At 42.6% G+C, this 72089-nt stretch overlaps 1 long non-coding RNA gene and 1 other non-coding gene across 2 annotated transcripts; one reads left to right on the top strand and one right to left on the bottom strand.

Annotated features, from left to right (window-relative positions):
- Positions 1-8025: 8025 nt before the first annotated feature.
- Positions 8026-30487, top strand: LOC143963025 (uncharacterized). Its single transcript, XR_013270864.1, has 4 exons — positions 8026-8299; positions 18660-18792; positions 29756-29964; positions 30329-30487. It is a non-coding gene; the product is annotated as an uncharacterized LOC143963025 (long non-coding RNA).
- On the bottom strand, positions 9236-9307 carry TRNAT-CGU (transfer RNA threonine (anticodon CGU)). Its single transcript has one exon. It is a non-coding gene; the product is annotated as a tRNA-Thr (tRNA).
- Positions 30488-72089: the final 41602 nt, after the last annotated feature.

Raw genomic sequence — 72089 nt, forward strand, 5'->3', positions numbered from 1 at the left:
GGTGGGGGAGCAGAAAGCCTCCAACACTTGCATGGCACCTTGTTCCCACATCTGATTCTCAAAAGTAGAGTGGAGGTTTATTTAGGGGACTTGTAGAAATTTGAAAGCACTTTTAAAAAAAGGGGGGCTCCCAGATATATGCCCATCTCCAGAGGAATGAATATGGAGTACAGCATAATTAACACCCCGTATTACTCAAAAATAAATATAATTAAACAAAATGTAAATAAACAAACACAATATAACAGATCCCTTTAATAATAATACCGCCTCCCTAAAATAAAAACATTGTTCACCAATGTAAATCCATTATCAATCACATTATCCAACTATATAACTTCAGCATCGATTACGAAGGCCAACTGCCCCATTATATTTTCCTGCTGCCCCACCACCTACTATTGTTGACCTGTCACCCTACTGTTACTAAATATTAGATCTCTGTCTGCAATATAAACAAAGCAGCCCTGGATCCTGAATCTTGAGTGATGTTATTGACCATATTTGGATTTACATCAGGGGACATTATTAACATTTTTAATAAGGGACATTATCATTGAATGTGTGTTTATTGTAAGTCATATTCATTTCCCTGAGGGTACAGGATATCTGGGGCCTTCTCATTTTATAAATTTTTTCAAATATTTTATTAAAAAAAATTTCAGAAATGAATTGCATATACATACTCTAACAGTGTTTACAGAATGGGAGATCATAATCTACTAAAATAATAAGCATATATTACAAAAGAAACTTAACATATATTAGATTTATACATACAAGTACTCAAAAATCTAAGTATCTCCCTATCTCACTGCCCATCTCCCTATCTCCCCTCATTTTAAAGGGAGCTTCTACCACCAAAAAACTTCCACATCCTCATAAGGACCACTGGGAAAGAGATCCTTGTCCCCCAACAATGGAACAAGGTCCTTTGAATGGTTGGGAGGTTTAGCCACCCCCTTGCAAGGTACCTCCCAAATGAGGCCTGGTATGGTTTAAGGAGGGAGGGCCACATGCTTTCTGCCCACCTTTTCTATCCACCTACACTACATGCCTGGCTAGGGGCCTGGTTTTAATTTTAGGAGGAACCCAGTGCCATTTTCCCCTTTTTTTAAATGACATATTTAAAGTACAGCATTGTACTGCTATTTTATGTCACACACAGCTTCAAGGCATTGCTCAAAAATGTTTATTAAAGGATATTTAAGTTTTCAATGTTGCCCTTTAAGATGCATGAAAAGACCCTTTCCTCAGTGATTGCTTTTGTACTTTTTTGCATAGGTTCATGTGCCCCCATGACAATGCCCAGCACTGTATGCCCTTTTTAACAATAACGTGCAAATTAGTCCCGAAAAAGACCAGAAAAAGCTATTTGGCTCCCATAGACTTCAGGAGGATTCCCTGATATGTTCATGAAATTCCTGCTGGGTTTTCCAAATCACCTGCAAACCATAATTTGCCCAGCTCACTTATCCATAGAGTCCATAGTATTCATTACATTAGCTGACCAAACTACTGAAGAAATGTGTGAATCACGGTATAGAAAACAATATTTCTTGATCATACATCACGGGACACAGGAGCTTCATTACATAGTGGGTTATATAGGCACCTCTGGTGATTGGACACTGGTTGAACCCAATTAAGGAGAATTCCTCCCCTATATAACCCCTCCCATCTGGGAGGCACCTCAGTTTTTTCGCCAGTGTCTATGGTGATGGTCACGTAAAACTTTAGCTCTATGCAGGTCCCTGCGAGGGCCTAAGGGCTACAACAAACCGGATCCATACCTCGGGCCGATATTTGACTCCCAAGATGGTATGGTACCCGGGCCTCGTCAACCGAAGAAGCAAGGTTTTGCCTGTAAGTCCTCTCCATTGGAAGACTGGGCTCTGGGAAAACCAGACTTGGTGTACTGTTTATACAGAGCGCACGAAAGTTTCTGGCAGAGCTTTCTACATGGCCCAGGTAAGTGGTTCTTCAGAGAAAGAGCCCCAGATAAACCTGAAGGTTGGCTAACAATACCCGCCGTGATGGGTGAAGGCTGGAATTTGTCTGGTTCAGCAATTCCTGCGGCGAGGACAGGTAAGGGAAGTTAATCCTGTATATATAAATATATGAATGGATTTCTTCATTTTGAGTAGTTGTATGTCTTACCTGGTTTCCACCACTAGAGGGAGTAAGAGCAGCCTGATGCATACTTACATGCCTTTCAATACACACGTTCAGTGAAGCCTGGTTCTCCAGCTGACTCACGTCTCCATTACAGTCCCTGCCACATCAAGGTAAACAGAGGTCCCACGTAGTTTGGGGGTCCCACGCAGCCCCGTTTGGGATTCTCCTTCCCCCCCTGGATCCTGCAGTCCTCGTGCACGCGCGCGAGCGTGTGCACGTGCACCGGGCGCGTTCCCGGCCTATTGGAGGAGGGGGGAGTGTGGTTGTGAGGCGTGCACGTTGGTGTGCACAGCACTGTAATACACAGGCGCCAGGCGGCAGTTTGTAAAAAATCCAGAGCGTCAGGGGGCTGTAAGTGGAGACACCCAGATGCAGTAAGCATCCGTGGAATTGGATCCAGGCAAACCTAGACACCTACTCAGCATCAGGTTGTGTTGTTTAAGCATATATATTTATTGTGAGACTTTAAGCACAACAGTGATTGCACTTGTACTAGTACCTCTGCTTTATAGCTTAGGACTATGTCTCCTCGTATGAGGGTTTCAGGGGGAGGTAGCAAAGGCACTGGTAAATCACCGCCTAGGTCCAGGGGTTCTAAAAAAGTGCCTGTAAGTTACCATCCCCCCCTGCAAGACTGGAGCCAGCCTCTCAAGACGAGTCAGTGCACCTGTCAGGTTTGCAGCCTCTCCTAATGTGTCAGCCCCGGTTTATGTCACTGAGATACTCCCTTAGGGCTACATTGGAGGGTTTTTAAGAGAAAATAATGAATTTTATTTCTGCTTCTCTGAAATATAGCAAGAAAAGGGGTAGATCCCCTCCCTCTGCTGAGATTCCTCTCTCAGATGATTTTTCTTTAAAAGAGGAGAGATCCCTATCTTAGGATGGGGATCATGAGCAGTCGGATGAATCAGAGGAAGAGGAGATAGTCCCCTCCTCTCAGGCACTCAGAAAACAGGTGCAGTATTATACTGAATTGGTGCGTACCACATTCAGAATGCCTGCTGCTGAAGTCGCTACATCCTCTGTTTCTTCCCTGGGAGTCAGGAAAGCCCCACAGACTGCCTATTCCTTTCCAATCCATCCCTTAATGGATGAATTGTTGTATAAGGATTGGGGACATCCCAATAAACTGTTTGCTCCTCCTAAAAAGGTTTTCTTTGCATTATCCTCTGGAGGAAAGTTTCACCAAGAAGTGGGGGGTCCCATCTGTTGATGCGGCTGTTTCTTGCGTGAATGAAACCTGACTTGTCCTTTGGATATTGCGCAGGTATTTAAAGGATCCAACTGATAAAAAGCTGGAAACCTTATTAAAAAGCCTCCTTTTCCATGACTAGCGCTGGGGTACAACCTACAGTCGCAGCCGTGGTGTTGTGTCAGTTCCTCAAGGAACAGGTTAAGCAGATGCTTGGGATCCTTCCCAGTGAGGAAGTAGAAAATTATGCAGAACTGCCTCATATTCTGTGCTTTATGATTGATGCGATTTTGGATTCTGTCCAACAAGCATCACGTTTGTCCTTCATGTTGGTACACATGCGAAGGGCCCTATGGCTAAAGAATTGGGCAGCTGAGCTGTCATGCAAGAAGCATTGGATTGGGTTCCCGTTTAAAGGGGAACGTTTGTTTGGAGAAGAATTGGATAAATCTACTCTCCTTCCAATCAAAAAGAGCCAACGTCCGTCATTCAGGCGTGTTCTCTCTCCCGAAGCATCAAGCTCTAAGCAGTGGCGACGGCCTTCTCAGCCCTCCTCTACTAGAAAGGCTCAAGGCAGAGCCCAGGGGCAGGAAAAGACTTGGGGGCGAAAGCCTGCCAAGCAAAGCCCAAGAACTTCCTTGTGAAGGGGCGCCCCCCGCTCGGCAGAGTGGGGGGAAGGCTCCTGCAGTTTGCAGGAGCCTGGCGGAAAGAGATCCAGGACAAGTGGGTAACTAAGGTCTAGGATCCCCAGGGGTCCAGTAAAGCAAAAACGCTATTTCTGGCCTTAGATCACTTACTATCCCAGGGGGTGATAGTAGAAGTGAACCCAAAGAACAGGGTTCAAGGTTTTACTCAAATCTCTTCACCATTCCAAAGCAAATGGAAGTGTCAGACCTATCCTGGATCTGAGGGATCTGAACTGGTTTTTACGCATCCGGTCCTTCCGAATGCAGTCAATCCGCACTGTGGTCTCCTCCCTGCAAAGGGGAGAATTCATGGCATCAATAGATATCAAAGATGCATATCTCCATGTGCCAAATTTTTTCCGCACACCAAAAAATTCTAAGGTTCGCGGTAGAGCAGCGCCATTTTCAATTTGTGGCCTTGCCATTCGGGCTTGCTACAGCCCCTCGAGTCTTTACAAAGATTCTGGACCCTCTCTTAGCAGACCTAAGAGCTCAGGGCATAGCCGCCATGGCTTATCTAGACGACTTGCTTCTCATGGAGAAAACAGCAGCGTTCCTGAATCACAGCGTCACCAAAACGCTAGAACACCTGGAACACCTAGGTTGGATCATAAACCTAAAAAGTCGTCCCTACAGCCTGCCACCTGGTTGGAATACCTGGGCAGGATCATTGACACCGCTCAGGGCAAGGTGTTTTCTTCCAAGGCTAAAGGCCTTGACCATTGGGGATCTGGTGCGCCTAATTCTGGGCAGAAGATCTTCCCCCATTCGGTTGTGCATGAGACTGTTAGGGAAAATGGTCGCCTCCTTCGAGGCCGTCCCATTCGCCCAGTTCCACTCAAGGCCTCTGCAAAGATGCATGCTTGCGGCTTGGAACAGGAAGCCCCAATCCTTGGATCTTCCTATGCGTCTATCCCCAGGGACACGCAAGAGTCTCGTCTGGTGGTTGCAAACCAAGAATTTGCTGAAAGGCAAAACTTTTCTTCCTCTTCATGGAAGATTATCACAACAGATGCCAGCCTGACAGGCTGGGGAGCTGTATTGGAGGAAACATGCTCGCAGGGGAAATGGTCTGCGACCAAGAAACGACTGCCCATAAATATCTTGGAGATCCGGGCAGTTTACATGGCTCTCATAGAGTGGTCTTACAGACTGCAAGGTTTCCCGGTTCGGGTTCAGTCCGACAATGCCACAGCAGTGGCTTATATCAATCACCAGGGCGGTACCAGAAGTCTGGTGGCCCAAAAAGAGGTGAATCGCATACTTGTCTGGGCAGAGAAGCATGTTCCGTGTCTTTCTGCAGTCTTCATCCCAGGAGTGGAAAATTGGCAGGCGGATTTTCTCAGCTGCCAGCAGTTGTGCCCAGGAGAATGGGCTCTGCACCCCGATGTGTTTCAGAATATATGTCACAAGTGGGGTACTCCAGACGTAGACTTGTTTGCATCCAGGTTCAACAGGAAGCTGGACAAATTTGTATCAAGGACAAGAGATGCACTTGCTCAGGGGTCAGATGCTCTGACAGTTCCCTGGGATCAGTACAATCTGATCTATGCCTTCCCTCCGAGCCCGCTTCTGTCGCGGTTCCTGGGAAGAGTCAAGAGGGAGACAAAGTCGGTCCTTTTGGTGGCCTCGGCTTGGCCCAGGCGACCATGGTATGCGGAAATCATGAAATTGGCAGTAGGCAGGCCATGGACCCTCCCTCTCCGGCCAGATCTGCTCTCACAGGGTCCAATCTACCATCCTGCTTTACGCAGTCTGAATTTGACGGTTTGGCTGCTGAGACCCACATTCTGAGAGACCGTGGCCTTTCGGGGCCAGTCCTTTCTACTCTGGTCAATGCCAGAAAGCCGGCCTCCAGGCGTATTTATTACAAGATCTGGAGGACATATGTTTCCTGGTGTGAACTCAGGAAATGGCATCCTAGAAAGTATGTCATTAACAGAATCTTGGCCTTTCTCCAGTCAGGCCTAGAAATGAATTTGGCCATAAGCACTATCAAGGTGCAGATTTCGGCCCTGTCAGTATTTTTTCAAAAGCCGCTTGCATCACATTCCCTAGTACGGGCTTTTATCCAGGGGGCCATGCGGACAAAACCGCCAGTTAAACCTCCGGTATGCCCATGGGATCTGAATTTGGTTCTCTCGGCCTTACAGGGGCAACCATTTGAACCTTTGCATCTGGCTTCTTTAGTTCTTCTGACTAAAAAGCTGGTCTTCTTAGTAGCCATATCTACGGCTAGAAGAGTATCAGAGTTGGCAGCTCTTTCCAGTAAGGAGCCGTATTTAATTAGCCATAAGGACCGGGTGGTCATGCGCCCCAACAGGTCCTTTCTACCTAAGGTGGTTTCGGGTTTCCATTTGAATCAGGATGTAATCCTACCATCCTTTTTTCCGGACCCTCAGTCCACAGAGGAACAATCTTTACACACTTTGGATGTGGTTAGACCAATCAGTATTTATCTTCAGGCAACTACTCAGATAAGGAAAACTGATTGCTTATTTATTCTGCCGGAAGGCCCTAGAAAGGGCCAGGCGGCGTCAAAATCCACTCTCTCAAGGTGGATCAGACAAGTTATTTCTCAGGCCTATGGTTTAAAGGGGAAGATTCCTCCTTTTCGGGTGAAGGCGCACTCTACTAGGGCTGTTAGTGCTTCTTGGGCAGTGCATCACCAGGCCTCCCTGGCTCAGATCTATAAGGCTGCGACTTGGTCATCAGTCCACACATTCACCAGATTCTATCAGGTGGATGTCAGAGGGCAAGAGGATATCGCCTTCGGGCGCAGTGTACTGCAGGCTGCAGTTTAGGTCCTCCGGTCCCTGGCGGTCTATATTTATGATCTGTGTCTCCCTCCCCTCAATCTGAGCATTGCTATGGGACATCCCACTATGTAATGAAGCTCCTGTGTCCCGTGATGTATGATCAAGAAAATGGGATTTTTATATACAGCTTACCTGTAAAATCCTTTTCTTGAGAGTACATCACGGGACACAGGGCTCCCGCCCCTATTGGGTTTTACGTGGTTTCTTATTGCTTTGCTACAAAACTGAGGTGCCTCCCATATGGGAGGGGTTATATAGGGGAGGAATTCTCCTTAATTGGGGTCAACCAGTGTCCAATCACCAGAGGTGCCTATATAACCCACTATGTAATGAAGCTCCTGTGTCCCGTGATGTACTCTCAAGAAAAGGATTTTACAGGTAAGCTGTATATAAAAATCCCATTTTTATTGCTTTGCTTTATCTGTTTCAGAAACCATATGTAGCAATCTAAAATGTTTCCAGAGATGACTTTTATAGATGCAAGAAAACCTTGTAGCAGGACTGGCAGTAAGTGAAAGTTATATATAATATTCTGAGTAATTTTGATGAACTGTGTTTATTATTTTTTTGAAAATGCTCCTCTTTCTCTGAGTTCTTACAATAATCAAACTCTTGTATTTCATTTGCTTGTGATGGAGGAACAATCATGCTGTTGCCACTGCTGCTTTTGGTAAGTAAAAAAGTTAATCTGTGGGTTAGTTATTCCTCTGTGGTCAAACAAACATTCAAGCAAATTTGTTGAGTACAAAGAGCTGTGGAGGAAGAAACAAGCTTCTGTTTGACAGTGTGCTTGAGCTGATAAGAACTTAGCAGCATGTTCTGCTGATGGTATTGATTAACTGTGTTGATTTAGCTGCTTTTGAGTGTGTTGTTGAACAACTTTGGATATCTATTGGAAAGTACAGAAGCCAAAAATAAAAGTAGCTCTCCTACTTAGAGCTGTTTATTTCAATTACAGTGACGGGAAAATCAACAATGTATTGAATATATTTGTGAAAACAAAATTGTTGCCAATTTTTCTCTTTATTTATCATTAGATAAATAAAAAAATGTTGCGCTGTCAAAATAGTGATATATAATAGTGAAATTATAATATATAATAAAGTCTAGGCAAGGAATAGCGGTGATGCCTTGGCACATGTGGAGAGTGCCTGTCTGATGTTTTTCCAATATGGCTCTGTAACTTATCTTTGCTGTAAGTAGATTTGCTATTAAACTCTTGGGCTTTTAATTGAATGCTTCGCAATGAGTTTGTTTCCTCTTCCTTCTGGTTTACTGCACGATCGGGTCTGAGGCTCCTATGAGATCGGTATATGCATCACTGGCGTCCCTTAACAGGCTGAACTGTTTAGCTGGCTTATACCTGAACTGAGGGGTGAATACTCACTAATGCGTGTATAGGCCTTGAAAGGTCTTATTATCTGGTAAGAAGATATTTTTGTCTTGTCTATCCCCTGTGATACACATGTTGTTGATTGGAAGAGACCTCTCTTTTTTCACCTAAGTATTAACTGGTGTTTGGACACTTTCATCACTTTAAATATATGTGCTTTGGATTATGTGAAGGGCTTTCATATCCTCTCATAATATATTGAGGAAAGACTTTATTATATTTTGACAGTGAAAAATGTCTTCTTTATTTGCTGCTGTTGTGTCACATATTATCAATTATAGTTAGATCGCCAAGCGCAATTTTCCCATATATACGCCAAGGGTAATGATGCCAAGAATCCCATCTTAAGTACATTACAAAACTTTCCATGTGTCTATATAGATGTGTCTTATTGGGGCCAATTATGTATCCACAACTTTATTAAATTGACAATGTCTGTATTCAGCTTTCACTAATTGTATCAGAATAGTTTTTATTGTTACATGTATAATGCCCTGTACACGCGGTCGGACATTCCAACGACAAAATCCGTCAGATTTTTAACTATGGATTTTGGCCCAAACTTGTCTTGCACGGTTGTCAGAAAATCTGATCATTCAGAGCGAGGTGACGTAAAAGAAGTACGTCGGGACTATAAATGGGACAGGAGCCAATAGCTTTCATCTCGTAATTTATTCTGAGCATGCATGGCACTTTGACTACACACAATCAGAATTTAAAACATCAGATTTTGTTGTCAGAAAATTTTAGATCCAGCTCTCAAACTTTGTGTGTCGGAAATTCCAACGGAAAAAGTCCGGAGTCCGGAGCCCACACATGATCGGATTTCCCGACAACAACATCCGATCGCACATTTTTCAAACATTCGACCAAATGTACAGGGTATTATACATGTACATTGTATAAGAAAAACATTTTGACACTGGATTAGAGTGCTTCCTGAGTTACATTAATTTGAGAGAGCATTAGGTACAGATGGGGATTGAACCCATGATCTTTGATTTACGAGACCAATGCCTTACCACTTGGCCACTGCGCCCTGCTTCCTGAGTTAGCCAAAAGTGATGTGATAGATTTTAAAGGTAATTGAAGACCTAGCATCAGATATCATTTTTCATGTTAATCATATGCATGCTAAATATTGTGTTAGTTGTGCACTTTAAAGCGCACCTACAGTAATTTTTTTCAACTTCATCTATTAAAGAGGGATTTCACTGTAAAAAAAAAAATATTAAAAGCCAGCAGCTACAAATACTGCAGCTGCTGACTTTTAATAAATGAACACTCACCTGTCCCAGGATCCATCGCTGTCGGCAGCCGAGGCCGATCGATCGTTCAGCTCTCGGCTGCTGCGGTCACCATTCTAGGTGAGGGAATCAGGAAGTGCAGCGTTGCAGCTTCACTTTCTGGTTCCCCACTGCGCATGGGTGAGTCACGCAGCGCAGTAGGAATGGTCCTCACTGTCTCTGGGACCCGTGTGTGTCCCAGCAGACAGCGTGCCGGGACAGGAAGAGGCATAGACTCCCGTGGGAGTCTATGCCCATAAGTGGGTGCAAATAGACAGGTATCTGGACCCCCTCCCCCCTGAAAGGTGCCAACTGTGACACTGGAGGGGGGAAGGGTTCCGATGAGCAGAAGTTCCACTTTAGGGTGGAACCCTGCTTTAAATCTTCTGCCTTTGTTGTTTTACCTTTGGAAAGTAAAACTTTTTTTTTCTGCCAGTAAATACCTTATACATCCCTCTTCCTGTTTCTTGTCTGGTAAAAAGCCTAGGCTTATGACATCATGTACAGCTCTCGCTCTCACTCTTGTGAGAGTTTGCCAAGGGAGGGGGGATGAGTCATAAAAGGGCAAATGAAAGCTGCAGGGCTGGAGGTGTGCTTTTGTGTGTCTGTGTAAATCCAGGAAGTGAACAGACAGAAGCTTCAGCTGCCCACAGTTAAAATGGCTGCAGCCAGCCTTAGTGGAGGGAGATTTCTACAGCATATTTGTACAGAATCACAGTATATATAAAATATTATGCAAAGTGGTTGGAGGGAAGCTTCAGAATGGCAAATATCTTTTTATTACAAATTTTGTGAGCAGACTGCAGTTACTCTTTAAAGGTATCTACTGCCCATCACAGAGATCAAAGCATATCCCTAAGAGGGCTTGTGTCTGCTAATTTTTCTAGAGGGGCAGTGCTGTCTTTGTTCTGGCATTATTCAGGATGAGTATCTATGACCTGGAGTTAATCCACGTACACAGAGGCAGAATGTCAGGAGACATTTGCTGATAAAAAAAAGGTCGAGATTCTGCCCGTGTGTATGTCGGACATGCATGCTGGAAAAGCAGCATCCGACCGCCTCCTGATCAGCTGGCCAACTCCTTCCTGTGTCATGATCTAAAGTCTGTGCAGGTACAAGTAATGCCGCGTACACACGACAGGACTTAAGTCCGGCAGACTTTCGACTGAGTTCTGACGGACTTTCCGAATGAACGGACTTGGCCACACACAATCACACCAAAGTCCGACGGATTCGAACGTGATGACGTATGACTGGACTAGAATAAGGAAGTTCATAGCCAGTAGCCAATAGCTGCCCTAGCGTCGGTTTTAGTCCGTCAGACTAGCACACACACGGGCGGATTTCTGGGTCCGGCAGAGTTCTGGCGGAAAAATTTGAAGCATGTTCCATTTCTAAAGTCTGTCAGACTTTTGTGAATCAAAAGTCCGTTGCAGCCCACACACGATCGAATAGTCTGCCGGAATCATTCCGTCAGACTTTTGATGTTGAAAAGTCCGGTCGTGTGTACAGGGCATAAGGCAGAAGTAATCAAGCAGTGTTTTGAAACAGCCATAAAGTCTGTGAGGTAAGCGAGCGTAGAATAAATGAAAAACGGTTTTATTGTTGCAAAAGAAGTACATTAATGCTATATTGGTACATAAGGGAGCTGGAATTTAGAATAAAAAAGTGAACAAAGGTGGACTTATCCATTAAAAGTGAGTTTGTGCAGGGGGAGGAAATTATTAACAAGTTTTAGCCAGTAGGCCAGTATAGGTAGGGCCGACTCTTTCCAGAACAATATAAGTATTTACTTAGCATAAAAGTATATACATATACATATACATATACATATTTTTTGGCATATAAAGAGAGTGTAACGTCCCCAAAAATTCCTAATGGGCAGTTTTTGGGACGTAAAATATTCGGCAAGCCTGGTGTAGAGGAGATAAATAAGCCCATTTCTTCCCAAAATCCCTGTACCATCGGGCAGGACCATAAACAGTGATTGAAGTCAGCAACATGGCCACAACCTCTGAAGCATTCTGCCAATTGGCTCAGACCAATTTTTTGTAATCAAACAGGGGTAAGATAGGAATGATGGAAAATGTTTAGTTGTATAATTCTATCTTTGAAAGAAATAACAGAGTTTTTTGCTCATGCTCACTTTTAAACATCAAAGTTTATTGTGAAAAAAGTATTTGCACATACATACGGAAACAGTGTCAAATACAAACACATGTTGCACATACATCAATGAATATCTATAAAACACAGCAGATGCAACTATGTCCTGTAAATCTGTGAGTGGAGATCCATCCAAACAATTGTACTCCCAGAGATTACAGGTATGACCCAGAACCCCTGTAGGATGGCATGATCAGCCACCGACCTAATGCAGTTTCCCAGACAGCAGGTGAAGAAAGGTAAAATAGAGTAGAAAAAATAAGCAGGAATGGAAGAAGAAGAGAAGAAGACCTGGAGTTGTTATGTCTTATGAAAAAAAATTGTCAGGAGAATTTTAAGGTGTTGCATAGTGAACTCAGCCTTCAGCGAGTAAGTGCTTGCCAACGGTAGCAATTTCGGCTGGATGTCACAATACATGTGTGTGATCCATGAAGAAGTCATAGGGGGACAAACAAAGAATCGATACATGTGATAGTTATGAGCAATGATTGTCTGTGTTCAGACTATGTCTGTCAGACCAACGTGATCTGGGAATACCGAAAAACGAACCACGGAGACCAAATTTCATGGAAACGCTCAACCATCTCATGTGACTGAGCTATCGTGTCCTCCATTTCTCATATGGAGGCCACCTTAAGCAGCCAATCTTTCAATGTGGGGTGCTTGTGGATTTCCAAAAAAGTGGAATTAAAGAGTTGGCCACGTTAATTAGATGCCTGGATAAAGAGTTTTTGTATTTCTTGAGGGAAAAATTTGAAATGTGGAGCAAACAACAGGCTGCATCAAGCTGGAGCTTAGTCTCTGTGATTCGTTGGATTGTCTGAATCACTCTGGTCCAGAAAGGTGTTATCATGTCACACTGCCACCAGATATGCAGCAGTGTGCCCATTTCTTTATGGCACCTCCAGCATAAATCTGATGACTGAGGATACCACTTGTGAATTTTATCTGGGGTGGCATACCAATGGGTCAGAAGTTTGTAAGCAGTTTCCTCCATCCGTGTACTGAGAGAGCATTTATGTGATAAGATTCAGGCTCTCTGCCACAGGTACTCTGAGATTTGTATGTTTAGTTCCTGCGACCATCTCTCACTGAACCTTTCCAGACCTGATATTTGAAGGCCCTGTAGCCACTTATAGGAAATACTGTTGGAATTCTGAATTTGGACCCCTTCCAAGCACACCGACTCAAACTCTGTAATGTTTTTCGTGAAGTGTCCCTTACAGGTCTTGTTACTAACATAGCTACGAATCTGGAAGTATGTCCACATAGGCAGTACAGGTAGGGTGTTGTCTGCTTTAATTTGGTTAAAGTCTTTCATTTCACCATTCACAAAACAGTGTATAGCTAACAAAGGTTTCTCTGTGTCTGCGGACTGCAGGGTGTTGTTACCTACCCCTGGTATGAAATCAGGATTGTTCTGTAACGGGGTGAGAGGGCTTATAGGTGTAGAAAAATTTGAGTGTTTAGTAAGGTAATAAAATATGTTCAACGAGGTGCCGATCAAAGGGTGTAATTTGACGACTTGAGGGAGTTTAGATTTTGGAATCCAGGGTGAGAATTGTAAGGGCACGTCACTAATGTAATCTTCTATAGATACCCAATCTTTGAGAGTCGAATGACAGTGCCAGTCAATTATGCGAGCAATGTGCGTAGCATGGTAATAGGCTTTGTAATCAGGTATGCCCATACCTCCCTGGTCTTTGGATCTGGACAGCAGGTTGGATCTAATGCGAGGTGTTTTATGGGCCCAGATGAATTTAGTTTGCAGCACCTGGAGGGATCTAAAGAAGCTCATGGGTATTTTGATAGGTAGTGTGCGGAGTAGGTAGAGGACCTTTGGCAAGATGGTCATTTTACAGATAGCCGCTCTACCAAACCAGGAAAAGTGTCTAGGGTGCCAATCGTGAAGATCCTTCTCCAGTGCTTTGAGAAAAGGGGGGAAATTGTGATGAAAAATAGAAGAGATCTTGGGAGTTATCCAAACCCCGAGATATTTAATGGCCAATGTTTCCCACCTAAAAGGGCTGTTATTTTGGGTGGTCTTCAATCTAGGCTCAGGCAATGAGATATTTAGGGCTTTCGATTTTGAGTAATTATTTTAAGATTGGATATGAATCCATACCGGGAAAACTCATGCATGAGGGAGGGGATGGAGACATGCGGGTCGGTCAAGAAAAATAAAAGATCATCCGCGTACGCGGCTACCTTAAACTCCCTCCTGGGCAACTGAAAGCCCTTGATGGAGTCTTTTTTCTTTATAATTCTTATATACGGTTCGAGTGATAAGATGAAGAGTAAGGGAGACAAAGGGCACCCCTGCCTCGTACCATTTTTAATATTGACTCTTCTAGACAGAGTTCCATTAATTTTTAGTTTGGCGGAGGGATTTTGATATAATGCTTCAATCCAAGCCATCATGTGTGGACCCAACCCCACATGTCTGTATGTCTCCAGCATATAGTCCCAGGCTACTCGACCGAAGGCCTTCTACGCGTCCGTGGACAAAAGAAAGCCATCGATCTTTCGCCGGTGAGCCTCATGTATCAGGTCTAAGGATTTCGTAACATTATCCCGGGCTTCCCTACCGGGCATAAACTCTGCCTGATCTGGACCAATTAGATCATGCAGCATGGGTTTCAGCCTGTTGGCGATGATTTTTGCCATGAGTTTGACATCCAAGTTCAACAAGGAGATCGGCCTATAGCTGGTGCAGTGCAGTGGATCCTTGTCGGGCTTGGGTATCACTGTTATGTACTCAGAAAGGAAATCGTTCGATGATAGTTTCCCAGCAGGGAAGGAATTCAAGGCATCTCCTAGAGGCGCAGCAAGCCAGTCCACAAATGTTTTGTAATAGATGGCACTGAATCCGTCTGGGCCTGGGCTCTTACTGGGCTTTGAGTCCTTAATGGCGAGTCTAATTTCTGAAATGGTGAAGGGATTTTATAATTGAGATATGTCGTCCTCTGCCAAGGGGAGGTTACCCTCTTTGAGGTAATCTTTTATAGCTGTTGATCTAGCAGGTGAAATCTGCCGGTTTGTGTTGATTCGGTAAGTCATATAAAAGAGCTGTAATAGTCGTGGAAATGCTGTGCTATCCTCTTGGTGGCTCTATCTATAGTGCCAGTGCTGTCCCGGATTCCCAAAATACTAAGTCGGGATGTCTGAGTTCTTAGGGCTCTAGCTAGTATTTTGCCGGTTTTATCTCCATGTTCATAATATACCTTTTTCCTGAAAAAAGGGATCGTTTGGTTCTAGTATCGAAAATTTGCTGGAGGGTTTTCCTAGTTTCCAAAAGGGCCGTCGCGGAGCTGGGCGTAAGGGATTGTTTATGTAAGGATTCAAGTGATCTAATTTTGCTTGTCAGTTGGGCAATAGTTTGGTCCCTCTCTCTTTTTTTCTGCTCGCCCATTTTTATTAGTTCTCCCCTAATGTAACATTTGTGGGCTTCCCAAACCATCAGAAGGTTCATGTCAGGGGTGATGTTACATTTGAAGAAGTCATTCAATGATGAGGACAGCTTAGGGAGTAAGGAGGGGCCGGTTAACAAGGAGGAGTTTAGTCTCCACATGTTTGTTTTGGGTGAGGGAACGGAGAGGTTCAGGGTGATGGAGATAGGGGCATGGCCTGAGATGGTTTGAAGCCCTATGTGGGCTCCTGTGAGCAGGGTCAGGTATTTTTGTGTTATAAACAGGTAATCAATTCTTGAGTGGCGTTTGTGTGGAATTGAGTAAAAAGTAAAGTCCTTACCCTCGGGATGGGAAAAGCGCCATGTGTCGATCAAGTTCAGGGAGTGCAAAAGCGTTTTAATGCTTTTCAGAATTCTATATGTGATGTAAGTCTTCCCAGATGAGGTGTCGACCAGCGGGTGGAGAGGGGTGTTGAAATCACCACCCAATATCAAACACCCAGTGGCGAAGCCCGCTAATTCCCATATCAGGTACCGACAGAACCCCAGATGCCCGTATTGGGGAAATAGGCATTAGCTAAAGTGAGGGGGATTCCATTACATTTGCCTCTAAGGAAGATGAATCTTCCTCCTGGATCAACAAATTTATCGGAGAGCTCGAACCCAGCATCCTTGCTCACCAGGACCGAGATTCCCTTCGATTTACACTGGTGGTTAGTGGCGTGGTGGGCTTCGGTGAAGTAAGAGTCGGTGAGCCTTGGAACTTGATTTGTTCTAAAATGGGTTTCTTGCAGAAAGACAAACCCGGGCTTACCTCTCTTGAGTTCCCTCATGAGGGTAGTACGCTTCCTGGAGAGTTCAAGCCTTTAACATTGTGCGAGATGACCGTGGGGCCACTTCCCAGATTAGAATATGCCATGGTCGGCCCAGGGAGAGATAGCAGAGAGAGAGAGTCAAAGGTGAGAGGAGGGTCAGGGGTCCCCAGTGTGCTGGCATAAAACATCAGGACCGATATGGAGAGAGATTGTCTCTGGGATGGTGCAACTCTGGTACTGTTCCCCACTTGTGCTAGACCCTAAGGGGGCAGATGAACAGTAAAAGCGTACCTGAGTGATGGTCCGGAGTCAAACATAGGGAGCTATAGAACCAACATTAACTATAATATGATGATCAATCATTCCTTCAATCTTTCAGGGCATTCCTAGAGGAATGTGCACGGTTGAGGGGAGTACCAGCCATCTGAGCGTCATGGCGATGATGTTTCTGTTTTTTGGCATGGTGTTTCTCCGGAGTCGTCATCGGGGAATGAGGTGGGCCCCTCGGTCTTGGGGGTAGGGGGAACTCTTGGTACCATTCCGGGAGCTTAGTCCGATCCAGTTGAAGGGCATTGCAGAACTCAGGGAGATCCACAAGTGTACGGAGCGTGTGTTGCTTCCCATTAAAGGTTACCAGCAGGGCAAATGGGAAATGCCATGTGTAGCGGAGATCTTTTTCTCTGAGTTTGTCTAAAAGGGGTTGCAGGGCCCTGCGATTTTTCAGCGTGATCTGGGAAAGGTCCTGAAAAAGCTTAATAGTTTCCCCATTAAACGCTATTTGTTCATTCCTGCATGCTCTGTACATGATCTCCTCTTTAAGACTGAAGTTCTGTAGGCAGCATATGATGTCCTGGGGAGGGAGGGTGTCAGGGCCTCTAGCTCTCAGAGCTCTGTGTGCCCGCACGAACTCTATGGCAGTGTCCTCTGGTCTCTCTAGGAGGCTGTTAAAAGCCCTCTGTAGGACTGGAGTGATCTGGTCAGCCATAACGGACTCCGGGATACCCCGGACCCTAATGTTACAGCGTATCCCCCTATTATCAAGGTCCTCAAGGTGCCTGTACATTTCAATAAAGTGTAGGGAATGTGAATCGACCACCCAGTCTAAACGATTGATTGCCTTGTCCCTCTGCTTCCCCTCAGTCTCTGCAGTGGCCATCTTGTCCTGCAAAACCAGCAGACTTGATTTCAAGTCAGTTATGGCTGCTGAAAATATGTCCGCAGCAAACCCTGACATGTCCTCATATGTGAGAGGGTGTCCAGAGCGGGAGTATCCCCTACCTTCATCCTCCACTGCAGATTGTGAGTCCTCACTGAGATCGGCGTCCGCGTGTGCCGGCACCACCTTGCCTCCAGTCGAGGCCTTCAGGACAGCTGCTTGGTTTTTAAAGATTTCAGAGATGTTCCTGCTGGCGCCTGCCGCCGAATATCTGCGAGAGCGAGTATGGTGTGTTTGTCGGCTTTGGCTGCTCATTATCAGGTGTCCCTGGCTCAGTAAGATGGGCAAAGACCACGGGTCCAACTGAGCGCTCTGATTATGCTGCCATCTCCGTCGCTCGTCAGGCCATGCCCCCCCCCATGCTCACTTTTAAGCTACGCTATCATCAGCAGATCTCTGTGATCTCCACCCATTATGGAATACAGTAGTGACATGAAGGTCAGCAGGATGACCAATAAGAAATAGAGGGACCCAGGAGATTAACACTCCTGTAACTGTTGTTAACAGTGCAGACTCCAATAGAAGTTTTCTCAGGATTGGAGTGGCATTCGGTGGTGTGGACAGCAGGAAAGGTATGTCCTGTCTTCATTTACACAAAAAGCTTGCTTTAATCTTTTTACTGCTGGCACTGTAAGTATTATTCTATGGCAGTGTTGTAAACAAACTCCTAGCTAGGGAGGTAGAATAATTTAACAATCTACCCTTGAAACAAACTAGTAGGGCTCAAATTTAGAGCTGTCAGATTCTGGCTGCTGCAGCTGGGAAATCAGCTGTTCGAGTATAGTCTTTTTTGTCTGGCTAGGGGGGAGTGCAGAGAAGGCATTATGGGACAAAGTGAGTCTTGATGCTTTCCTAAAGAATACCTGTAGTTATCAATGCAAACTTGTGTGTATTGTACATGAATAGCAATTGCGCAACACATATTATGTACATGCGTGGGAGTAACGGAAATAATTCTAAGGCCATCAGTGAAGTTTAAATCTAAACAGATGAGCTTAAAGTTTTTTAAAGTATCATTACCCAATTTTTGAGTAATATAGCTTGTCTCTGTTTTGGAAAGTATACAATTTTAGCAGATGTTTTAGAAATTCAATTGTGTTTGTGTGCACTAAAACTGATTTGATTGTATTTCTGCTACTGGAAACATAGATTTCCTAAACAGTTGCACTAACGCTGTGCAACATACAATTTTGCAACTACTATCTTTTTTTTTTTTTATCGACCATTACTTTCAGAAACATGTGATGTTTTAACTGTATTTTTATATAGAAAATGTATTTTAATTTTAACATGTAAAATAAATATAAAGACAGTAAAGGCAGTAAAAGGGTTGTAACATTTTGTATAGTGACAGGGTTACTTTAAACATACCTTCTTAAAGCATATGGATGGTAGCAGCACATTTTTAGAAGCTAATATTTTGAGAATATTTTTTTAGTACTTCTCTTACAACTACCTCCTAAATATGTAGTATTATTCATTTCAAACATTAAATACAGGTGATCTTCAAAGAAAGTGGAAAGTACAGTGATGAACAACCACATGATAACACCACATTTTTTTTCAAGTGATTATGAGCGAACAGAAGAAACACTAAACATATGTTCGTCAGGCACAGAGATATAAGACTGTGTAAGTTTTGATTTTTTGATTTTTGCTTGTTTCCGCTTCATTAACTGCGCATTTACTTTCATCTGTCTTGTCATTTGCATTGGATTGATTTCAACAAAAAAGACATCTAAGTAAAAGGAAAAAAAAAAAAAAGTCCACTTTGTCTTCTATTCACTGCAGAATTTATGCAGAATCCTCTGAAGTTAACTCTTCCCCATCCTAATTAATGAACTGAATATGTTCTACAGAGCTGAAAAAATATTTTAAGGTTTTAAAGGTATTGTAGGTTTTCTGGATAAAGAAGAATTTCTGCCTTTATGAAGCTTTTCCTAATGATTGGCTCTAAAGTCTGTTGTAAATAGCAATGGTCTGCAGTAACCCATAATAACTGTGTATGTGCGTTTAACTGTGTCACTATACTTACAAGCTCATTTAAATGTATTATGTATTGGGGTTTTGCTTATATTTTATTTCCTTATTTATTGTTGTAATATTATTATTATTGTAAAACAATTTCCCCCTTTTTTAATCAAATAATTGTGAAATATTGTACTGGAATTTTTTGTATTATCATTTACATCCAGCAGGCAAAGCTGTATGCTGTTTCCCCTGCTGTACAAGTAGACATGTGCAGTTTGTTTTATTCTGAATAAATATTCGGACACATTTTTTGTTTTTTGGAGATTCGAAGATATTTGAATATTCGAATTACAGTATAAATAAAATGTACCAAATACTTTGACTAACAAAACGAAATCCGTCCGAATTTTCAAAATTTAAATTGAAATTCGAATTGAATTTTACATCAAACTCCAGTCAAATTCTAACTGTAAACATATTTCTGAAATCAAAGACTGTGGGGGTGATTTACTAAGAAGAAGGCACTGCACCAGTTCATACATTAATTGCGCCGGTCAAGTCTTTAATTGAATGTGTTGAAGCGCAAATAACGATAATAAATACCTGCATATGTAAACTGCAACCGTCGCTAGGTTAACTGCAGTTTTCTCATTGATAATAGCACACACTCAATACAATTGGTTCATTTCATCTCATTGGATGTGTCTTATTAGGCAATTAGTAGGTGTTCTCTAGGGATGAGCCGAACACCCCCCTGTTCGGTTCGCACCAGAACCTGCGAACAGACCTAAACTTCGTGTGAACTTTAGAACCCTCTTAAAGTCTATGGGACTCGAACGTTCACAATCTAAAGTGCTCATTTTAAAGGGTAATATGCAGGTTACTGTCCTAAAAAGTGTTTGGGGACCTGGGTCCTGCCCCAGGGGACATGGATCAATGCAAAAAAAAGTTTTAAAAACGGCCGTTTTTTCAGGAGCAGTGATTTTAATAATGATTAAAGTGAAACAATAAAAGTGTAATATTCCTTTAAATTTCGTAGCTGGGGGGTATCTATAGTATGCCTGTGAAGGGGCGCATGTTTCTGCTGCTTAGAACTGTCCCTGCACAAAGTGTCATTTGTGCAGGAAAAAAAGTCTTTTAAAATCACTTGCGGCTATTGTCGGGTCCCGTAATACAGAGAACACTCAATGAGTGTTCTCTGCATTAGCCGACAATTCATTCATTCATTGATAAAAAAAAAAAAAAAAAAGCGTGGGGGTTCCCCTAAATTCAATTACCAGGCCCTTCAGGTCTGACATGGATATTAAGGGGAACCCCGTGTCAAATAAAAAAAAATTGACGTGGGGTCCCCCTAAATATCCATAACCAGACCCTTCAGGTCTGATATGGATATTAAGGGGAACCCCGCATCAAATTTAAAAAAAATTGACGTGGGGGTCCCCCTAAAAATCCATATCAGACCCTTTATCCGAGCACGCAACCTGGCAGGCCGCAGGAAAAGAGGGGGGGGACGAGAGAGCGCCCCCCCTCCCTCCTGAACCGTACCAGGCCACATACCCTCAACATTGGGAGGATGCTTTGGGGGTCTGTGACCCCTCAAAGCACCTTGTCCCCATGTTGATGAGGACAAGGGCCTCATCCTCACAACCCTGGCCGTTGGTTGTGAGGGTCTGCGGGCGGGGGGGCTTATCAGAATCTGGAAGCCCCCTTTAACAAGGGGACCCCCAGATCCCAGCCCCCCCTGTTTGAAATGGTAAGGGGGTACAAAAGTACCCCTACCATTTCACAAAGAAAGTGTCAAAATGGTTAAATAAGACAAACACACTTTTGAAAAATTCCTTTATTAAAAATAAAAAAAATAAAAAAAAGATTCCAGCGGTGCTAATCCACTCTTGCTATCCAGCGACGGTTCTCCGGGGTCCAGCGATGGATGATCATATCCAGCGACGGGGGATCTCTCAGTCCAGCGCTGTCCATACATCCTTCTTCTGTCTCCACTCCGGAGACACTGCAGAGAGCCCAGCGCTGACGTTTCTTATATTAGGAGGGCGGGGCCACCCCCCGCCTGACCCCGCCCCTCTGATGCTGGAGAGGGAAACCAGGGGTTCCCCAGTGACGTGTGGGTGACCCCGCCCCCTCTGATGTAACGCAGGTTTCCATTACATCAGAGGGGGCGGGGTCACCCACACATCACTGAGGAACCCCTGGCTTCCCTCTCCAGCGTCAGAGGGGCGGGGTCAGGCGACGGGTGGCCCCGCCCTCCTAATATAAGAAACGTCAGCGCTGGGCTCTCTGCAGTGTCTCCGGAGTGGAGACAGAAGAAGGATGTATGGACAGCGCTGGACTGAGAGATCCCCCGTCGCTGGATATGATCATCCATCGCTGGACCCCGGAGACCCGTCGCTGGATAGCAAGAGTGGATTAGCACCGCTGGAATCTTTTTTTTATTTTTTTTATTTTTAATAAAGGAATTTTTCAAAAGTGTGTTTGTCTTATTTAACCATTTTGACACTTTCTTTGTGAAATGGTAGGGGTACTTTTGTACCCCCTTACCATTTCAAACAGGGGGGGGCCGGGATCTGGGGGTCCCCTTGTTAAAGGGGGCTTCCAGATTCTGATAAGCCCCCCGCCCGCAGACCCTCACAACCAACGGCCAGGGTTGTGAGGATGAGGCCCTTGTCCTCATCAACATGGGGACAAGGTGCTTTGAGGGGTCACAGACCCCCAAAGCATCCTCCCAATGTTGAGGGTATGTGGCCTGGTATGGTTCAGGAGGGAGGGGGGGCCGCTCTCTCGTCCCCCCCCCCTCTTTTCCTGCGGACTGCCAGGTTGCGTGCTCGGATAAAGGGTTTGATATGGATTTTTAGGGGGACCCCCACGTCAATTTTTTTTTTTATTTGACACGGGGTTCCCCTTAATATCCATGTCAGACCTGAAGGGCCTGGTAATTGAATTTAGGGGAACCCCCACGCTTTTTTTTTTTTTTTTTATCAATGAATGAATGAATTGTCGGCTAATGCAGAGAACACTCATTGAGTGTTCTCTGTATTACGGGACCTGACAATAGCCGCAAGTGATTTTAAAAGACTTTTTTTCCTGCACAAATGACACTTTGTGCAGGGACAGTTCTAAGCACCAGAAACATGCGCCCCTTCACAGGCATACTATAGCTACCCCCCAGCTACGAAATTTAAAGGAATATTACACTTTTATTGTTTCACTTTAATCATTATTAAAATCACTGCTTCTGAAAAAACGGCAGTTTTTAAAACTTTTTTTTGCATTGATCCATGTCCCCTGGGGCAGGACCCGGGTCCCCAAACACTTTTTAGGACAGTAACCTGCATATTACCCTTTAAAATGAGCACTTTATATTTCTCCCATAGACTTGTATAGGGTGTTCCGGCTTTTCGAATTTGCTGCGAACAGCCCAAATTGTTCACTGTTCGCTGAACAGGCGAACAGGCAATGTTCGAGTCGAACATGAGTTCGACTCGAACTCGAAGCTCATCCCTAGTGTTCTCAGTTAATTAATCCCTTTCATGCTAATCTCATTCCTATCACTTCTAATATATCTTTGAAATGTGTTTTTTATTTTTTACCCACATTTTTCAATACATTACAAAGAACAGAGAGAAGTTTCTAAACCCAATAAATTAATATTTTCAGATCTTGTTCTTTAAAAGGTGACCATACACTGCAATCAGTTAGATCTTCATTAAATTAGATTTAGTGCAAGAGCCTGTTTGATCTCCTATAATTTGAATAAATTGTTCAAGTGCGTCTTCCTCTTACCTATTTTGCCTAAATATTGAGTTGTACAGTGATTGGCCAATCTGAGTGCATAGTGCAAGACTATCTTAAATGCCAAATTTGGAATGTAGATGTGCCATGACCCACTTGTATTTTCCAAACAATATTTCTTGGGCATTATACAAGGCACATGAAAAAACACCTTTTTTAAAGACATGCTAGAGTGATTGGGAATCTTCAAACTATGGCTCTCCAGCTGTTGCGGAACTACACATCCCACGAGACATTGTAAAACTCTGATAGTCACAGGTATGACTAGTCACGATGGGAATTGTAGTTCCTTAACAACTGGAGGGCCGTAGTTTGAAGACCCCTGTGCTAGACCATTATTATGCCGGAGTGGGAGTGTGGCATCTACCCAACTTCTCTATGCTGGTGGACACAAGAACTATAACTATATCTATCTATATACACACACACACACACACACACACACACACAAACAAAGCAATATACATTGGCCTGGAAGTGAATCTGTACACAGGAAGTAGGTTTGTGTTTTGAGGAGGCCAAATCATTTAGGCATACACACATATGACCCACACAAACACCACCCCATGTAAAAATAAATATAAAATTACCTTAATTGCAAATAAGGATAATCTCTTCCTCAGAGAACAGTGAGTGGGCATGGTGGTGGGAAGAAATTAGCAGTGGTACAAGCAACTTCCTGGAGAGGTCTGATGTCATTCCTGTGTGCTGGCCACTGCTTCTGAGTACCAGATATGTGTGACGGGTACATGCCTCCATGCACACAGCAGCTGTGCATCTCAGATACACAGCAGTCGCACATCTACATTCTAGATGCATTTGGTGCATCTAGCTGCAGAAACCCAATTTTTATGGCATTAATAGTAAAGTAGATGCAGATTTCCAGACCTGAACTAACAAATGTGTATAGTGAAAGGCAACTGATGTTTCCTATTAAACAAGGTCTAAATGGGTCATTGACATGCATCACAGTTGAACTTAGGATTGTGTCTTTGCAAAGTTAAGCTAAATGAAATCCTTTCTTTTTGCTTGGGGATAGAGTGCAGAGGGAGTAGAGATCTTGCCAGTTTTTGGGTATGTCTGCACCCCTGATAGGGTAAAGACACCTCCCAAATTGTGCCAGTTTCTCCTTCAAATTTATTCACTTCCTGTCACATAGCCAAGTGGGAATTGAGGGTAAAACCCTACCAAGGACTTTCTTGGGGACACACAGGTCAATCTAAATAGTTTCCCCATTGGGTAAATGGCACTCTAGCATTTTGCTGTGTACACCCCAAAATATTAGGTATTTGGACTTTGGGGTTATTTACTAAAGGCAAATTCACTTTGCACTACAAGTGCACTTGCTGGAGATCCGAGGGGGACATGCAATGGAAATTAAAAAACAGCATCTTTGCTTCTACATGATTGGCTGATAAAATCACCAGTGCTTCCCCTCTGATTCACAGCGAGTACACTTGTATTGCAGAGTGGATTTTCCTTTAATAAACCCCAAAATACCTAATAATTTGGGGTGTACACAACAAAGTGCTGAGTGCAATTTGCCTAATGGGAGTTAGATGACCTGTGTGTCCCAAAGAAGGACATCGGTAGGGTTCTATCCTCACTTCCTGTTTGGCTATATGACAGGAAGTCAAACCAATTTTCAGAAAAGGGACACAAAGCCCAACCTAAAAAAGAGCAGAGGTTCTAACACTCACTTGGTTTCCCTCAAGTGCCCACAATTAGAATATGATTGTCTTGAGCTAGATTTTAATTCAGTGCTGTAAATCAGTGGTTCTCAACCCTGTCCTCAAATACCCCCAACAGGCCATGTTTGCAGGTTTTCCTTCATCTTGCACAGGTGCTTTAAATCACAGTCGATGGCTTGGTATTTTGGACAGCTATTTTAGTTAAGATAAATTCCCAAAACATGTCCTGTCAGGGATACTTGAGGACCGAGGCTGAGAACCACTGCGCTAAAATGGAAAATTGAATAGTTACCTCTCTGTAATTTTCCTTTCCTGGTGCTTATCCATGGCAGCATACACACAATCCATGCATATGCTACCATGAAGGCACCAAGAATGTAGCTTTTAGGCTACATTCAAACATTTTTTTAAGCATTTTCAGCTCATAAAATGCCTGAAAAAATGCATGAAAAACACCCCAACCATCAAAATCCCATTCATTTCAATGGCACCTGTTCCCATCTGAGCATTTTGTAACCGGAAACAAAACATTTGAAAATGCCCTAAGCTCAAAAAAGAACATGAACTTCTTTGGGGCAGATTTCAGGCGTTTTTCTGCCTTTTATATTGGTGACATGAACAAAATTGCGGCAAAACGTGGCAAAACACTGCAAAATCGCTGTAAAAATGCCCAACTTTGAAACACTCAAGTGTGAATGCAGCCTTAGGCAAATCACACCTTTTTTTGTTTTGCCATGCCAATCAGCCTAGATAAGCTGCAGCTAGGAAATCTGTTGCATTAAAATTGTTTAGGGAGGAGAGTATATAATGCATTACTTGGATTGAGCATGCATCTGCAAAACAAATTATAAACAAAACACAAAAAAATGCTACAAATTTTAATGGTGAACAAAACAGGACTTGGAAAAGAGCAGGGAAAGCAAAAACCACATGTATGTTAATTTGAGACACTAACAGAATATGGTTTTGAGGTCTGACCATTTTGCAGAGGAAATTAACAAGTTAAAAGTACTGCGCCCACAAATGGACAGTCCCTTAAAGATTTAAACATTTAGTAGTCACAACAGCTTGAGGATGATTTTTCAACACACACACACACACACACACACACACACACACACACACACACACACACACACACACACACACACACAAGCCAACCCCTGTGCAAAATGAAGCACATCATCCAGCATGCTACAAAGTTACAGATGGGACAAACACGCCCCTGTCCAGGGGGGGGGGGGGGGGGCAAACAAAAAGCCTAACATGGGCAAAAGTGATACAACAAATACCATTGCAGTCTATGGGAACTGACTTGTAAATTTTGCTAGTTCCCACTTGGCTGACTTATATTCTAGTTATTGGCCTTAAAATGGGTGGGGAGGGGGGCAGGTCCCACCCTAAGGGACATATATCAATGTGACCAATTTGGACAACACTAAAAACAAAACAAGGAGAAGTGCCTTTAAAAATGCAAAATTGCTTAAAAGCTAGAAGCTTGGAGGGCATACTCTGCCTGAAAAGTGGTGCATCTGTAGCATGTATCCAAAATATGGACACGCATTTGTTGCATTCCATAATGGCAAGATTTTTATATTTATTTTCATTTTATTTTATTTTATTTTTGTCCCCGGTATGTTATTCAGGCTCACTTCCGGTACCATTAGACTAAGTGAGATCGTGTTGGTCTGTGTGTACCATAGAGTGATGCTTTTTAGTTCGATTCTTTAATTATCATCTAGTCTACATGGGTTACGGCAGGTTTTAATAGACATGAATGCATAGTTTGAGGCCCAATTTTTAGTTGTCCGGATTATCATGTGTTGACGATCTCGCAATGTTTAAGGACTTCCGTGATGGCCGCCGACCCAGAACGAGGCTTGGTTGGCGACCTCACAATGTTTTAGGTTTTTGGATTACACTTTCGTGATGGCCGCAGACCCAGAGGGAGGCTTGGTTTGATAGGACATGTATAAAGGAGGTGACGTGGTGCGCCGCCCGTGCCCCTGGATGACGTAAGGTATTACAAAATGCATAGGGCGGAGCTGACGTCACCTCGTGTTTGATATTGGTACTCCAGGAAGCACGGGTTTGTTTGTGTGCATCCGGCCAGTGCACACTACTTAAGTCCTGATGTAATCAGATGTTTGTAAGTGCATTTTATATTTTATATTTACACAATTAAAATAGAGGTTTTACACTATCTGGAGCCTTCCTATTTTTTATGAGCTATTGTACTGATTGGAGAGCACTGCAAGGGAGGGGAGGAGTTGTGAAGGACTAAGCTAATTACATGTTGTGGAAGTCACAAGATCAGAGGGATGGTCTGACGGTGTGAGAGCCTGCATATCGTGTTTACACCTGTTGTGATCCTCTATTAATGGGGTCATGCTTTTCTGGTAAGGATCCAATCTCTATATAGCTGATGGTGGATATAACACAGCTCACACGATTTAAAAATCTCAATTGGATTTCAGTGTTTTTCACTCTTATCACGGGTGGTTGGCAATTTACGTTGGACACTATCTATATATTTTTTAACTGTATTCTTACGCCGATCTACATTGCAGCTGCAAGATTTTAACCCAAAACAAAAAAAATATCCTGCCACCCAATACATACAAGGCCATTTGGGTCTGTTAAGGCTTAAAATGAGAACTCCCACATGAAAAATACCACCCCAAATTAAAAAAAATATTGTGCCCCTCCCACACACTAACAAACCCCTAGCCAAACACACAGCAAGGTAGCCCATGAAAGGGGGTGGATGCTTGGGGGCAGGAGGTGCTCAGGCACCCCAAAAGTCAACCACCGTGTTCCCATATTCAGGGGGACAAGGGTCTCTTCCACCCAACCCTAGGCTGAGGTTTGGGGGGGCTGCAGACCAGGGGCTTTATGGAATGTGGAAAGCCGCTATAAACTACTGGGTAAAAGGTGCTTTGTGGTGGGGATTGGGCTGAGCCTAGCATGCCTCAAAGACAGCCAGCTATGTTGAGTGCATATGGCCTTGTATGGTTCAAGAGGGGGTTGGGTGATTGCTCTTTTTGCCCCTTCCTAGCTGGCCCTGTTGTATGCTCTGAAAAAGGATGTGGTTTGGATTGGTAAAGGCAGCTCACAGATTTTTGAGAATAGAGTGTGGAGTTCCCCTTTAAAAGCAAAAGTTAGCCCATGGAAATGCAAGGGGTTAGAGGGGGGAGACAAGAGCATTGGAGAATAGAGTGTGGAGTTCCCCTTTAAACACAAAAGCTAGCCAAAGGAAATCATATGCATTAGAGGGGGAAGGTTAAATGCCCTTTTAGGAGGAGCTAGAGTAATTTTCATAATTTTAACAAGGTGCATGTCCCATGTTGGCAACGTAACATGCTAACATGACCTGTGTACAAATCTCCTTAAAAAAATATATAAAGGTGAACCAGCGTAAAATAAAATGTGTCAAATTTAGAGGTGCGCCCGTTCAACCCATGCAATTGCATGTATGTTGCTTAACATTTACTAAGATTTTGAACAAATGCATGTGAACGAGCACAGCAGCCGCTTGCGCATGCACACGTGTTTACATTGCACTCACGCAAATCAAACGCACTAGCGGGCACAGCAGGTTTTCTCAGATTTTTAACTATAATCTGTTGTAATACAATTGATACTTCTGAATATTAATTGAATGAATCACCCAAAATAACTATTCAAGGATTGATCAAGTCAAAAAAATAACAGACTTTGTGGGCACATAATGAGAGAGAGAATCAGTAAAAAAGTATCAATTGTATTACAACACAGGTAAAAAGCGAGCGTGTCCCCCCTCCTATTGTTTCACTTTAAGCATTATTAAAATGGAAAAAATGACTTTTTTTGCATTGATCCTGGTCCCAAAACACACTTGATTTTTCACGTTTGTGTCCCATAGAAGGGGGGGTTGTTCAGCTCATCCCAAATCACTATTTTTTTCCAGCCCAGGTTTTATTAATACAGATCTTAATAGAAGTGGTGGCTTAGGCTGGATTCACATCTCTGCATTTTTTGTGCTTTTTACATTTTGCAGACTTGCACTAAGTCCATTTAACATATGGAACACATTCTGTAGTGCAAATCTGCAAAAAGCGCTAAATCTGCATAGGTGTGAATCCAGCCTTATGTATTAAAATGTTTTTGGCACGCTTCAGTAAGTAAAGCTATCTGCAGTCTACCAAAAGTTTTTTTCTCAAAATGTCTCTGTCTCTATTTAATAAAGAAAAAAGTACATGCAAAGAAAATAAATAATACTTACCCGCCCCTTCACCACCACTTCTTATTTTCACACCCTTAAGGAATTAAACCAGCTACAAAATCATGGAACCACAGAACAGAGAAAGGATTTTTGGAAGCTTTGATATTTATAGATGGATTCCCAATGATATCTGGGCCATCTTTGATTTAGCAGTTATAGCTAATAAATATTATAAATACAATTAAATATTTGATTATTTCATATATCTAAGTTGATGTTTACACCTAATAATCATTCCCTAATTTCGATGAGGAATAGTGATCACACGGACGCCCTGGCACTTGTCTTCACTGGTGTTTGATCAGTCACTGCGGTCGACTTGAGCCATATTGGTATAAGCCTGATGCACCCTAATGGATCGGGTTTATGTCCATCCAATAGAGGCTTCGCCTTTATCATCCCCATCCTTTAATGCAGGATGCCCCACCACAGACATTTTGTGGTGATTACTCACCCGATCATGTTGGGTTGAGGGCAGAGAGATTTCAAAATGGCGTTTGGCAACGACGCATCCAGCGCCACACTACTTCCGCTATTTGGATCCTGCGCCTGTGCATTAGCATCTGATTTAACGCACGCGTTCTGGCAGTGACGTCAGATGCTGCGGGAACAGGGGGGAGATATGAATGTGGTGAACAGCCTCCATTCTCAGTCAGAGGTGCTCCAAGAGAGGGTTTGCATCTCTCCTCTCCCTCTGTATCATGTCCATTTGATTTCACGGACAGGTAAGCACTTATTGCCACTCCTTTGGAGACTTTATCATGTATAGAGAACTCACTGGTCGATTCAAGACCATTTACATTATTTCTTATATTGATACATGTCCAATGATTGATGAAGCTTATATGCTTCATTTATCTTTCAGATTCTATTCAACTGACCTTGAACGTGGAGGAGGACCATTTAGACTCCTTAGTGGAGGGATATCCTGCTGTGTCCTTTTTTTCTCATCAGGGATATTCAGCAATTTTTCATCCTTTCTATCCCTCCATCACCGTTAATAGGTTACTCTTGTCTTTGAAGGGGAAAGGGATCAAATAAATTAATTGATCCTATCGCATAAACTAAATTGAGGTAAATATTACTAATATATTTTGATAGTTAATTATATTAAATATGGAAAATTTTGTATATATATTTTTCCTATATGATATAGGTGTTAAATCTGTCTCCCCCTATGTTCACACAATATCCCATTGGTTGGGCATCTACTGAAATCAATCAGGATTCTTCTGTTTTTTTGGCTAATCTAGGTCCAATTATACATGGTAGGCCCATCTTTATCTCAACTTACATACTATTTAAAGTTGTTTTTCTTTGGTGATAATATATACAAATAAAAAAAAAAGTGTACTTATGTATACCAATATTGTGGTAGATGTAAAGTTTCTGTTCAAAACGTTATGTAATTATTCCTATGTTTTTTTGTCATTTATAGCATTTAATTCATGCAGCACTCTTGACGCTCCTGAAGAAGCTCTTTTGGAGAGAAAAATGTAGAGCAGTAGTGTCTGTATCGGTTTATGAATTGAACAAGTGATATAACAAGGAATTTATTATCACTTTTTATTGTTATAATAAAATGTATTGAATTTTATCAATTGTAATCAATCAATTTTTTGGCACCTTAAAAGTCCCGTGGTTTGTTCCTCCTCTCTTTTTAGATCTTGGATTCTGAAGGTTCTTTAGCAAGCTTAGCTCTGCAAGAGAGTGAAGACTGGCAGCGCAGTCAGTAGGACAAAGAGTAAAGCCCCATACACACTATCAGATTATCTACTGATTTTTTCCTTCAGGTTTACCAAAACCATGAAGTAGAAGGGCCTGCCTGATTGCATACACATTGAAACTCCTAAGGGTTGACCTCATATTATGTGGTTTTGGTAAATCTGAAGGAAAAACTCAGCAGAAAAACTGATAGTGTGTATGGGGCCTAAGTTCTAATTTACAGAAAAGCTGTAATGGTGAACTAACAACAGACCCCCTTCCCACCCCCTACTGTCCCTGCTGTACATACTTCCCACAATTCTGAGCTGTGAAGACACTCCAATGGTCCGGGGATTTGAAATCTCCACTGTTTTTTCTCCCATCCATACAGTGCTGTTTGTATGGACCAGATATATTCTAATTGGTCAGCACTGTCCATTTTCTTTACAGGGAGAATCTTTTTTAGTTTTTTAAACCTGTAAGAAAAGAAAACCTGTACTTTGTCAATTAAAGATACTGTCACTGGGAAGAAGGGAGGCAAACTACTGCATATATAAATTGCATGCACCTACTTGCCATAGTCTCTGTAACCCCCCTGTCATGGCTAAATCCCATACTGCTATAACAAAGTAATATTCTTAAGAGGCCTGACCTATAGTTTTTTATTAACCACTTGCCGACCGCCGCACGACGATGTACGTCGACAGAATGGCACGGGCAGGCATAAGGGCTTACATGTACGTCCTTGCCTGCCCGCCGGTCGGGGGCCCGATCGGGCCCCCGCCCGGTGCCTGCGGCGGTCGGTATTCGTTCGGGAGCGATCCCGGACGAGGGGACGGCCATTCATTCATGGCCCCCCCTCGCGATCGCTCCCGACGAATGAAAATGTCCCGTGACATCACTTCCTCTCCTGTAATGTAAACACAGGAGAGGAAGTGATGTATTCTCTCCTCCGTGTCGGTATTTTTCGTTCCGGCACAGAGGAGAGAGCATCGGTGAGTTGCACAAGCACTACACTACACAGTAGAACATGCCAGGCACACTCACACCCCCCCTTTACCCCCCGATCACCCCCCAATTACCCCTGCCCCCCCAGTCACAGTGACACCAATTGCTTTTTTTTTTTTTTTTTTTGCATTGGTGTCATTTGTGACTGTAATAACTGTTAGGGCAGTTAGGGTTAGCCCCCTTTAGTTCTAATGTGCCCCCCTAACCCCCCCAATAAAGGTTTAACCCCGTGATCACCCCCCCTCGCCAGTGTCACTAAGGCTGGGTTCACATTGCAGCGGTTTATGAGAACAAATGTGATTCGCACCGCACTGCAGTGCAAATCACATGCGATCTCTGTGCGATTCGAGTTCAGCCATACAGATAGTATGGCTGAATTCGTGTCGCACCCGCCGCACCCGCCGCAAATTCGCACGGGACCCTTTTTTTGGCCCGCAGCAGAATCGGATCGCATGGGTGTTCACACCATGCGATCCGAGTTTGCAGATCGCACTGCGATATGCGAACTGATCTGGGGGTGTCATTAACATTTCACTGACACTCCCAGCAGTTCGCATAGGGCAGTGTGAACTGCCGCCGGTAGGCATGCGATGCGGGAACCCGCCGCGGATTCATGGCGTTCCCGCATCGCACCAGTGTGAACCCAAGCCTAATAAGCGATCATTTATCTGATCGCTGTATTAGTGTGACAGGTGACGCTAGTTAGGCAGGTAGGTATTTAGGTTCGCCGCAGCTTTTTATAGCGCCAGGGACCCCCATATACTACCGCATAAAGCCCCCTGATTTCCCCCTAGTTAACCCTTTCACCAGTGATCACCATATAACTGTTACAGGTGACGCTGGTTGGTTAGTTATTTTTTTATAGTTTCAGGGCACCCGCCATTTATGACCTAATAAAGGTTTAACCCCCTGATCACCCGGCGGGTGTCATTTGTGACTGTAATAACTGTTAGGGCAGTTAGGGTTAGCCCCCTTTAGTTCTAAGGTACCCCCCTAACCCCCCCCAATAAAGGTTTAACCCCGTGATCACCCCCCGTCGCCAGTGTCACTAAGGCTGGGTTCACATTGCAGCGGTTTATGAGAACGGATGTGATTCGCACCGCACTGCAGTGCAAATCACATCCGATCTCTGTGCGATTCAAGTTCAGCCATACAGATAGTATGGCTGAATTCGCGTCGCACCCGCCGCACCCGCCGCAAACTCGCACGGGACCCTTTTTTTGGTCCGCAGCAGAATCGGATCGCATGGGTGTTCACACCATGCGATCCGAGTTTGCAGATCGCACTGCGATATGCGAACTGATCTGGGGGTGTCATTAACATTTCACTGACACTCCCAGCAGTTCGCATAGGGCAGTGTGAACTGCCGCCGGGAGGCATGTGATGCGGGAACCCGCCGCGCATTCGTGGCGTTCCCACATCGCTCCAGTGTGAACCCAGCCTAATAAGCGATCGTTTTTCTGATCACTGTATTAGTGTCACAGGTGACGCTAGTTAGGCAGGTAGGTATTTAGGTTCGCCGCAGCTTTTTATAGCGCCAGGGACCCCCATATACTACCGCATAAAGCCCCCTGATTGCCCCCTAGTTAACCCTTTCACCAGTGATCACCATATAACTGTTACAGGTGATGCTGGTTGGTTAGTTATTTTTTTTATAGTTTCAGGGCACCCGCCATTTATTACCTAGTCTCACTAGTGTACCCCTACATTTAGGGGTGTCTACTTTCCAAAATGGGCCTTCAAAACTGTAACGCCCTTAGAAAGCCTGAAGGCGGTGCTTGGTTTTCGGGGCCCCGTACGCGGCTAGGCTCCCAAAAAGTCCCACATATGTGGTATCCCCGTACTCAGGAGAAGCAGCAGAATTTATTTTGGGGTGTCATTTCACATATGCCCATAGCATGTGTGAGCAATATATCATTTAGTGACAACTTTGTGTAAAAAAAAAAAAAAAAATTATTTTTTGTCATTATTCAATCGCTTGAGGCAAAAAAATAAAATATTCAATGGGCTCAACATGCCACTTATCAATTTCCTTAGGGTGTCTACTTTCCAAAATGGGGTCATTTGGGGGGGGTTTGTACTGCCCTGCCATTTTAGCACCTCAAGAAATGAGATAGGCAGTCGTAAACTAAAAGCTGCGTAAATTCCAGAAAACGTACCTTAGTTTGTAGATGTGACAACTTTTGCGCAAACCAATAAATATACAATTATTGACTTTTTTTTTACCAAAGACATGTGGCTGAATACATTTTGGCCTAAATGTATGACTAAAATTGAGTTTATTGGATTTTTCTAATAACAAAAAGTAGAAAATATCATTTTTTTTCAAAATTTGCGGTCTTTTTACGTTTATATCGCAAAAAATAAAAATCGCAGAGGCAATCAAATACCATCAAAAGAAAGCTCTATTTGTGGGAAGAAAAGGACGCAAATTTTGTTTGGGTACAACATTGCATGACCGCGCAATTACCAGTTAAAGCAGCGCAGTGCCAAATTGTAAAAAGACCTCTGGTCATTTACCAGCAAAATGGTCCGGTCTGAAAGTGGTTAAGCAAAGCTTCAGCTATCTGATGATTGGAGAGCCCTAGTTCCAGCAAAGGGTGTATCGGACCTCTAGTTACAGGGTCTAACTCTACAGCATACTAGGAGGGGACAGGTTTTCTCAAATTGTGGCTGTTTTCTAAGGAAGATAACCTGGAAGACTTTACACACCTCTTGTTTTGATGAACCTGGAATATATTTGGCTGATTTAAACTGAAAGTTCAATTGGGCTCTAAAGTGTAACTTTAGTCTATATAAAAAGCCCAACCTGTAATCCAGTTTTATTGTTGTTAAGAAGACAGTACTCAAAGCCAGCCAGGGCTCTCCATGCATCACACTGTGCCTTCTCCTTGAAGTTAACCCGTACTGAGAAAATACGAAGATTGCTATTGCTGTCCACTCCATCTAAAAATGCCAGGTGCTTGGCTGGTGATTTCAATAATTACTATTATAAATCAGTATGTAGAGCAGGAGTTCTCGCTTCACTGTGACTGCTTGCTGTATCCTTTTAGTAGCAGTGTTGCTACCTTTTTTTCAATCCAAACTCGAACACTTTAGTGGCACAAAGCAATTTTTTTTCAAGGGGGAATGCTGTGGACTGTGATGTAAAGGGGAACTCTGATGTAAGGGGGGTTCTGCTCACCAAATCCCTCACTTACATCAAAGTTCCCAGCATTCCTACTTAACTCAGGGTTCCTAAAGCACACCCTATATCATAGTCCTCAGAGCATCCTTACATTCGAGTCCTCCTTACTTTAGTGTACTCACTCACTCACTCTGAGGCAGGAGAGAGAAGAAAGGGAGGGGATAATTCAGTCAGAGACAGTGGAAGGTGAGATCACTCACCCAAGGATGGAGGCTCAGGCATCGGTACCTTTCATCCATGATGTATCTGCCAGCTGCTGGAGTTCCAATTTTCCACTCCCACATCCCTTTTTAGGCAGGTGTGAAAAATTTATTTCAGAAATAGTAGTGTTAACAGCTTATTCTTTTATCAAAGAACAAAATAAAAACGAAATGAACAGCAGAAAGAAACAGATCAAACCAATATTTGGTGTGACCACTCTTTGCCTTCAAAACAGCATCAATTCTTCTAGGTACACTTGTACACCTGAAGTAACTTGGCAGGTAGGTTGTTCAAACATCTTGGAGAACTAATATAGGATCTTCTCTGGATGTGGGCTGCCTTATATTCTTGTCTCTTTATGTAATGTAATCCCACACAGACTCAATGGTGCTGAGATCAGGGTCTCCTGATCCAGTCTGAATAATGTGTCTGGGTTTCAGGCAGTCTGAAACGCGGATACATGTTTCAAAACTCAAACTGTCAGGGTGAATCCTGGATGAGTGACAACCCTATGTAGCAGCATTTCCTTTAGCAGAATGAATTGGCAATACAAATTGGAGAAGGTTCTCTTTGAGGCTCAGTTACATTAAGTCTGCATTGTCATGACACCCAAAGTGGTAAGGTTGTGGGGGGCCTGGCATGGCTTGTGAGTGGCCAATAGAGTTGGTAAAGGGGAGCAGAGAGCACAACACAGTTTTGAAAAAGTGGCTTGTCTCCTTAAATGCCTTTACTAATATAGTGCTGGCATCCTTTTACAAGTCCCAACTGTGCCAACACAACTAACTGGATTCTTCTTGTTTTTTTAGACAACAGTTTATAAGCTGTGACAAATCTATTTTATCAATTCAAATTCTAGCCATTGTAAAAAGTGCTGACTATCCTTTGTCTAAGTGGAAGTGTCCAAATACATTTACTATTAGAGATCAATCTGTCAATAGTCACAGCTGGGAAAAATGGCAAGTATTGTCACAGCAATGTCACTTAGGCTTTGCTGAAACAACTATATTTTAGCTTACCAACCTAGAGTGGCATTCATTAGTTCAGTGTAGCATGGACAAAATGCTGGTATAGCAGAATAGGAAACCACAAGAGCATTTTCATGTGCACTGTATATTTTCTTTCTTTATTATGTTTATAGCATAAAAATATATTTTCATGTGATAAAAATAATTAAAACAAATACGTTTATAAACTTTTAAACAATGACCATTATAGGTTGCTTTCAAAGAAACCCCTTGTTCGGTGAAAAATGCAGACTGACAGTGCTGATCTCTGTTTATACAAATATTAGCTTTGCAGATCAGGAATTGAGACATTTTTATGTCTTTAAGTTAGTAATTTACAAACAAAAGACCGGAGATAGCCATACATAACATTTTCAGAAAATGTTTAATACAGCATACCCATACAGATTATAGTGAGAAAAAAAAAAGCTATGGCTTCTATGGAGTAGGGTTTGGCACCCAGCAGACAGTATAGCCCTACAGGCTATGGTTTGAGATAAATGGCTTTAAAATATTATGATATATTGGCACTATACACCAGTGATTCTGGATGTGCATCTGGCCAATGAAGTTTAAAGCAATGATTTGCATGGCTCTGCTCACTGTCTTGAAATAAGGAATAATCCTCTCAGCATATTGTAAAAATCACGTTATTAGCCATACCCTATTGAGAAAGCAAGCATGACCAGTGAAAGCCTGAAACGTAGCCTGGAGAACACTTTTTTATATAATGATGAACCACGAATTCCACTATATCAGCTTGATTTTCTAAAAGTGAAAACATAGCAGACAGGTTTATACTCTGCTCTGTGCAGTGGGATTCCATTGCCCCTCCTCTCGGGTCTCCCTCTGGTGCTATTGGCTCCTCCCCTCAGGTGAGTGCCCCATAGAAAGATGCTTTGTATTGGGGCATTAATGCGGGCTCATTCCTGAGCCTTGTTGTCTATGTCTATAAATGCAGACACTATCACATATAGCTGGACATCACTGATGCCTGAGCTTTTTGTACCCTAATGCAAGGAATGCATTAAGCTAAATGATATTTAGGCTTTAGAACCACTTTTGGCCTTTTGCAAGAAGTGACCTTATTCTGTAATTTTGCACTGATTACCAAGGTAAATCCATTCAAACACCAAAAAAATCCATACTCAGATAGTGTCCTTAATAAATAGATAAGATTAGGGATGAGCTTAGTGTTTGGAACAAACACTGGTTGCTCAGATGTTCATACGAATGTGATATATATAGGGCAAAACAGCATGGACAAACATGACAGCTTCTGTCTGTCAGTGGTTGCTAATGAACCAGCAAGTGCTTCCACCATGGTGTCCTTAACCACCTCCCGTCTGGCCTATTATAATTGTATGGCCAGACGGGAGCTTCATTTTCCCAGATGGACATCATATGTTGTCCTGTCACTTTTGTTGCTCCTGTGTTCCCACCGGACACAGTGGAAGGCAGATTTTTGTAATGAAGAAAAAAAGGAGGGGCAAACTGCGCTACGGGATACCCAAAATACAGAATTAGTTGGAAGCTGCAATTCTAATGTATACCAAAAAATACAAAAATCAGAATAGAAAATAGAAAAAAACTGCGCTAACCTAAAAAATGAAAATATATCCCCAAATGAAAAGAATATATATATATATATATATATATATATATATATATATATACCAATCCAGAAGTAAAAAACAAACAAAAACCTAAAAGTGTTGCACCTGAATAGTAAATCAATTCAACATATTGTACATATGTGTACATGTGCGACACTGACCCTCGCAAGTGAGATACAGTAATGTGTTACCAGTATTCGTATCAAGGGAAAGGGACCACTGTGTATGTAATTAAGCATAAAAAATTATACACAAAAAATTTTAAAAGACATAAGTGATGAGCTGAAGCTCAAACAAGGTGTATAACAGAAAACTTAGATGTGTGATAAACAAAATAAAAAAGCAAGTGAATAAAATGATATGAACAATATCAACACTATATAGTGTCCATATGATTAAAGGTGAAAAATATGTCTATTATTAATTGTACAAATTGTCCATGTAATTGACCGACCACTAGTGATGAATCTTCAAGTGAATGACTGAATTCAAACAAAAAAGTTTTCAAGGTGCAATGTGCTCTTAGCCGCCACCATATGTATAAATTGGCTCCTTACCAACTTGAGATGACTCCCCGTTACAGAGGGTCACAACAGGTGACACTGGATTAAATAGGCATTCAGGTTGATGTACCACTTGACCGATCATAAGTCTTCCACAAGATGGAGCTATAGCTGTCTCTATCGTCCCTCCATACACCACTCTCAGCTCAGCGCAATACCATATAAAAGATAAAGGCTCCAAATAGTGTAAAACCAACGACTTTTAATTAAAAAAAATATAGATGCACTTAGATAAAGGATTTAACAATCAGGCTCGATAGAAAGTGTGCGCCGGCCGGACACACACCAACAGACCAACCCGTACTTCCTGGTGTTTAGCAAGCGAACAAGACTGAGGTGACGTCAACATGTCGCTCCGCCCTACGCGTTTCGTAATAACTTACGTCGTTTATATAAGCAAGTATAATATACTTGCTTATATGAACAAGCCAATACACTCTGACAGGAAGAATCAATGAACTACCACAGCACACAGAGCGCAGTGGTAGTTCATTGAGAACTACAAGCTGACAGCCACTGAGGCTGTCAGGACTTGTAGATTTCCATTCACAGAGGATTGTGACTGAGTGATGCGGCCAGGTGGATGGAGCCATGTTTTTTTTTTTTTTTACATTTTTACAGGTAGCAAGGTGACAAGATCCCCTGTTAGCTGTCACAGCGGGGGAGCGGGGGGAGGGCGGTCCTTTCATAACATGTTACATGTTACACCTTGAATATGGGTATAACATAAAACATTTAATGAAAGATGAACTTATCCTTTAATTTCTAAATTTTGCAAGTAATTGTGACATAAAAATTACAACTTTAAAGAACTCACCATGCTGCTTACTAAATACCTTGGCTGTCTGCTTTCCAAAAGAGGGTCATTAAGGGGGTATTTTCCCTGTCCCAGCATTTTAGGGCCTCAAGAAATAAGATAGGTTGTCAGTACCCCCACTCCCTCATCATTGGATTTGATTGACAGCAGCAGGAGCCAATGGCTCCTTCTACTATCACTCTGTCCTGTGAGGAGGGAGAGATCAGAGAGAGCTGTTGCTCTCTGACATGGATCGAGACTGGGCTCAGGTAAGTATAAAGAGTGGCTGGGGGGGGGGGGATCAACTGCAGAAGGTTTTTACCTTAATACATAGAATGCATTAAGATTAAAAAAAAAACTTAAGGCTTTAGAAGCACTTTAATCAAACCTTTACAAGAGCTCTCTGGACTAAGCCCTGATAACATTTAAAAATACTGAAAAGTTGAATATTTTATACTTAGAGGGGTCATGATAAAGGATCTGATTTTGATGTCTGTGGTGCCCAATTGTGGGGAAAGCTAAATTACACTTAAAGCTTTAAAACCGGAAACATTAATGCACAAATGTTAAGTTTCTCCATCTTTTTGATTCTGCTCCCGTACTGAAACATCATCTTTGAACAGAAAGGTGGCGATACCCTGCTGTTTGATACAGAATAATACTTTTCTCCCAATGACAGGCGAGTAATTTGTATGTATTCTTTGTCCATAACCCCAGCTGTCTGCTTCATTCTCCAACCCTGCAGTCAAGGTCTCCTGGACTGTTTGTAATGCTGTGTGAATCTTTTATTATTATTTTTTTTTTTCAGGCAAGTCCGTAGAATCTGAAGAACCAAGCTTGTTTTGCCTGACTTGTTATATTTCTGCCATAAGAGTGAAGCAGGCTGCATAAATTACAGCGTGCGGCATGTTTTTCCTGGCCCCTTTCATTATAATCAATGACTTTTCCTGCAACAATAAAAAAATATGCATTCTGAAAACAGACCTGTAATTGCTGCAGTTTATATCATTCGCACATTTAAAAAAACGGTTTTAAGTACTTGATTCTAAAGTGCACTCTTATCTTTGAATAGTGTGCCTAAAAGCTGCAACTCTTTTGTGTGTGTGTTTTTTTTTTTAATGCTGAAATATATTTTTAATACTTATAATGGGCCAGTGTGGCTTAGACGGCTTTCACACCGAGCCGCCCCGGTGATAAAGGTACCATTTTAACCCCCCACTAACGGCCAAAAAGGGGTTAAATCTACCTGCAAAATGCCACCGGAGCGGCGTTTTGCCAGAGGTATAGCAGCACTGCCCCATTGATTTCAATAGGGAGCAGCGGTGGAGGAGCAGTGAGTTCACCTCTCCAAAGAAGCTGCTGGCAGGACTTTTTGTAACACCCTGCCAGCGCACCGCTCCAGTGTGAAAGCCCTCGGACTTTTACCCCCACTAGTGGCCGAGAAAGGGTTAAAACCTCCAGCAATACGCCGCAATAGCGGCATTTTGCCGGCGGTATTACAGCGCTGCCCCATTGATTTCAATAGGGAGCAGCAGTGGAGGAGTGGTAAACACACCGCTCCTTCACCGCTCCAAAGAAGCTGCTGGCAGGACTTTTCCCTGATGTCCTGCCAGCGCACTGCTGTAGTGTGAAAGCCCTCGGGCTTTCACACTACAAACAATGGTGCAGCTTTTTTAGGGCAGATTGCAGGCACTATTTCTAACGCTATAGCCCCTGCAAAACGCCCTGGTGTGAAAGGGGTCTTAGGCTGCTTTCACACTGAGGTGCTTTACAGGCACTATAGAGCTAAAAATAGCGCCTGCATAGCGTCTGTAAAGAGCCCCTCCTCTCTCTCCAGTGTGAAAGCCTGGGTGCTCCTACAGTCCTCCTACCCATTGAAACCAGTGGGCAGCATTGCCGACGTGGCAGCAAAGCACTGCTGCAGCGGTGCTTTACGGGTGCATTTTACCCTTTTTAGGCCATTAGCGGGTGTTAAAAACACCCTGCTATTGGCCGAAAAGGGCCACAAAAACTATGGTAAAGCGCCGCCAAAAATAGTGCCACTTTACCGCCGACACCCCCAATGCCCCAGTGTGAAAGTAGCCTAATAAACTCTTTTAGTTTGAGGAGCAGACCTTAGGCCTAGGTTGGAGGTCTGAAGCAGCCATGTGGCAAGGGAGTAAGCCAGGAGGCTGATGTATTCTGATTGTGCAAGTTACAGTAATGGTGGAACCCCCTGCATGGGGTACTGATGTACTTTGTGAACTTTTCTGTTCTTTTAAATAAAAGTGGTCTACCATACCCTTAAAAATACAGTTTTGGACTGGTGCACTTATTGAAAACGCACCTACTGCTGGGAGTCTGATCACCCCAATCTTACAGTATCCATATCTGATATCCAGATGGCTGCTAGACATGCTGTTAATCACTGTAGTAGCCCATGCTATATATGATAAGAGCTGTAATGTCCTGGGTTCTTCCCCTCTGCACACTGATTACAGAGGATTGCTCACTCTGCACCTTCGCCATTCATAGAACACTTTGTATTGTTTTCCATGTTCTCTGATTGGACAAGGTGGAGAGGAGGGAAGGTGACATCACAATCTCCACCATGTCCAATAAAATTTTGAAAAAATGCAGGGCATTCTATTAATGGTGGAGGTGCCAAGTGAGTGGCTTCCTGTGTTCAGTGTGCAGAGAGTAAGCTACTTGATAGTAAAGAAAGTAAAGAAAGATCACAGTTATGACTGTATGTAGCACAAACTACAAACAGATGTTTGTAGGTATGATTTGGTGAAATGGTTTAATTTTGTTGTGGTGACACATGTTTTATAGTCAATATGTTATCGGAAGTTTTCTCTGACATTTCAGCGTGGCATCTTACGGTCCCTGAGGAAGAGATTAATTGAATGAATCTTAAAACGTGTTGTATATATGATGCCATAAGGCGAGCAATCTGAGGAATATCAAAACTTCATAACATATGCAGTGCTGGACAATTATCATTTGTCTATGCTCACCAAATGTCCTTGAGGTTAAAAATGGCTGTGTGGTTTTAAAGTAATATTTACTGTATTTTAAGAATTTTGTAATAAAGCGGAGTTTTTTATGAATTTTGCTTTGTTGGTTTGGCTGCCAGCAAAAGTGGAACGTTACCCATAACTTGATAAACAATTATGTCATTTAGCAAGGAACATACATTCCACAACAATTATGCTGCCAAAATTAGCATGTGCTGTAAGTTATCTCCAGTATCCCTTTTCTTCCTGCTGGAGGCTGCAATTTTGCAGAAGCTCTGAGTCTTTGAGCAGCAATACATCTTTAGGCTATCAACAGATAGGTCTTTGATAGTTCTGATTTTCAGCTCAATACCAAAAATGGACAGCAACTGAGCATGTGCAGAGCAGGGTGAGACATTGTATTACTGGATTTTAAACAGTATAGGCACTTTCAATAAAATGGAATGGGAAGGATTCCGGGGGGAGAGATTAGGGACTTTCAGGAAGACATGGCCTGGTGAGGTCATGTATTTCCATCCCTAGCGACTTTAAATGATATCATGATCTGGCAAGATCACAAATATCCATCCCATATACACTAAGAGAGAAGGGTGTATTTAACAGGGAGGGTGGGACTTTATATGAAGCAGCGGGCAGCAAAAGAGTACTAAGATGAATATAAGGAATTTTATTGGAAAGCTCAATTAAAAATATATGATGACAATAATGAACGGTTACATACATATAATAATTAGACCATTGGAGACAGTCCATATAAATATATAGTAATAACAGTAATATGCAACAAAATACCAACAATAAAATTAATGGTAATATTTCATGGTATAAACACATTCAATTCCTTAACCACTTGCTTACTGGGCACTTAAACCCCCCTCAGTCCCAGACCAATTTTCAGCTTTCAGCGCTGATGCACTTTGAATGACAATTGCGCGGGCATACAACACTGTACCCAAATGAAATTTTTATCATTCTTTTCCCACAAATAGAGCTTTCTTTTGGTGGTATTTAATCATAGCTGGGAGTTTTATTTTTTGCTAAACAAACAAAAAAAGATGCAAAAAAAAAAAAATCATGTTTAATAGTTTGTTATAAAATTTTGCAAACAGGTCATTTTTCTCCTTCATTGAAGTGCGCTGATGAGCACTGATAGGCTGCACTGGTGGGCACTGATAGGCTGCATTGGTGGGCACTGATAGGCTGCACTGGTGGGCACTGATAGGCATAGTTAAGGTGGCACTAATAGGCACAGATAAGGTGGCACCGATGGGCACAGATAAGGTGGCACTGATGGGAAAAGACGGGCACAGATAAGATGGCACGGATGGGTGGCACAGATGGGTGGCACGGATGGGTGGCACTAAGGGGCACTGATAGGTACCACTGATAGATGGGACTGCTGGGCACTGATAAGTGGCACTGATAGGTGGTTCTGATAGGTGGCACTGCTGGGCACTGATGGGCGGCACTGCTGGGCACTGATGGGCGGCACTGCTGGGCACGGATATGTGGCACTGGGGTGCAGCACCTTTGTTTAGGCAGACTGTGGGCACTGCTGGGTGGCACTGTGGGCACTGCTGGGTGGCACTGTGGGCACTGCTGGGTGGCACTATGGGCACTGCTGGGTGGCACTATGGGCACTGCTGGGTGGCACTGACAGGGGGGACACATTGTTTATTTAGGCAGGCAAAGCAGGGGGCAGGTGGGCACTGGCAGGGCTGGCCGTGATCGGGACTGATGTCCCGATCACGGCCGCCGGTGATCGGCTTCTGTTAGCGCGAGGAGGAATAATAGCCGATTACCGGCTCCGTTATATCACATGATCAGCTGTCATTGGCTGACAGCTGATCACGTGATAAGGGGTCGGGATCGACCCCTTGCACGGATCGGTGATCAGGCGAGTCTCGTAGACTCGCCGATCACAGAGCAGGCCGCTCGTGCACGGGACTACGTCAATAGACGTAGTCCCGGAAAAGGAGATCCGCGCTGTAGCCGTCATTCGGCTATAGCGCGGGTCTCAAGTGGTTAATTCACCTCAAAAAAGTAGATATAAAAATTTATTTAAATGGTATTGCCTGCAGGGCCTATGGCCTCACTGGACCTGGGGGAATACATTACGTAATCGCTTGAAGAGTCTTGATATAATTGGTAAATACACGGCAACTAGTATAGGCACTTATTTTTAATGTTTTATTTAGCTATACCTGCAAAAGTGGCCAGCTTAAAGTGATCTAGCAGGACTTAAATTTCTCTGTAAAGTTCCACTTTAAGTGAATTACAGAATCCTCAGTGGCCCTCTGAATATCCATTAGGCCCCTTTTACACTGGGGCGGGAGCAGCGTCTGCAGTAAAGCGCCACTATTTTTAGTGGCGCTTTACCGTCATTTTAGCATTTAGCAGTATTCGGACGCTAGTGGGGCTGTTTTACCCCCTGCTAGTGTCTGAAAAAGGGTGAAAAAATGCTGGATCAGGGAAATGCATGTATTTACTCCGACTTAACTTTGCAGGAACAGCCATGCTCCACTTTTATTTTCTTTATTTAGTATAATCAAAATACATAGCAGCGCAGTGACACATGCATCAACTTTTGTATACCAGAGGGTTTCTGAGGTCTAGCAAAGTTATATAACTATCTACTGCCGGGTCAATAGCAAACCATAAGTGAGGGATATTGGATGCAGAAGGTTTAAACTAAAAAATAAATAAAAAATATCAGACCAGTCTAAAGCCAGTAAGAAACTGTTTAACAAGATGTTAGAAAATCAATTTCAATAACGGAGACCTTAAACCTGCACGATATTACATGTTGATAAGCCGTGAGTTTTTTTGTCTCCGCTATTATCTGCTTTAGTGTGATTTTTAACCACTACTGGGAGAGTGGTAGTGGCATGTTTTTTTCACAAGCATGTCTGGATGCTTCAAGCTGTATAGTTATAATTCATAGCAAAAGAGGTTACACAAAAAATCCATTTGAATTACTGATGCATTTGTGTCAGTCAGAGGTGTTATTTCAGTCTATATTTTTTTTCTCATGTGTTCCCAGCATGGCCTATTTTCTATTACTCTAATGTTAAATTATACAAGTTACTAATTCCCATTTGCTTTCTCTCTAGAGGAGACAGATGTGCAGCTAAGTGCATCGTCTTCACTGTATGATTCTGTTTTTGTGTGGTGTATTTAGGGCCTATTTTCCACAGTACAATCAAGCAGCCTTAGGCTAGGCGCTAAACAATGCTAGATGAAGTTATGTAATTTAAAATGTAGATGCTTCTGAAAAACCAAAATCTGAATGGAAAGCAAATAATGGTAAACAGTACCAAGAAATTTTTGAGTCTTTTATAAAACAACCATTTACTTTGGCCCCTCCCTTTCAGTGAGTGTTAGCAGTTTAAAGTCAAACTCCAGAAAAAAAAAAAAAGAGGCACTGTTGAGACACATACTGTACATATTTACTACTTTAGCTGCCAAAGGATTTGTAATTCTGTAATTCAAGACAATTTTGTGATTTACGCACATTTCCACATTACACAACCAGACAGGTAACATGTAGCTCCTGTCCTGATTATAGAACTCACGCACATTGGCACCTGAGGCCATATAACATACAATTAGAGTGTCTTTTCCGGCCTGGGGTCAACACATGCTGCATATAGTCACCCACAGAAACCATAAACATGCCCACCTGTAAGGACTTACGACTCTTGGCCGCCTGCATCCAGATGCATATGTCCATGTACATGCAAGTTTACACAAGTATTGGCATATACCTATGTACAGCCATTGATTGCTTCAGGTGGATGTACGCAGCACCTGTGGCTAATTTTACATTGTACTGCCCCAGTTACCCTCTTGTTCAGCTTTTTAGCTTTCTGTATAACGTCTTCAGATTTCTCATTGGGCAATGTAAACACTCTGAAATTGTAAACTGACCACATTCTGTCCTTAGGTTATTAATAGACAGTCTTGGGTTGAAGAGGTTATACCAGGATCATGATTGCAGACACAGTCATGATCCTAGTTTTGTCTGGCACTTCTCTTTTAGGTAATCCAAGCAGCACTAGATCACTTTTACGGGAGGAGTAATGAGCTCCCCCCCCCCGCCTTATTGCTGCCATTATGAGGCTCTCCTATACCATTGGAGGGCCTGTTTAAGATGCAACGGGTGAATTTGGTGAGAGGAACTGATGTTATTCCTTCCATTGTTTGATGTCAGAAGCTTGAAGTGATGAGAATTTTGGCAATTCCAATTTCAGACTGATGTAAACAAGCCATTACCGGCTTGTGAAAGCATCTATTCAAACCAATTTCGATTTGATCAAATACTTTGGTGGCCAGAGGAGAGATCTAATAGACACCAGATCTCTCCATAAAGAGGCTCTGTCACAGCCCATGCTATAACAAGGGATGTTGTTCATCACTTGTGATAGCATTAAAGCGGAGTTCCAATCAGGTTTGTGTTTATTAAAAGTCAGCATATTGCCTAAGCCCAAGGTTAACTATGCTCATCTTCCTGAAAAGTCAGAATTTGGTATAGGAATTGGGCACTTTGATACAAGTAACATCAGTCTGGTGCCTACTTTTAGCCCTTGTACACACGGTCGGACATTCCGATGGACAATGTCCGACAGGACCGTGTTGTCGGATAATCCGACAGTGTGTGGGCTCCATCGGACTGTTTCCATCGGAGTATCCGATGGACCAAGTTTTCCAGCTGTGTTATAAAATTTTCAGACAACATGATCCGATCGGACTTTGTCCAATTGTGTGTAGAGAATTCCGATTGGACAAAGTGCCACGCATGCTCAGATCAAATTCCTAGACGAAAGCTATTGGCTACTAGCCTGAACGTAGTCTCGTCCTAACGAAATAACGTCATCACGTTAAGTGCAATGGGATTTTCTGATAACTTTGTCCGACTGTGTGTATGCAACAGTTTCGGACAAAATCCATCGGACAAAATGCGTCGGAAAAAATCAGACGGATTTGGTTGTCGGAATGTCCGACCGTGTGTACAAGGGCTTAGCACACAAGGGTACCTTAACATTTTTTGTTTAAGTACAGGTACACATTCTCTACAAACTAGGACAATGCATATCCTACATTTGGGTCAATGGGATGTTATTTATTTCTTGTTAAAATGGTCACTTTCTTTGAAAAGTTGGTCACATTTGATTACAGATCGTGTAAACTGAACACAGATATTGTATACAGAGGCATCCCTTGGATGAGGCAAAGATCACATCTAGATGTGGAAAGCTGTCAAATGAAATTCAGCAGATAGAGATAGCTAAAATTAAGCTTCGAATGGGTGAAAATCAACAAAGATGATAACATTCAGAGGTCAGGTGTGTTGAATTAATAATTCACACAATGTAAGTACTAGAACTTGGAATCATAAAAAAACAAAAGCTCAAAAACAAGATCAGACGGATTCTGAGTTTCTGTTTTCATAAAAGGTGTTTAGTATCCTCAGCATGGGGCTTCAACTGAAAACATCAGGACTCAGTAGTAATAAAGAGTATTCAGTGTAGTCTAATAGAGCATGCTGCTTACAGTCCAGCAAAGGCAGTAATGTAAAACTACATATTCACTCTATTAAAGCTTAGAAACCTAACACATATCAGTAACTGTAAAAATTACAAATTAAAATTGCCCATAACTATTAATGAAATAGTGCTAGATAATGGACACGTCTTGCAAAGGGTTTGCAGATTTTAAATGTATATTACTTTTGAACTTTTCGTTTTTTAACTTGTTGTGTGGCTTCCCTTTGAAACTGACATGAAAAACATGAATAGGACGATTTTTAACATCTTTAAAATGATGTATATCTTCTTGTATACATTTTAAAGTATAAAGGTTTTGCTCTATGTAATATGTGAAAGCAGAAGGCATGAAGGTTTTCCCAGCAGGGTTTTTTTAATCTTCTGGTATGTTATTATTTGAAAGGGGCCAGATGAAAGTATTCAATCAGCATATGTTATACAAAAATTAGAAGATGAACTGCCAGATTTTGCAGACTTTAAGTTAATAGTAGAGTAAATCCCAATTCCACACAAACAGTTCTTTGTATTTATTTTTTAATATACAATAATGACACTAATGCTCTAATTGTACTTACAACTTTAGGTGCTTTCTAAGCTCCTTTCTAATATGTACAGTAGTAATGAACTGGTTATGGTTAGGTTTGCAAATTTGAAAATGAAACCTCAGATCTGAAAACTTGGCACCTGAACACATTTAACCACTTCAGCCCCAGAAGATTTGGCTGCTCAATGACTAGGCCATTTTTTGCGATATGGCAATGCATCACTTTAACTGATAATTGTGCAATCATGCAACATTGTACCCAAACAAAATTGACATCCTTTTTTTCCTACAAATAGAGCTTTCTTTTGATGGTATTTTATCATCTCTGCGGTTTTTAATTTCTGCGCTATAAGCAAAAAAACTAATATTTTGTACTTTTTGCTATAATAAATATCCCCATTTTTTTTTTAAAAGAAACATTTTTCCTCAGTTTAGGCCAATATGTATTCTTCTACATATTTTTGGTAATAAAAATCGCAATAAACGTTATAGTGTCTACAAAATAGGGGAAAGATTTTATGGTATTTTTATGATTTATTTATTTTTTTACTAGTAATGGCGATTTTTATCAGGACTGCAACATTATGACGGACAGATTGGACATTTTTGACACATTTTTGGGACCATTTCTATAAATATGCACTGATTACTGTGTAAATGTCACTGGCAGGGAAGGGGTTAACAGTAGGGGGCACTCAAGGGGTTAAATGTTTTACCTAGGGAGTGATTCTAACTGTGGGGGGATGAGGCTGCCTGGGTGAGGAGAGTGATGGCTTTTCATACATAGTATGAACAACAGATCGCTCTCCTCACCCCTGACAGCACGGAGAGCTGTCTGTTTACATTGACAGATCTCCGTTCTCTCTTTGTGTGGAGTGATCGCGTGAGCCCGGCGGTCATTACGACCGCTGGGCACGCACATCGGCTCCAGCTCCCCTATGTACCAATACAGAATTAATGCAAATATTTTGAAAAATAAACCAACTTTCCGTTAATTCTACACAGGCATAAATCACTCTCTTTAGCTGTTTAAAAACACTGCTTGATTACTTACTGCCTTACTGAACGGAATTTAGGTCATAACACAGGAAGGAGTTGACCAGCTGATCTCATTAGCCCACACCCTGCATCATCTACCCTCAGCTGGTCAACTCCCTTCTGTGTCATGACCTAAAGTATGTCCAGTAAGTAAGGCAGTAGCAATCGAGTAATGTTTTTAAACAGCTATGAAGAGAAGTGATGAGCCAGACACCTCACGGTTCGGTTTGCGGCAGAACATGCGAACAGACAAAAAATTTGTGCGAACACTGTTAAAGTCTTTGGGACTCGAACATGAAAAATCAAAAGTGATAATTTTAAAAGCCAACATGCAAGTTATTGTCATAAAAAGTGTTTGGGGACCCGGGTCGTGCCCCAGGGGACATGTATCAATGCAAAAAACGTTTCAAAAATGTCAGTTTTTTTTGGAGCATTGATTTTAAGAATACTTAAATTGAAACAATAAAAGTGTAATATTCCTTTAAATATCGTGCCTGGGGGGTGTCTATAGTATGTCTGTAAAGTGGCACAATATTCCCGTGTTTAGAACAGCCCTTGCAGAAAATATTTCTAAAGGAAAAAATTTTTTTTAAAACTGCTTGCGGCTGTAATGTAATGTTACCCCCCCCCCCCCCCAGCCCATTACTGGTCCGTTTGGGTCTGTTATGGATATTAAGGGGAACCCCCGCACCTAAATATAAAAAAAGGACCCTCAGGCCCTATATTCCCTGAACAGCAGTATACAGGTGATCCCCGGGTTACAAACAAGATAGGGACTTTAGGTTTGTTGTTAAGTTGAATCTGTTTGTAATTTGGAACAGGTACATTTTTTAAGTGTAGCTCCAGCCCAAAAATCTATTTTTAAGCTTTTTGGATAATATAGGGAAGGGTTATCACTCCTGTAACATTTGTTTTGCTGTCTGTGCCTCTGTTCAGAAGATTTCACCTCACTTTCTGTCTCAATGACAATTGAATTGTGAAAATTTTGTGTTATTAGGGAAACAAGGATTGATGATAAAGCATCAGTGGAGACACCTTTTCCCATATTAACCCTTACAGGAGAGAATTTCCCTTCCTAGGGGTAGATTTCGTCTCACTTCCTGTTGTCTCCCTCCGTTTGTAAGTAGGAGTCGTTTGTAAGTCGGATGTTTGAAAATAGGTGACCGCCTGTATATACTATATGACCTGCCCTATACACTCTGTGTAAAATTGGGCCTTAGGCCGCGTACACACGGGCGGATTGTCTGGCCAACTTAGTCCGCTGAAACGTGTTTCAGCGGACAATCCGCTCGTGTGTGGGCTTCAGCGGACTTTTTCAGCGGACAGTCTGGCGGACTAAGTCTTTCGGAATTTCCGTAATTTTGTCCGTCCAAACTTGGTTTCAGCGGACAGTCCGCTCGTGTGTAGGCAAGTTGGACGGATTAAGTATGGCGCATGCTCAGAAAGGATTTACACGCCGAAGGTTGCATTGCAGTGTATTGGACGTCGTATTTCTAGTCCCGTCGTACGTGCTGTACACGTCATCGCGCAAGCTTTCAGCGGACTGTCTGTTCATCGTGTGTGGTCAAGTCCGTTCATTCAAAAGTTGGACGGACTGTCTGTCGGATTGTCTGACAAACTTAGTTGGGCAGACAATCCGCCCGTGTGTACGCGGCCTTAGGTGTTAGTGGTACCAGAACACTGTAAGCCCTTACAGTTACTCTTGGTGGGCGCTGGAACGTTCCCTGTTGTGAAATATTATATCAAGAATTGTAATTACATGCCCCTGTTAAACAGGGGCAGAAAAATTGGGCTGTAGGCAGTGGTGGTGGTGGATCCACAACACTGTAACCCCTCACAGATACTCTTGGCGGGCGCAGGAACGGGCCCTGCTGTGAAATATTAGATCAAAAATTGTAATTACAATACAATGCAGCCACAGTGCAGTTGCTACTATGTTTCTGGTGGTGTACACAGTACACAATACAGTGCAGCCATAGTGCAGTTGCTATTACTTTTCTGGTGGTGTACACAGTATACAATACAGTGTAGTGCGGTGTTGCAAAACAAAATATACATCATGTCTAGGAGGCTACCAAGGAGAGGCAGGTGCTCACAGGCCTCTAAAAGAGGGCAAGCAGGCTCTGTGTCTACAGTCAACAGTGCTGGTCATGGACATGATGCATCCCTTGCCGATGGCCGTGGGGCACACTTGTCCTTTTTTTCTGCTGCTGGCCATGTTATTGAACCAAAATATACAGAGGAGTTGGTGGAGTGGATAACAAAGCCGTCCTCATCCTCCTCATCCTCCTCATCCTGTCACCCAGGCTCAGTGTAGTTTTCCTTCCTATGCAGCTGCCAAAGCCACCTATTCCATGGGCTTCTTGTCCACAGTCACTCCTTCCGTACCCCCACCATCATGCACGGAGGAGTCCCCTGAACTATTCGACCACAGTGTCGGGTACATACTGCTGCAGGATTTGAAGGCTTTGATGTTGGTTCCCAGGTTGAGGAAGAAAGTAACATGAGCCTAGATAGAGGGGGTACCCAATATTGACAAGAAACTTGCAGTCATGTTCCCCCAGCTGCAGCATAGTGCCAAGTTTGCTCCAGTGACAAGGAGGGAGGGGGTGATGAGGTCACTGACTCAACTTGGGTGCCTGATAGAATAGAGGAGGAGGAGGTACATCTCCAACAAGGCAGGATGTCCTCTAGGGGGCAGCTTAAGGGCAGCCAATCTACTGCATCATAACACAGAGCTCAGCAGGTGCAGGGTGCTGCTGACTCCCTGATGATTTTGAAAAATTCATTGAGGTGGGCCTTTTTGGACACGTGTGCAGCAGATTGCACCATTGCTGTTTGCAACCTATGTCTGAAGCGGAGCAAGCGTGGCCACAACAGCAGCTGGGCACCACATGCTTGACCAGACATATAATGACATCCCATGCAGTCTTTTTCCCGTATACTATATTTGAGAATTAATATATCTCTCAGATATGATTTGGGTTAAATGAGAGTTCTTTGACCATGAGTGAAAGCTTTAAAACAATAACAACATGTATTGGTGAATAGTTGAAAGTCTATCTAATCTATCTATAGTCTACACCAGGAAGAAAATATTAGGTTAAAATATGAAAATTACATGAAGGAATACAGAGTATATTCCTGAAAACATTAATCTACAAACATATTTAGTTACAAGTAAAATGCAGACCATATGCTTCTCCATAATTACCCTTTGCACCAAGGTTCCATTCTGATGAATGCTCTCCTATAAAAATGTGTGATTCCCTCCCATCTAGTCTGTGTATATCATTACATGCTGATGCCTCATTGGTTGGCATAGCGTGACTCTGATTGGTGAGCTTCCCTATTACTGGTTAAGGACTGGCTACATCTCCAATCCCTATACTTTGCATAATTCAGCCCCCTTTAATGCAAATCCTTGTGACTATTCTGAGCAGGAGCTTACCTTAAATTTTCCCAAAAAGTTAAGTATTGATTACGGATTGGCCTCCCTTCATTGCATATCCCAGCATGGGATCCTTTGAAATGAGTATGTGTAAAACAATGAGGTTTGGATCCCATTGTTTGTAAACACAAGCCTAGGCACGGACTTGTCTGGTCTTGTCTGGTCTACCAGAGATTTCTGTGAAGATATGTTCTACATAGATAAAAGCTAAATTAATTATATTCATAATTCCAATATTTTACAGCTATTAATGTAGATTTCACATAAACTCATAAGGTAACAAGTCCGTTGGCAACAGCACTTGAAAGAAAAAGGCGGACTTCTCCTTGCTCCTCTCCAACCCTACTATACCTCCAGTCCTCTCAAAAACCTGCACTGAGAGGAATGAAGGTATAGCAATAGGTGTCCCAAGTACTTACAGCCAATCTGCTAGCAGTACACCACCATGTGATTTTGGCAGGCAAATTTCCCTACCCTTTCCCTATATATTCCAAGTGACTTAAAACTTCTACAGGACATGAACTATAATAAAGCAATTTATAAGGTAAAAAAACTTTTAGGAAAATATGATAAAATAACTTATTCCTGGTTAGGGAAAATAAATATTCTAAAGATGGTGATACTACCAATTATGCTATATATTTTTCAAACGGTCCCTATTATACCATCAGGAAAGATTATGAAGGATTTAAGAGAAGCTGCAGAAAGTTTTATATGGTCGCATAAGGTTCCTAGAATAGGAAGAGAAGTATTAATAAGAACAAAAAAAAATGGAGGACTGGCAATGCCTGACTTCTCCAAATACCTCCAAGCAGCGTCAATAATGAGAATTATAGATTGGCAGCATAATGCAAAAAATAAACAATGGGTAAAGCTAGAAGAAGATATAATAGGGGCTAGAATAAAACATCAACCATGGATAAAATCTAATTTAAGACCAGAAGAAAAGGAGTTACCCATTTTTGTAAAAACAACATTAAAAATTTGGGATGATATAATAAAAAAAGGAAATCTCTCCTCAATGACTGGCCCTATGACCCCATTATTTGCCAACCCCGAATTTAGACCAGCACTAAAAAGCAAAACATTTCCTAAATGGAATATGGAGGAGCATGCGTGAATAATACAAATCCTGATAGATGGGAGAATGCCAACGTTTCAGGAAATGGGACATGAATATAATAATAAATGGCTGCAATACTCAGTTGAAAGCATATATAGATCCATTAATGATAAGTATTAATAGACAATTAACTGTATTTCGAGCAAATAGTATTAAATAAGGATAAAGCGAATAAAAAACTTTCTAAGATATACAATCTATTACTCCCCTTGGTGATATTAAAAAAATAGCAGCAGTGAAAAAATGGGAGGAGGAAATAGGGAATGTGTTGACAGAGAAGGAATGGGAAGGGATATATGGAAGAATACATAAACTATCGGTAGCAATCAAGGACCAAGAAAAAAACTATAAAGTTGCAATAAGATGGTATAGAAGCCCAGTAGTAATGAATAGAATAAATAAAAGGAACCCTGAAACCTGTTGGAGATGCAAAATAGAAAAGGGTACTTTAGAACACATATGGTATAGCTGTTACAAGTTAAGAGATTTTTGGGGGAAGATAACAGAAATATATCAGCGAGTGACAGGTACTAGGATAAACATAGATATAATGATAGTACTATTCTCTCTCACACCTAAATCATTAACACAGAAAGAGATAGAGTTTTTGCACTGTATGACTACAGCTGCAAAAGTTGTAATAGCGCGAAAATGGAAAAAGGAAAATGCTCCATTAATAATAGAGTGGAAATGTGAAATGAGTGAAACACACTATATGGAGAAGCAAATAAGAGAAGAAGAATATGTGGAGAATCCGATTTCAAAGCATTGGAAAAAGTGGGAGGAGTTTTGCACCTCAGGGATCCTTAAGGAATATTTGTAAGTGAGGAAGTGAGGAGCGATGGGGTAGGGGGGAGGGATGAGGGCTGATTTATATATATATATATATATATATATATATATATATATATATATATATATATATATATATATATATATATATATATTTTTTTTTGTTTTGAGAAATATGTAGTGGTTGATGGATGTTAGGTATGTTGATGGATGTTTTTGTATGTTTTATAATTATAAAGAAATAATAAAGAAAGATTTGAAACAAATTTCCCTACCCCAGTTGCTAAACCATAAAAAAGAAATTCGGTCCCGTTGCTGGACAACGTGTTGCTGAGGCTGCGTTCAGTCAGAGGAAGAAAAGTGGAGAAGGTGGTTGGCTGGCCGATGCCTTTAGACAATTTTTCAGTCCTCTGCACCAAGATCTGATCGGTTCATGCAACTATCGCCAGTGTCTGCATTACAAGGTGCAGGAATATCTAGGGGCAGAAGCAGACTTGGAAACCTTTCCAACAGAGTATTCACTGGGTTACTGGGTCTTAAAGATGGACCACTGTCTAGAACTAGCTCAATATGCATTATTTCTGAATGCACAATTAGTGCTGCTAGAGGGTTTGTAATGGATCATAGAGTGCACATGTCCACAGACTCCGCTGATAGGCTCACATTCATAAAAATCAATCAGTCTTGGATCAGCAGCGGCTATCAAGCACCTGATGCTAATGTAACTGATTGATTTTTCTATGGATGTGGGATCCCTTGAAGACTGCCTATGCTGAGTGACTGTCCTATTCCTCCCCAATCTTGATGATGCTAGCTTCCAACAATATTTTTGGTTTAGGGCACCACTACCACTGCCTAAAGCACATTTTTTCTGTCACTGTTTAACAGGGGCATGTAATTACAATTTTTGATCTAATATTTCACAGCAGGGCCAGTTCTTGCACCCAACAAGAGTATCTGTGAGGGGTTACAGTGCTGTGGCACCACCACCACCAAAGAACAACAAGCATGCCCCATGGCCACCTGCAGAAGATGCACCATGTTCATGACCAGCACTGTGTACTGTAGACACAGAACCTGCTTGCCCTCTTTTAGTGGCCAGTGAGTGTATGCTTCTCCTTGGGGGCCTTTTGGACATGATGGGGATTTTGTTTTGCCACACTACACTATATTGTGTACTGTGTACACCACCAGAAAATTAGTAAAAAAGTAGTAGCAACTGCACTATGGGTGCACGGTAGTTTGTACACCAACAGAAGTGTAATAACAACTATGGGTGTACTGTATTGCGTACGCTACCAGAAAAGTAGTTGCAACCGTATTATGGGTGCACAGTAATGTGTACACCAACAGAAGTGTAATAACAACTATGGGTGTATTGTGTACACCACCAGAGAAGTAGTAGCAACTGCACTAGGGGTGCACGGTACTGTGTACACCAACAGAAGTGTAACAACAACTATGGGTGTACTGTATTTTGTACACCACCAGAAAAGTAGTAGCTACTGCACTAGGGGTGCACAGTACTTTGTACTGTGTACACTGCCTGCAGTATATTAGAACAGGTACACCAGGCATGGCCTGCAGTCAGATATAGCTAAACTGTATGCAGTGGATATATATATATTAAATACACTGTAGCTAACTGAATAACCTGCCTGCCTGAAGTATATTAGAAACAGTACACCAGGAATGGACTGCTGTCAGATATAGCTAAACTGTATGCAGTGGATATATATATTAAATACACTGCAGCTAACTGAATAACCTGCCTGCCTGAAGTATATTAGAAACAGTACACCAGGAATGGACTGCTGTCAGATATAGCTAAACTAGATACAGTGCATATATATATATATATATATATATATATATATATATATATATATATATATATATACTGTATAAAAATATATATACACAGACACACACAAGACTGTCTGTGTATATATATATATATATATATATATATATATATATATATTAAATACACTGCAGCTAACTGAATAACCTGCTTGCTTAATCTAAATGACACTCTCACTCCGTCCGCGCCAACAACACACTACAAGGGGCCAACATACAGGCAGCCTTGTATACTGTGGGGCATGGCCTTAGTCCCCCTGAGCCAGGATTAACAAAAGGCACCCTGCTTTTGGCCAATTACGGCTCTCTTAGCTGAGGGTACTGGGATTGGCCAAAGAATGCAGGTCATGGTGCATGCTTTGGCCAATCATCATACAGCAATACACTGCACCCCTGCAGTGCAATATGGGTCTTTACGCGCTGCTCAAATTTGGCGCAAACGGCCCATAATGTTTTTGACGAATGGGTGAACAGCCAATGTTCGAGTTGAACTCATATTCAACCTGAAAAGAAAGCTCCTCCCTAATGAAGAGTATGTTTACAGTCCCAAGGGCAAACATTTCTGTATTTGTATGTTCAATAGGGAACACTTTATTGTTCTAATTCAATTGCAAGAAATCCTCTTCTGAAGTCCACTAAAATGACACTTGTGGGAGTGTCACTCTCCTGTGTCCCAATCTTCCCTTTGTGGTTCCTCCCACTGGCCTCCATGTCTCTATATTGCTCTGAGTCCTGCAGCGTGGGGAGAGGTAAGTATTTACACTCGTCTTTTTCAGATCAACCTTTTTGGCATCTCTCCTTTCCTCATGGTAACTTTAACAGAAGTCTAGGAAATATTGTAGTGTTTTTGCCTACTGTGAGTGGTGGTTAGCAAAGCTTAGGATTTTTGTGCAGGACAACTTGACACAAAAGGCCACTCTAATGTCAAGTCAGCAGGCAAAGCATGCTGAATTGGGGTCATTAGTAAAGTGCCTCCCTATGTTGGTGATCAATAGGTGATAAAGAATCCACTGAGTGCTGCTGGTGTTGAAAACTGTGCCAGCATAGTTAGGATAGGAAAGAAAATACTCTAATCTGCAAGGCACCTGAGTGTGTCTGCAAATCACCTGTCTTACAGATTTTTGTCTCCTATACTTTCAAAGACCAGCAGTCATGCTGGTACATGTAGTTCAATGTCTTTAACTTGTGAAGTTCTGCTGGTACCCGATAATCCCAAAAGATTTGTGTTCAAGATTGATTAACCACATTTTGTTGATTCAGTTAGCTACATGCCCAGCCCACCCAGGTAATCTCCCTTTTTATTTAAAGGAGAAATATGAGACAAAATAATAAGGGAATATTACCATAATCATGAATCAGCTGTTTTTTTTCCTCCCTTCTTTTGTTTTTCCAGCAAGGGCACTTATTCTGTCATGCAGATCCCTGGAAAGGTCCATTTTGCTGTTTAAAATTTTAGAGGGGGCGGCTCAACTTCAGCAATCTGTCCCTTATTCTGTCCCTCCTCCACTGGAAGCTGTGGCCCCACCTTCTGAGCAGGCATACACCTGAACAGTAAACAAGTTCAGACACTGTGCTACTCATGTGCATAGTAACAAATACATAAGTGATCTAGACAGGGCTTTTTTCTCAAACAATAGGTGCTAGAACTCAACCACGACCCCCCCAAAACTCCTCCACCCCCAGGCACCCTCCAAATGACATAAAATAGTAGATGTGGTCAGTCAAATTTCATAAACAGTAGGAGCGTCTTAAATACCAGGATTGCATTACATACAGAGTGCAGAGTTCAGGAGGTTACACACAGAGTGCAGAGCTGTCACTTGTAAACACAGAAACTGGACTTCTGTGTTTACAAGTGATTGCGGTGAGCAGGCCCCCCCAAGGGTCTGAGCCAGAGGTGGTCGAACTGAGTTCCACCAAGTTCCCCCTGAAAAAAAAGCCCTGGATATAGATAGCGCATGATCAAATGGGAGGTGTTGGGGAGGGCTGCCCCCCCTCCAGACTTTGGGCTACTTTTTACAATCCCAGTACAGCACACAGTCTGAGCATAGGCAGCACAGCTTCTCTCCCCCTCCCTCCTACTCTGACACAGCTCAGATCGATTCTCTTACAGACAGCCTCTATCTGCACACTGTGTAGCTGCCTGCTATGCTGCACAGCGATTTACTGGTAACTACACAGGTCAGAACTGCAGCATAGCAGGCAGCTACACAGTGGGTAGCTAGAGGCTATTTGGAAGATAATCAATTAGAGTTGTGTGCGAGGGGGAGGGATGGAAGAATAGAGAGAGCAGACAGCCCAGAGCTGACATCAAACAGAAGTAAAGGAGGTTGTTCCCAATTGTTAGCATAAGAATTCAGAAAATACTGTAGCCCCTCCTATTTAACTTGATTTTAGCAAGTTAGCTGCCAGCTAAGCCCAAACATTTTACCTACACTAACAGAAACCTAACACTACCTACTCTAGCACACTAGAGGGTGCTACAGAAGTCAACACATCAAAATAACAGCCAGGAAACTAGCATTCTCAAAAGGAGATTTCAGTAATGGCAGCCTTCATTAATCTTGCATCACAGTGTCCCTTTAATAGAGGCATCTTGGGATATTTTTTCGTATGCAGTACTTTCATGTTTAAAATGTAAATAATGTTAAAATCCCCTGAAGTAGCAGCGACAAGCAGTGCAGCTAAGTAGTATTGTAGTGGTTTGGGCAGGTGCCTTTTTAATATTACATGGAGCAGTCACACTGTCTAAATGTTGTGATAGAGTTTTTTATTTACTTGATATACTGAGGACAAACCAAGGTGTCCTTTTTGTTTTTGCAGGATGGTGTTACTCCAGATTTTGCAACGGCACAAGTTTGCCCACGTTTTTGTCTGTCCTGTTCTACAGCTTAAAATGCATTGTATTGCCTGGCACTGAGATTAAAATCATCTTTTATTTTACAGTCTAAGATGGGAAACCTTAAGGCTTGTCATTAATCAGAGTCATCACTTCCCACATTTAAAAAAAGAAGCTTCCAGTGGAAAAAAATTCTAATGAAAAACATCTGTCATATCCTCCCTATTTAAACATATTCTGAGCAACTCATAAAGCCCAGCACAGTACAGTATATTAGACAGTGAAGAGATACTATATCATTTTCCATGAATGAAGTTGAAAATAAAATTTTCTGTCATTATCTTCATCAAGTCATAAGCCTGCTCATATCACCAAATGTCATTAGAATTTTAAGCACAATTGGAGAAATCTAGTTATTAAATAGCAATCTCATTGGCATGTCAATATCTGGGACATTTGCCAAGCTTTCTATATATGAGAATAATGAAAAGAATTAGGAGTATATTTATGACTTTTCATATCATCTGTCCTTTATACAGGCTCAAATGTTTAGTACTGCAGTTTTGTGGATACCATTAACCAATTTCTATCTAGTGACGTTTGATTGCTTTTTTCTAAAGACATTTTTTTCTTTTCAGTGATGTTTGCTTTTTTGCTTTTAAATACCTATTACCTAAGGGAGGAGAAAAGCCAATGCTGACAGGAGATTGGTTACGAGAGAAACATAGAGGCTGCCATTGCATACCTCTTCTTATGAAAATACTGGTTTCCATAATGATAATACCTGGAAACTCTCTGAATATCGCCCAGACCCTCCAGTTAATCAACCTCATATTGTTAAGATTGCCTGTTTGTTGCCTGTGTAGTCAAGATTGACTATTGTTGCCTGCATATTGTCATGATTGCCATCTGCTACCCAATTATTGTCAAAATTGCCCATTTGTTGCCTACCTATCTTAACAATAGCTCATTTGTAGTACAGGTATTGTCACAACAGTACTGTTTGTTTGAATTATTATTTACTATAATTTAATTCCCTATTACTACCAAACCGCAATGCTGTTAGCCATATACTTGGACCGATGTACTCCACTACTAGCCTCTCCCTTGCCCCACTTCTCATCCCACCCTAATCTCAGATCTAAAAACATTTGTTCCCTATTATGATGATCACTCTCTAATAGGCCAAGTTATTGACCCAACACAAGTATTCTAGACTTCTACATTTTATCTGACTTTCACAATCTACATATTTGTTCTGGGTAGGTGAGAATGAAACCAGAGCGGTCAGCATAGAAGACAGGTAATTTGCATTTTCAGATGGAAGTCAGCTATAACACCTACTGTATTTCTCTCTGAAACTCTGTTAAACACCAGCCTTCAAAAACATAAAATCACTGTAGAATAGAAATAGGTCTTACTTTTTCCACTGGCATTTAACCAAATATTTGCTGATCCAGGTGAGTTGGATACCTATTGTTGTAGTTCTACCTGCCAGGTTTTACGTCAGCTCTATTTGCTCTAGTAAGGTTTCTCCCCACCTACATATGCCAAGCACTTAGTGGCCTGTAAAGAATAAAATCCTCAGCAGCACATGTAGCAGTTGTAGCATCCCCCTAACCCCCAGAGACATGTGTGGTCTGCTGACATTTACAAAAGGCCTAAGACCTAGAAATGGGGGATTGAAGAACGTTGAGCACCAATCACTTTAAATGTCTTTTCAGAGATGTTATTGCTCAACACACAAATAGAGTGGGATAATGGCTGCAGATGCCCAAACCCAGATCCATGTCCACTAAAAGACCTTTAAACCATCACCAGCAACAATATATATAACACCTCCAGCTGGCTAACAGACTTCTCTGTTTATTCTCTCATTCCTCTGTGTTTCCTTCTGGAGAGTTTCCATGTCCCTGTAAGAGATCAGCCTTTTCCTAGCTCCTTCCTCCCGCGAGGTGCTCCTCCTGGTCTCATTTCTGGCTCAGCTTCCTTCTTGACCAGGTGGAACAGCTTCCAGGGAGCACTTCTGGCCTCCTTCCAGGTCTCAGTAAAGAGCATGTGCTAGGCCCTACACAGGCTATATGCCTAACAAGTGAAGACAATTCAACAGCACCACCCCAGGCCTAAGCCTGGGTAAAAAAAGGAAGCTCACAAGGTCCACCCCAAATAATTGTGCTTTCCCCCAGCAAGAGCAAGATGGAATAAACACACAGTAATTCTCAATGGCTGACTGAATGAAGCTGAGAACTGTCAGAAATGATTGCATACATAGCATCGTGGCTGTATAAGCAATCATAGTGCAAAAAAAAAAAAAAAATCCCAATTACCTCCTTAGATTAGTTCAATGTCACTATGGTAACATTGCACTGCTCTAGTGACAGTATATAAAAAAAATTGTCGAAAAATTACCGCCGCACCGGTCAGTCTCCCTAAACACTGACACCCACTAATAGTGTCTCTGATCACCCCCCACACCAGTCATATTTTCCATTATCCCCTCTACACCAGTTACAGTGTCCCTGATCACCCCAATGCCAGTCATAATGTCCCTAATCACTGCCACAAATGTCATATTGTTCCTAATCACCCCTACAGCAGTTGCTGTGTCCCTGATCAGCTCCACATCAGTCATATTGACCCTAATCACTCCCACACCAGTTTCAGCGTACATGATAACCACCATACCAGTGCAAGTCAACAACGGTGCCCCTGATTGTTGTCGCATCAGTGACAATGCCACCAGACCAGTGTAAGTCAGCAGCAGTGTTTCTGATTGCTGCCATACTAGTCCTCAGTGTCAACAGACTAGTGTAAGCCAACAATGGGTTTTCCTGAGTGCTGCCACACCAGTGCAGTGTTGGCTCTGCCTGCTGCCTGTACTGACCCTGGTATGTTTATTGATCACATTTTTGCCCGTGTCCTGGACTGATCCTTTGCCTGTTTGGTGTTAAAGTCTCTCACTGCAACCTGAACTAACCCCCATTTGCATGTCCAATTGACAATGTTGCTGTGAGAAATCAGTACCAGCCATCTCCTACAAACAACAGCACTCCTGGAACCATAGGAACTATTGTTATTCCTTTCTTCAGCCTCCTGTACCTTCTGGCCACTGAACTTGGCATTCCTGGGGGAAGACATTACCAGTAGGCTTGACTTGCTTGGCTTACAGATACTGGGACTACTATAGATGATGCTAGTCTAAGCTATATTCCCTGACCTCTTGTATAGTGGCTACTAAGGATGAGCTCCGGCATGTTTACACACCCCACGTGCAGAGCCCATCAGGAAGTCGGCACTGCACTGTGCTAATCACAGGCAGTGAGACATATCCTGATCTCTGCAGCCGCACATCGGGACAATGTCTCACTGCCTGTGATTAGCGCATCGCAGTGCCGACTTCCTGGTGGGCTCTGCACGTGGGGTGTGTGAACATGTCGGAGCTCATCCTTAGAGGCTACCATTACAGTACGTTGGTTTAGATACAATTGGTTCATTTGTGTGATACACAATATACAATGTCCAGTATATGATTAGCACAAACATTGAAAAAGTCTCACACATATGGTATTGCCATACTGAGGAGAAGGATTAGAGTGTGTTTTGGAGTGTAAAGTATGCCAATGCTGTGTGTAATAAATATCCTTTTAATCTGACAACTTTGTGTAAAATAAATAGTCAGGACAAGTCTGATCATTGGAGGAGAGCAGGCTAATTTACCAGCACAGCAAGAGAACTGAGCATTCTGTGCTCTCATGCCTAGTGTGATCAGTTTTAAGTAGGGAAGCAGAGGGACTGGCAGAAACATCAGGTATTTCACAAAAAGTTGTCACAAAGTAACCCTATCGAGGTAATCTTGATGAAAACAAGAATTGGCCCTGCTGTAAAAAATTGCAATGATATGCACCTGTCAAACAGGTGCAGAAAAATTGATCTTTGGGTGTCGGTGGAGCCTTCAAACTGTAACCTTATAGAGGTATTCTTGATGAAAGCAAGAATTGGCCTTGCTATGAAAAATTGCAATGATATGCACCTGTCAAAAAGCTAGGCAGCCTCAAAGTCCTGCATAGATTCCACACCCCAAAAAATGTAATCAGTGGGCTTCATAGCTGGTAAACCAGGACTGATTAATTTTTATAAAAGTCAAACGGTCCACGGAGTCTGTGGAAAGACACGTTCTATGATCAGTAACAAAACCTCCGGCAGCACTGAATGCCCATTCTGAAAGGACGCTGGATGCAGGGCAGCCCAACAACTCAATAACATACTGGGCAAGTTCTGGCCAGTGGTCTATCCTTATGTGTATGGCCACCTGAAATGGCTACAGACTCTTCTGGCCAGCTTTAGCACATCTTGCAACCCTGGGTACATATTTAAGAAACGCTACACTACCAAATTGAGGATATGTTCCACACATGGTACATGTGTCAACTTCACCTGTCTAGGGGCGGACAGGAGGTTTGAGCCATTATTGCACATCACCGTTCCTGGTTCCAGCTGGCATGGTGTGAACCACCTCTGGGCCTGTTTCTGCAGATCTGCAAGAATGTCTGCTCTGGTGTGGTTTCTGTCCCCTAAACACACCAGCTGAAGCACTGCATGGCACCTTTTAGCCTTACTCTGGGAATAGTCCGTCTAATGCTTAGGGGGTACCTAATGTTCATAGGACAATTTGCAGAGCAGGGCATGGAGGTGGCGGAGGAGGGGGGGGTGGTATTGGTCACAAGTCTGGCATTATAACCACCAGCTGTATAGAGACATGGGGGAACAACAAGCTGCAGCACCAAGCCCTGTCCTGCATCCTTTTGAGTTGCAAGCAGCGTTACCCAGTGTGCTGTGAACTAAATATATCATCCCTGTCCATGCTTGCTGGACCATATGTCAACAGTAAGGTGGATTTTTCAGCTGACTGCCTTGCCCAATGATGCCAGAACATTCCCTTCCATGTGATGGTAGAGAGATGAAATGGCCTTATGTGAAATGTAGTACCGACTGGGAACCTACCATTGTGGTACAGCACATGTGGGAATTCATGGAAGGGGGCAGAATCCACCAGGCTGAAAAGCAGAAGCCAACAGCTTTGACAAGCTTGCATTTATATGCTGGGCATGTGGGTGGCAGGGACTGTATTTTCCGCTGCAGCAGATGGGGCAGAGACATTTGCCAGCTGCAGTCTACAGCTGGTGGTGTGCTGCTGGCAGATGTACTGCTAGGACCTGAGACACCCTGTGTTATACCATTATCCCTGTCAGTGGAGGCTGCTGAGAGGTAATGACTCGGTATAGCATGGGCAGACTGAAGTGGGTAAGGAGGAAGAGGGACAGATTTGTGCCCCTTTTGTGTGGCTTTTAGGTGCTTTTGCTAATGGGCTAATTGGTGGGACGTTAAATGCCTTGTAAAGCATGTGGTACCCAAATGGTTAGAGTTTTTGCCACATTTGATGTGCCTGCGACACAGTTTGCAGATAGCAACAGTGCGATCTGCTGCAGATGTGCTCAAAAAGGGCCAGACAGCTGAGCTTTGGGGAGTGGGCCAAGAGATAACAGCTGCAAAATGTGATGGAATAGGGCGGCTGCTCTCTACTCCTTCTTGATTCTTAGCACCGGTCCCATGCCCCTCACTTTTAATCTTTAGCACTCGAATAATATTCTGCGGATCTAATTTTCACTTTACTCGCAGATATGACTCAGTTCCTGAGCCAGCATTCGCTGGCGCCAATTTCATTTTTGCGGGGCTACCCACCACGGCTCCTGATTGGGGGTACCCTGGATGGCTTGCAGTGTTCAGCCATCACACCATCACTATACAGTACCCTAGTAAGTACACTTATATTAGCTGTGGGGGTTTCTTTACCCCACCCCCAATTATATTTATTCTTGTCCTTGCTCAGAATAATACTCTTCCAGATATCACACGTGCTTGCTCCTGATGAGTGGCCTGGAAGCCACGAAACATGTAGAGCCACCATCCACCGTTTTTATACCTCCCTGATCCAGACGTTATTAATATTACCATATACCTACCCTTACAGGTTTAGTGAGGCTCTAGGTCTTGCAGGTATCATTGTTTTATTATGGTTTTATCCAACCCGCATTGTGGTGAACCATGGAATTTTGTTGAGGTCATACCTCAAAGCCATTATTGATTTTTGTTATTGCTTTGTCTACTATTGTACATTTGATATGAGCATTATAATGTGTGTTTATATTCTATTACTCATCTATGTATTACTTGTTTGGCTATATACATCTAGAGATTGTAATTTGTATGTCAATAAAATTCCTTTATGATCACCCTACTACTTTTTAGCTGTCACATGCTTCATGTAAAGTCCCACCTGCCCTAGGTACAAATCCCCTCCCCTCCTTCTTGATATCAGCCTCCTTGGGGCTGTGCCGCTTCACCTTCAGTTTCCTAATCTGCTCTATCTGGCACCCAAGTTGCATTAGTGACCTTATCACCATCATTGTCACCATCTCCTCCATCTTCATCATTACCATGGGAGACAACTTGGCAATATGCTGCGGCTAGGGGAACATGAATTTGTCTACCAGTGTTCCTCCTTCTCTCTAGGATCATGTTCCTGTCATCCTCAACCTCAGAACCAACATCTGAATCCAGTAATGGCTGGGCCTTATCAAGGAGAAGTGGCTGACACTGTGGTCAAATAACTCAGCTGATTCCTCAATGGCTGATGTTGGGGCTATGGCAGGAATAGATGTGGACAAAGAAAGAGGTTTATCCATCTAGCAACTGCAGGGGACTGCACACTTGTCTCTGCTTGCATGACAGAGGATGAGGAAAGTTTAGTAAGCCAGTCTACCACCTCCTCTGCATGCTGTGGCTGAATAGATAAGGACTGACCACCACGTCCACCTTTGCCTGTGGACACATTTGTTGCTGGCCCCCTTACAGTGCCAAGGGAACATCTGCATCTCCATGTTGTCCTCCCAGACATTATTGGGAGGGAGGGGGGTGGTGCTTATAAGCAAATGTAAAGAAGAAGTTGAAATCTTTAAGTAGATGCACTTTAATCAATCTAAAGATGTATTTGGTGTACTTTAATTTGAGTATTCACACTACACAGACACACTCCACGGATACACTATAATATACTGCAAAATAATGCGTCAAAAGTACAGTGACACACAGAACTATATGGCGTTAAACTGGCAGTAATGCACACAGAACTATATGGCGTTAAACTGGCAGTAATGCATACAGAAGTAAAGGGCATTAAACTGGCAATAATGCACAGAACTATATGTCGATAAACGGGCAGTAACACACACAGAGCTATATGGTGTTAAACTGGCAGTAACGCACACAGAAGTAAATTATGTTAAACTGGCAGTAACACACAACACTATATGGCGTTAAACTGACAGTAATGCACACAGAACTATATGGAGTTAAAAATAAATTTAAATATAATAAACATACAATAAAAATGCATAAGTAAAGGGGTAGAAATGACATATTACATATAAAAAGTGTATGTAGCAAGTGACAGTATACTCAAAGTTACATTGGTATGAAGCTCAGCTGCCCTGTAGACAATGTTGGGCTAGAAAGAACGCATACAGCTAATGACGCCTAACATGTTTCGGACCTTATGGTCCTTCTTTGGATGCTTATGTCATTTTTTTGAGAGTCATGAGTATTCTATAATATAAGTATAATAATACATTAGTAAAATAATGAACTAGTATATCAATTTGTCAGTAATGGTTAAAACAAGAAAAATAATCAAAACAAATATGCATATCTAAACATGTTTGATGAAAAATTACAGAAAAAATTACTATACTTACAAGGATGAGCGAATCACTGATAAAACCAACCAAGGAGCCAAGGGCTGTATTCCCATAGATTGAGAACAAAACTGTGGTGGCCCAAGATGGTAACCGGGTAGGGGGGGCCATGCACAGAGGGGCGGAAGAGCGAAAAGGCAGCACCTATCGCAACTACAGGGACCCTAGGCACATGGAGTCAAGCTCCTGACAAAATTCTGACCATCTATCGATAGAGTCTGGATGGGTACTGCAGTAGAGTGCTGTATATGTTTTTATGTATATGTACAAGAGAAAAAGGGGGAAGAGAGAGCATAAGGGGAAAAGAATGCATCGTTGATTGCAGAAATACAAAATAGTAAGTGTACAAATGAGGTATAAGTTGTTATCAAAAGGTTGCCCCCTCAGCATAAATATACTGAATAGGGTGAAACAGATGAAAGAAAATAAGTCTAAGTTTGAAAAAGCTAAAACAATGTTTGATCACATACGTCTGCCCTCTGTCCTGTAATGTCTGATCCAGCCACCGCCACGGCATCACTGTGGATGTCTGGGGTGCGGGCTAATATACCCCTGGTAAAGTTGACTGAAATCAATTGCACTCTGTACTACATTTGCAATGTTAGTACAGCGATCTCCCATACTGAGATATTGTGTTCTGACAGGGGAGCGCCGATTGGCAGACCTTTTTTCGATCAGAATGGCTGCAGTACACACAGGCTGAAAGTGGACGTTTTCTATTGAACTGGTTTATGCCAACTGATATTTGGCCTGTGTGTACATGGCTTAAGCCTGATCTCAATCCAACAATGTGCATGAGAGCCGAGGTTCTCAGAGTCTGTTCCTTCTCAATGGTTTAGATGCAGTAGGAGCCATTAGCTTGTGCTCCTGTCAATCACAGCCAGTGAGGGAGCAGGGGGCAGGGCTGAGACACACTCTCTGTGTCTTAAGGGCACAGAGAGTGGGGCTCTGGGGTAAGCTCGCACCAGTGCCCCCATAGCAAGCAGCTTGCTATGGGGGCACTTGGCGGGGGGGGGGGGCACAGACCGCCAGAAGGAAACCAGAGAAAAGGAGGATTGGGGATGCTCTGAGTAGGCAAAAAATGCCTTTACGAGCACTTTAACAGGGCAGTGTTCTGCAATATGGGTAGCAGAAAAGGTAACTGTGCATACTTAGGATTTTTTTTCCAGTTGAATTAAAAATCATGACAGCGTCACTTTAACTACAAACATATGACTCAGATTTAAAAACATTAGGAGACTGGATTAATGAGAAAATAATGATAGGCTTTTAGGCTGTCTTTTTTTATTATTATTATGATTATCTGTATTTTTCTGTCCTTTTAATTACTGAGCATTTAACTTTGCCTTTGTGAGAAAATTGTTTAAATGCAGAGGTGTTTCAATTGTGTTTGTTCCGTTATTGTTTAAATGGCTTTGTGATTATTGTGTCTGGATCACCGTTGACTATTACAGTTGCTTTCTTTTAGTGGGAGTTTAAAAGGGTGAAACCAATAATAGGTAAGAAGCGTAGGGTGGCAATTAATGAACAGTTCGTGTTGAAGCAATTGTGGCATTTAGAGATTAGTAATGGTGGTAAAGCACTACATAAAATTAGAATTAAATAAATGCACAGAGAGAAAAAAAATATCTGCAGGAGATCAGTGTATGTTCTAAAGACAGAAAGGTCTTTTTTTTTTTTCATTCTATTCCTGATCTAGAGTGCCAGCATGCACACGAATACCAACACACACCTAACGAATGAATTTCAACATGCATTATGGCAATAGAAAATCTGAATAATTCTTAACTAATTCAAGGTAAGAGATTTTGTGGTCAGAAATGTAAATTGAGATTGCAGGCATGTGAATGGACAAGAAATTCATTCTGGTATGTATATCTCGCACATACTTGTCAGCTTGCTTGAATTTAGATCTATTAAAGGCAATTATCAGAGACAATATTCATGGAAGCTATCAGAATAGGTGCTCATCAAGACACAAAGTGCAATAAGGAATGTATCAGTTACCAATACTGCCGTGTACATTTCACTTCATTTGTGTTGTACTAGAATGTAAAGATAGCAGCATGGATAAAGTCATTAGAGCAATTTCATATGTTAATGTGTGCTCCGTGAGATGTCAAATTAGATGTTCCTAATTAGACCATCATCACAGATCTGGTCTGCTCTGGGCATGATAAAAAGCACTTTTTTGTTTCTGTATTTGTTTTCACCACACATATTAGGGCCCCCACCCTTTTATATATAAAATATTGTTACATATCTGAGTGTGGATTCCCCCTTACATCAGGGTCCCCAGAGAGCCTCTCCATACATCAGGGTCCCCAGAGAGCCCTCACTTACATCAGGATCCCCAGAGACCCCCCCCCTTACATCAGGGTCCTCAGAGATCCCCCACTTATATCAGGATTCCCAGAGAGCCCCCCTTACATCAGGGTCCTCAGGGAGCCTCACTAATTACATAAGGGTTCCCAAAGAGCCTCCCTACTTACATCAGTGTTCCCAAAGAGCCTCCCCGCTTGCATCAGGGTCCCCAGAGCCCCCTCATTATATCAGGGTCCCCAGAGAGCCCCTTCTTACATCCGCCTCTCCAGAGAATCCCCCTTACATCAGGGTCCCCAGAGAGCCCCCCTTACATCAGGGTCCCCAGAGAGCCTCCCCTTTACATCAGGGTCCACAGAGAGCCCCTATTTACATCGGGGTCACTAGAGAGTCTCTCCTTACATCAGGGTCCCCCGAGAGCCCCCCTTACATCAGGGTCCTCAGAGATCCCCCACTTACATCAGGATCCCCAGAGAGCCCCCCTTAAATCAGGGTTTCCAGAGAGCCTCCCCCTTACATCAGGGTCCCCAGAGCCCCTTCCTTACATCAGGGTCCCCAGAGAGCCCCTTCCTTACATCAGGGTCCCCAGAGAGCCCTTTCCTTACATCAGGGTCCCCAGAGAGCCCCTTCCTTACATCAGGGTCCCCAGAGAGCCCCTCCTTACATCAGGGTCCCCAGAGAGCCCCTCCTTACATCAGGGTCCCCAGAGAGCCCCTCCTTACATCAGAGTCCCCAGAGAGCCCCCCTTACATCAGAGTCCCCAGAGAGCCCCCCCCTTACATCAGAGTCCCCAGAGAGCGCCTCTTTATATCAGGGTCCCCAGAAAGCCCACCCCTTACATAAAGGTCCCCAAAGATCCCCTCCTTACATCGGGATCCCCAGAGAGCCCCTCCTTACATCAGGGTCCCCAGAGAGCCCCCCCCTTACATCAGGTTCCCCAGAGAGCTAGAGTGTAGAAGCATAGCGACTCACTTGTACACTGAGTGACTCGGATACATGCCCGGGTCAGAGGCCCATCCCCTCTCCAATGTATACAGTCGGGAAGCCCCAGGGAGATCCTGTGGCTTGCAGGCACCATAGAGCTGCAGAACGCCACCGCCCACTCCCTCTACTGCATACTAAATTGACAGTCAGAGATGCAAGGGGACCCCTTGTGACTGGGCCCCCCCCACAGCGGCAGAACACCAGGGCCCAGTCGCAAGTGCAACTGCTGCGACCCTGAAAGTTCTGCCACTGACAGGAGTGCAGAATGAGCTGCACTCCTGTGATCCACAGGAGAATTACAGCCAAATGAGCTTTGGCTGTACTTCTCCTTCAGGCTGGGTTCACACTAGTGCAAATTGGATGCGGGTTTCCTCACATCGCATGACAGGAGATTGTGATCGGCTCTCTATGGAGCCGGTTCACAAATCTCCATGGCGGCTACGGAGCGGCTTGCACAGGAGTCCTGTGCATCTTTGGCTCCATTTCAGGGCCGAATTCAGGCAAAAATGTGGCCCTGATTCACCCCTGCTGCGAGCTGCATCCATCTTAGATGCGGACTCAGCCTTAGGCTGGATTCCCCCCCTTTGCATTTTTAGTGCTTTTTGCATTTTGCAGATTTGCTCTACAGAACATGTTCCATAGGAAACCATGTTAAATGGACTGCAGAGCAAATGTGCAAAATGCAAAAGCACTAAAAATGCACAGGTGTGAATCCAGTCTTATGGTAAAAAAAAACCTTCAGGCTTTAGAAATGCCTTTAAGCCCAAAAGCAAACATTTATTATATTGCAGCTTACCAATTCTTAGATGTGATGGCTGCACGTGTTTTCTTTTTATCCCATCTTTATTTTATTTTTATCTGGAGATCTTGCCAGTAAGTCTCTTGTTTTTCAACATATCAAGCTGTCCTGTAGATGTAGCATTTAGAAGGATAAGGCAAACCAAATACCAGTTACAAGCAGTGCCAGATTAAGAACATCATGGGCCTGGTGCTGAGGATTTTGGTGGGGCCTTTTATAAACAATAAATAAATAAAAATGCTAACTATTTTTTGTTATAACAAATTCAATTAAAGAGAGAGAGGGAGGATGAGAGAGCGAGAGAAAGACAGAGAGAGAGAAAGGGGATGAAAGAGGTGTGAGGGGTAAGGGAGGATGAGAGAGAAAGGGGGGATGAGAGAAAGAGGATGCACATGAGCATGTGTGGGAGTGACATCAACACAGCCTGGCCAAGGCAAGTGACCGAAGGCACAGAACTCAGAAGGAAGACCGGGTGAAGATGGAAGTGCCGCCGGATTGATCACAGCACAGCACTGGAGGGCTCAATCTGACAATTTAAGTGTGCCCTAATGTGCTAATATGCTGGGCATACTTGTACATCATGGCATAACCTACCCCAGGGCCTCTAAAAAGTAGTAATTTTAGAAAAGTTTACTACTGCTTTAATATCACAGGAGCCTCTCATGGGGCCCCTACTTATCCTGTGGCCCTTGGGCAGTGCCTAAGTGCATAGTTGTCAACATTTGAAAAATAATTTCAGGGACACTTTTTTCTACAGGTGCTATATTTAGAGTAGCTGACATCCCCCGTGTTCCTCTATATATCACAATAGTAATTACAAAATTAAATAAGTACTAATAATGGGGCAGAACAAATATGAGGACTGTGATATTTCCGAGTATGGATGGTATAAAAGTGGGAAGTATGTGCAGGTGAGGGAGAGGAATGTGGAGGGTCTAACAGTGGGCACTATGTACAGGAGAGGAGTGTGGAGGGTATGGCAGAAGGCACTATGTACAGGAGAGGAGTG

Source organism: Lithobates pipiens, unplaced genomic scaffold (genome assembly GCF_037356315.1).
Source record: "Lithobates pipiens isolate NorthernLeopardFrog02 unplaced genomic scaffold, aLitPip1_a1.2 Scaffold_8, whole genome shotgun sequence".
In the NCBI taxonomy this organism is placed as follows: domain Eukaryota; kingdom Metazoa; phylum Chordata; class Amphibia; order Anura; family Ranidae; genus Lithobates; species Lithobates pipiens.